This window comes from Chrysemys picta, unplaced genomic scaffold, assembly GCF_011386835.1.
Source record: "Chrysemys picta bellii isolate R12L10 unplaced genomic scaffold, ASM1138683v2 scaf24, whole genome shotgun sequence".
NCBI classification, from domain to species: Eukaryota; Metazoa; Chordata; order Testudines; family Emydidae; genus Chrysemys; species Chrysemys picta.
This window is the reverse complement of record NW_027052731.1, coordinates 307476-369462: the sequence shown is the minus strand read 5'-3', so window position 1 is coordinate 369462 and position 61987 is coordinate 307476. Positions and strand designations below refer to the sequence as shown.

The 61987-nt window shown below is 50.7% G+C and overlaps 1 long non-coding RNA gene across 1 annotated transcript; it reads right to left on the bottom strand.

The window, feature by feature from the left end:
* Nucleotides 1-18635: 18635 nt before the first annotated feature.
* LOC135977752 (uncharacterized) lies at nt 18636-47422 on the bottom strand. Its single transcript, XR_010595199.1, has 4 exons — nt 46583-47422; nt 43910-43930; nt 43491-43523; nt 18636-21903 (listed from the first exon to the last, which is right to left on the bottom strand). It is a non-coding gene; the product is annotated as an uncharacterized LOC135977752 (long non-coding RNA).
* Nucleotides 47423-61987: the final 14565 nt, after the last annotated feature.

Genomic DNA, 61987 nt, shown 5'->3' with positions numbered 1-61987 from the left:
TTCTAGGCGCTCCTGGACCGTGAATGGTCCTTCCCACGATTCTTCCATTTTATGGGCCTGGAGCACCTTTAAGACCATGACTTGGTCTCCTACTTTGAAGGACCGTTCTCTGGAATGTTTATCATACCAGGCCTTTTGCTCTTCCTGAGCATTCTTTAGGTTTTCTTTAGCAAGGGCTAAAGAGTGTCGGAGGGTGCTTTGTAGGTTGCTTACAAAGTCTAGAATGTTAGTTCCTGGAGAAGGCGTAAACCCCTCCCATTGCTGCTTTACCAACTGTAATGGCCCCTTAACCTCGCGGCCATACACAAGTTCAAATGGTGAAAACCCTAAACTGGGATGTGGTACAGCCCTGTAGGCAAAAAGCAACTGCTGCAACACTAGGTCCCAATCATTGGAGTGTTCATTTACGAATTTACGTATCATGGCCCCCAAAGTTCCATTAAACCTCTCCACCAGGCCATTGGTTTCATGGTGGTAAGGGGTGGCAACCAAGTGATTCACCCCATGAGCTTCCCACAGGTTTTCCATGGTCCCTGCCAGGAAATTAGTTCCCGAATCTGTAAGGATGTCGGAGGGCCAACCTACCCTGGCAAAAATGTCTGTTAATGCCTGGCACACACTTTTAGCCCTGGTGTTGCTTAAGGGTACTGCTTCCGGCCATCGGGTAGCAAAATCCATGAAAGTCAGTACGTACTGCTTTCCTCTGGGTGTCTTCTTTGGGAAAGGACCCAGAATATCCACAGCTACGTGCTGAAATGGGACCTCAATTATGCGTAGTGGCTGGAGAGGGGCTTTAACCTGGTCTTGGGGCTTTCCCACTCGTTGGCACACCTCACAAGACCGGACATATTTAGCAACGTCCTTGCCCATTCCCTCCCAGTGGAAGGACTTCCCCAACCGGTCTTTGGTTCTGTTCACCCCAGAATGACCACTGGGATGATCATGGGCTAAGCTCAAGAGCTTTACCCGATACTTAGTGGGAACTACCAACTGTCTTTGAGGATGCCAATCTTCCTGGTGCCCACCAGAAAGAGTCTCCTTGTATAAAAGTCCTTGTTCTACAACAAACCGGGATTGGTTCGAAGAGCTGAGAGGCGTTGGGGTGCTCCGTGCCGCCACCCAAGCTTTCTGAAGGCTGTCATCTGCTTCCTGCTCGGCCTGGAACTGTTCCCTTGATGCTGGAGACATCAGTTCCTCCTTGGACTGTGGACTGGGGCTTGGTCCCTCTGGAAGTGATGCAGGTGCTGGGGCTGTTTCCATTGACTGTGGTCCGCTGGTGCACTATGTGGTATCTCAGGCTCTGGCTGAGCCTCTTGGGTAGGGTTATCTGCTGCTTCCGCCAGGTCAGGCTCGCTGGTGCCCTCTGGCGTTGGAGTTGTAGACGGGTTTGCAAGCGCTGGACTCAGTGCTGGCAATGGTCCTGGTGCTGGTTGCGTTGCCAGTTCTGGTTCTGGGACTGGCTTTGGCTGGGTCTCTGGGATTGGATCCACTACGGCTGTTGCAGTCGTTGGCAGGGGATCCTGTTCCACCACCTTTGTCTGGGTCTCTGGTAACCCAGACGGGGCCCTGGTGGACGGCTTAGGAACAGGGATGGGGGTGAAAGCTTGCTTAGCCTTGGCTAGGTTCCAGTTCATGTTTCCTTTCTTTTTCTCTCTCCTCCATCTCTTTTTCTTTCATCTCCATCTCTCTCTTGTGGGCCCCCTCTTTGGCTTTCTCTTCTCTGTCTCTCAGCTCTATCTCTTTTTCTTTCAGCTCCATAGCTCTCTTGTGGGCCTCCTCTTTGGCTTTTTCTTCTTTTGTAGTCATTTTCCTGTTTTTTTGTGCTGGGTCACCCCCTCTGCAGTTGACTGAAACTGGGAAGCTCTCAGCTCTGGCTGCTGCTGAGTTAACAGAGACTTTCTAACTAGCTACTCCCGAGGATGTAAAAAGAAAAAAAAAACAATTCAGCTTCTAAATTCCCTTTCCCTTTGTTTGCCCATTTGAACACTTCTCTTAACAAAGGACCTGTTAAAAAAACTTAACACCTCTGCCTTCAGGCAAGGAGAGATAAGATATGCATCTATCTACCTCCAGCTCGGCTTTCCAAGCAGCTAGAAGGAAAAAAAAATCTCACTGGCTTTTGGGTTTAAAATGATCCCACCACTCTACCACCATGTCAAGGCTGGATCCCCACTTTGAACTTTAGGGTACAAATGTAGGGGCCTGCATGAAAACTTCTAAGCTTAACTACCAGCTTAGCTCTAGTTCCGCTGCCACCATTTCAATTTTTCCCTTTCTGAGAAGCCTTGAAAAACCTTCACCAATTCCCTGGTGAATACAGATCCAAACCCCTTGGATTTTAAAACAAGGAGAAATTAACCATCCCCCCTCCTTCCTCCCACCAACTCCTGGTGAACACAGATCCAATCCCCTTGGATCTAAAACAAGGAGAAATTAACCATTCCCCTCCTTCCTCCCACCAACTCCTGGTGAATCAAGATCCAAACCCCTTGGATCTTAAAACAAGGAAAAATCAATCAGGTTCTTAAAAAGAAGGTTTTTAATTAAAGAAAAAGGTAAAAATTATCTCTGTAAAATCAGTATGGAAATTAACCTTACAGGGTAATCAAACTTAAAGAGCTCAGAGGACTCCCCTCTAGTCTTAGGTTCAAAGTACAGCAAACAAAGATAAACACTCTAGTAAAAGGTACATTTACAAGTTGAGAAAACAAAGGAAAACTAACACGCCTTGCCTGGCTATTTACTTACAAGTTTGAAATAGGAGAGACTTGTTTAGAAAGATGTGGAGAACCTGGATTGATGTCTGGTCCCTCTCAGTCCCGAGAACGAACACACTCCCAAACAAAGAACACAAACAACAACCTTCCCCCCCCCCAAGATTTGAAAGTATCTTGTCCCCTTATTGGTCCTTTAGGTCAGATGCCAGCCAGGTTACCTGAGCTTCTTAACCCTTTACAGGGAAAAGGATTTTGGAGTCTCTGGCCAGGAGGGATTTTATAGTACTGTACACAGGACAGCTGTTACCCTTCCCTTTATAGTTATGACAGGGGTATTGGTTTTCATAACCATTCATCCCCATAACGAGTGGCACTGGTAGTGATACTGGGAAACTGGAGTGTCTAAGGGAATTGCTGGTGTGACTTGTGGTTAGCCAGTGGAGAAAAACCAAAGTCCTCTCTGTCTGGCTGGTTTGGTTTGCCTTAGAGGTGGGAAGACCCCAGCCCTGGGCTGTAAGTGCCCTGCTTGAAGCGATTTGTCCTGAACTGGCACTCTCCGTTGGGTCCCGCCAGAATCGCCTCGTCACAGCCTGGCTGAGAATTCCCAGCAGCAACAACTGAAGGGCAACACAGTCAGACTCCCCAATAGGCAGCGTTGGTTCTAGGAGCCCTGGCCAGGGTGTTCTCCTGGGTTCGATGGTAACCCTGCCCCACCGTGCAGGCTGGGGCAAGTCACGGAGCTCTCTGGGCTTCAGTTTCCCCAGGTGTCCAATGGGTAGAATTCCTACCTCCCAGGAGGGCGGTGGAGCTTCATTAATCAGGGGGAGTAAATGATGCCAAGAGCCTCCTACCCAGGGGACGTAGAAATGAATTCTGCCAGAGATCTCCCTAGGCCAATCTAATTCACGGGGGAGGCACTCAGGTCTGTGGGGATGGGCAACAGGATCAGAGCTTGGGAGAGACAGAGAGAAAAGTGCAAAGCCAAATTCCCAGTTTGACTTTTTCTGTACTCTCCTGCAGCTTCACCTCCTCTGACTCCACCTGGGTCTCAGCTGCTTTCTTCTTCAGGGACAAGTGCGTCCACCTTCTTGGTGAGGAAACTGTTCTCTCCTCATCGCTATCTGCCATCCAGGTGTCAGATTGGCTACAGACACAGAGTCTTTTCATGCCTGATAGGATGGTCCATGAGAATTTGCTTCTCTGGGGCTTCTCTGGCAAGGCCTGTTCTTGCTGGCTGAGGACAGAGCATGCCTCAATTGCTGCAGGTTGGACGAACACTTTGTGCACGTAGATCTCTCTCTGCAACCTAGAGGCGAGTCTTTGGAAAAAGGAACGAAGCCTGGAGTAGAAAGAAGGAGGAAATGGGTTTTTCTGTCATTCTCTAAAGGAAGGGAATTAGTTTGCCCAGGATTCACAGATCCAAGAGACTGGTCTTTTGAATCCATCTGCGCCTCTAATAGCCAGCACTGGTTCATACAACCAAGAACATAAGCAACACAAGACCGCCCAGACTGGGTCAAACCAAAGGTCCATCTAGTCCAGTATCCTGTCTTCCGACAGTAGCCAGTGCCCCAGAGGGAATGAATGATTTAGTTGGGAATTGGTCCTGCTTTGAGCAGGGGGTTGGACTAGATGACCTCCTGAGGTCCCTTCCAACCCTGATATTCTATGATTCTATGAATGAACAGGGAATCGTCAAGTGATCCATTCCTGTTGCTCATTTCCGGCTCCTCGCAAACAGAGGTTAGGGACACCATCCCTATCCATCCAGGCTAATAGCCATTAATAGACCTCTCCTGCATAAATTTATCGAGGTCATTTTTGAAAGCTGTTATAGTCTTGGCCTTCACAACGTCCTCCAGCAAAGAGTTCCACTGGTTAACTGTGCGTCGTTTGAAAAAATACTTCCTTTTGTTTGTGTGAAACCTGCTGCTTATTAACAAAGACTTCAAAGGGGGCACTAGGATGTGAACCAAGGACCACTCGATCTGCAGTCAAACACTCTACCCCTGAACTCTACCCCAGCTGAAGGTGAAGACACATGGGACCATGGTGAAACAGGAATTCTTCTGGGGACGTTCTAGGGCCTGAGTTATGCAGGGGGTCAGACTAGATGATCAGGGCTGGCCTTAGAGCCGTTGAAACTATGAATTTATGAAGCTAAAGTTGGCTGTAACTGCTAGTGTGAAGGTTGCTGCTCCTCTCCAAGAGGAGATGCTTTGTCTGAGGTTTCCTTGGGGAGAGGCACCAGGATCCCTGTTCCCTCTTTCTCATAACCTTCCTTGGACAGAGCACATCACAGGTTCTCCCCTTTTGTTCTCTAACAGGAAACCTCCATCCACCAGATCTGTAATTCCTCCCATCCTAGCACAGTCGCTGGCTACATTTCCTAGCCTGACTCTCACCCCATGGATCTCACACCTCCTCTGCCATTGGGCAGACATTGAAACAACAAAGGTCAGTTTCTATTTTCTTTGGTCATTGCCTGAGTCTAGTTGCAAAACTGCTTCATTATTAACCCCACTCCTTTGTGCACAGAATGTTGGGACTCTGGGAACAGATAGGGCCAAGCTGAAAACCAATAAACCTCTGTTCCCAGAGAACCCAGGAAAAGGAACAAAAGATTGTCATCCAGAAGGTTTGAGGGTCTGGAAGGATGGATTAGCAGCTGCAAATATGTTGACTGATTTTAGTAGCGTGGGGAAAATAACCAGTAAACTTTAAATGTAGAACTTCCCATACTATTTATAACATCCAGTCAGAAGTTGGGCCACCAACACAATAACAAAGAAATCACACTGAGACCCATGACAAATGTAGGCTACAGTTTATTTAAACCCCGTTCCTGGAAAGGAATTGCAGGGGGGAATTTACACATCTATTGTATATAGCCCAATGGGGGCATAGTAGAATTTGTAGAGAGTTTTGAAGTCTATTTCCATGAGATTATTTCTGAGAGAACTGCCAAGATGACAGCCAGGGGATGGGAGTGGAGCCGTATCACTTTCAATAGCTTAAGATTTCTTTCTTCTGCATTATTTGATCTCATTTATGTGTGTTTCAGTCATGTAAATTCTGAGATAGATATTGTCTCAATACACATACATTAGCCAATCATTACATGAGACAAAAGGTTTAGATTCACAACTTGAAGGCAAGGAGTGTATTGAGGCAACTCCAAGGAAAATACTATTTATGGAGATATCAATCTAAATTCTACACGAGTTTTGTTATCTTCCCTTTAGGTTCTATCCATGGAAATTCACCCATACTCGTCTGCTGAAAGATCAAATAATGGAAATCTGCCTCCAGAGAACGTGGAAGGCTAATGCAGAAGGGGAACTGAAAGATGCCCACATTCAAATCAAAACGGGATGTTGAGAACTGACTGTTGCAACGCTGGCCCCCACCAGTCCCTAGGACAGGGGTGGCCAACCTGAGCCTGAGAAGGAGCCAGAATTTACCAATGAACATTGCCAAAGAGCCACAGGAATATGTCAGCAGCCCCCCATCCACTAACCCCCTCCAGCCCCCAGCACCTTCCGCCCACCGCCAGCCCCGCCAATCACCCGCCACAATCAGCTGTTTTGCAGTGCACAGGAGGCTCTGGTGAGGAGGGGGGAGGAGCGAGGGCATGGCAGGCTCGGGGGAAGGGGCTGGGGCCTTGGGGGAAGGGGTGGGGTGGTGGCAGGACCTGGGGCAGAGCAGGGGGTTGAGCAGTGAGCACCCCGCAGCATATTGGAAAGTTAGCAGTTGTAGCTCCAGCCTCGGAGTCAGCGCCTATGCACGGAGCCACAAAGTAACCTCTGAAGAACCGCATGTGGCTCCGGAGGCACAGGTTGGTCACCCCTGCCCTAGGAAAAGGAGACACCAACCTGTCATGTGCGATCTAATGAGCAGGAAAAGAATCTGGGAGCCTAGAGCACCCAGAAGGAAAAATTAGTGGGTGTTTAGCACCCACTGGCAGCGAAGCTCTGCCCTGCCCGCAGTGCATCTCGCCCGCCAGCGGCCCCACTGAGCAAGTCCTCCCGCTCCCTCCCAGCACTTCCTGCCCACTGCAAAACAGCTCTTTCATGGAATTCAGGATGCTCCGGGAGGGTAGGGGAGGAGCGGGGACATGGCATACTTGGGGGAGGAGATGGGGAAGAGGCGGGGTGGGGGTTGGGGAAAGGGGTGGGATAGAAGCGGGACGGGGGTGGAGCAGGGGCAAGAAGAGAGGGGGCCGGGGGTTAGAGGAAGAGGTTGATTTGGGGGTGCGGCCGGGGCAGAGCAGGGGCGGGAAAAGGTGGGGCGGAGCTTTGGGGAAGGGGTGGAGTGGGGGCAGGGCCTGGGGCAGAGCGGGAGTTGAGCACCCACTGGCCAGAGGGGAAGTCGGTGCCTACTGAGGGGATGGACAAAGGACTGATAGAATCATAGAATATCCGGGTTGGAAGGGACCTCAGGAGGTATCTAGTCTAACCCCCTGCTCATGGCAGGACCAATCCCCAACTAAATCATCCCAGCCAGGGCTTTGTGAAGCCTGACCTTAAAAATCTCTAAGCATGGAGATTCCACCACCTCCCTAGAGAACCCAGTCCAGTGCTTCACCACCCTCCTATTAGGAAATTGTGTTTCCTAATATCCAACCTAGACCTCCCCCACTGCAACTTGAGACCATTGCTCCTTGTTCTGTCATCTGCCACCACTGAGAACAGCCGAGCTCCATCCTCTTTGGAACCCCCCTTTCAGGTAGTTGAAAGCAGCTATCAAATCCCCCCTCACTCTTCTCTTCTGTAGACTAAATAAGCCCAGTTCCCTCAGCCAATCCTCATATGTCATATGCCCCAGCCCCCTAATCATTTTCCTTCCCCTCCGCTGGACTCTCTCCAATTTGTCCACATCCTTTCTGTAGTGAGGGGCCCCAAACTGGACACAATACTCCAGGCGTGGCCTCACCAGTGCCGAATAGAGGGGAATGATCACCTCCCTCGATCTGCTGGCAATGCTCCTACTAATGCAGCCCAATATGCCGTTAGCCTTCTTGGCAACAAGGGCACACTGCTGACTCAAATCCAGCTGCTTGTGCATTGTAATCCTCAGGTCCCTTTCTGCAGAGCTGCTGCTTAGCCAGTCAGTCCCCAGCCTGTAGCGGGGCATGGGATTCTTCCGTCCAAAATGCAGGACTCTGCACAACCTCATCAGATTTTTTTTGGCCCAATCCAGTTTGTGTAGGTCACTCTGGACCCTATCCCTACCCTCCAGGGTATCTACCTCTCCCCCAAGCTTAGTGTCATCTGCGAACTTGCTGAGGGTGCAATCCATGCCATCATCCAGATCATTAATGAAGATGTTGACTAAAACCAGCCCCAGGACTGACCCATGGGAAAGCAGGGGAGGGAGTGGAGGAGAGGAGGCACAGGGTGAGCGGAAGGGACTCCACAGAGCGGCAGTGTAGTGCAGGAGAGGGGGAACTCAGCCTAGCAGCGATGGGGGCTGGGAGAAGGGGCTAAGCAGATACAGGAAGAGATGGAGCACAGGAGCTGCCCCCCCCCAGCCCTGTGCTCCTCGCCGCACCCCCGTGCCGCCCCAGCCCTGGGCTCTCCCCCCCCACACACCCTGCCACCCCAGCTCTGGGCTCCCCCCTACCCCTCCACCATTGCCCCCCCCACACCTCCTGCCGCCCCAGCCCTGGGCTCTCCCCCCGCACCTGCATCTTCCTTCCGCCACAGCCCTGGGTCATTGGTAACTCGCTCCCAGGGCAGGTCATTCAGCAGGAATTTTGGATGTGCACAGAACACAGACAGGATTGGTTCCCATATGGTTACAGAACTGCAGTAAAGTGGAACAATTTTCAGCTTGTGTGATTGGAGGATATCTGGATGCATATTATAAGACTGTCCTACATAAATGAGGAAAAGTTGAGGTGCCTTTATTATTCTTTTGTTCCACTCTTTGATTCTATGGGGAATTTGCCAATGCAATATCACTGTCTTCCTTTTAAACAAACAAACAAACAAACAAAAGGCAATGGCTGTTGAAAATAGCAATTCCAGTCCTAATAACCACTGGGAAGCATTTCTTGCTCAATTTTATCCTACTTTCTCTACAGCAAGTTACAGTGGATCAGTATATTTGATTTGGGAGAAATGAAGTAACAGCTGCCCAAACTGAGCTTGAGCACGCCTGAATTTTGAGGTATTCAAATCTGGAAGGCAGGTGCTGGGGACAGGAGGGCTGTAGCTCCACAGGGGAGCACGGCAGCATGTATGCAGCAGCGTGTCTGGCGCTGCGCTAAGCCAGACATACTGGTCTGAGTGGCACGGTAAGGGGGCTGGGGGGTTGGAGAAGGGGTAGGGGGCTCTGGGGGGGGCAGTCAAGGGACAGGGAGCGGGGGGGTTGGATGGGTTGGAGGTTTGGGGGGGCAGTCAGGGGCAGGGAGAAGGGGGGGTTAGATGGGTCAGGGGTTTGGAGGGGCAGTCAGGGGGACAGGCAGCAGTTGGATAGGCATGGGAGTCCCAGGGGTTTGTCAGGGGACAGGTAGGGGGTGGGGTCCTAGAGGGGAAGTTGGGGGGGTCTCAGGAGGGGGCAGTTGGGGACAAGGAGAAGGGAGGCTTAGATAGGGGGTAGGGTCCCGGGAGGGGGCAATCAGGGGACAAGGACCAGTGGGGTTTAGATAGGGGGTGAGGTCCTGGGGGGCAGTTGGGGCAAGGGTCGGATGGGTTGGGGTTTCTGGGGGGGCAGTTGGAGGGAGTGGATGGTGGCAGGGTGGGGCTACCTTCCCTCCCCGTGGAGTGTCCTATTTTTTGAATGTTAAAATATGGTATCCCTACTCCCAGTGCAGCTCTCCATTCATAGCAGGCTGCAGTATGAGGTCTCAGCTTCCTCACTCCCTCCCCCTCTTTCCTGTTGGTAGTGGCCAAGGGAATGCTGGGAAATGTAGTTCTTTCCCTGCTCCTGGGCTGGCTCTATAGGCAGGGAGCTAACCAAGGAACTACAGCTCCCAGGGCCCCCTGCTGGTTCTCAGCTCCCAGGCTGGCTCCCTGCCGCCCCTGCAAATGGGCTGCCCCAAGCACCTGCTTGCTTTGCTGGTGCCTAGAGCCGCCCCGGCCCGGGAGCATGTAACAATGAGTAGATTTGTTTATGATTGGCATAGTCAGGAGGATTGAATTCCCCCTGTGATCCCTGAGGGCTGATGGAAGTCTTGGTTGTTGAAGGAAGGGTCTGTCCACCGAAGTGGGTGTATCGAAGGACCAAGCTGGTCACTGGATTTCCCACTTCAGTTCCAGGGACTGGTTAAGCAGCCAAAGCAGTTCTAGGGGGTTCTCCAGCAGCTCCTAGAAAAAGCAGAAGGAAGTGCATGCACAGCAGCAGCAATACCTGTGAGAGATCCTGCAAAGGGAAATCAACCCAGGGTCTGCTATGCCAATGGACAAAAAGAGCAGAGAAGGAGAGCGCGCCTGGGCTGTGCCGAGAAGGTTAGCCCAGGGAGAAGGGCATGAGAAAGGGCCCGCTTAGGAAATTGCTGAGTGGCAAAATGAGGGGCCAAAGCCCCAAGAAGGTAGAAAGAAAGGAGGTGTCCTCTGACACAAACCCACATGCGGCAGGCAAGGTGGAGGTGGCAGGGATGGCCGTGAACCTTGCAGACCCTCCACCAACACACCCTGTCGAGTGCTGCAAGGGGTGAAGGACGAAATGGTTGGCCCAGAGATGAAGCAGACTGAAGTAGGGACAAACACAAGGATGGAGCAGTCCATGGTGGGTTTTCAGACCCTGTGACAGGGTCTGCTTACCCCGCACTAGCCCAGACAGGGTTAAGCCCCTATTATTGACAGCGGAAGTCCCGCCTCCCCGGCGAGACTGGGTGTGCTCCAAGTGCTCTAGCAGTAGAAAGGGAGGAAGCCCAGCTTATTCTGGGCTGGAGGCTGCAGGGGAATGACCTGTCTGGGAAGCTCCTGCGAAGGGCCAGCCACAGCCCCTGACTGCGCCAGGATTCAGAGCCTCCCTGGGCCCACCTGCACCCCGGCGACTGGAGGAGCCACCGGAGGTGACCAGACCCACTGACCACAGAGAACCCAGCATCTCATGGGAGATCCCAATACAGACTCTGGTAGGAAGTGACTCAGGGAGGGTGACGGAGTGGTACCTCCCACCCAGGAAACCTCAGCATGTTTCGGTAGGCTGAGTCAGTGGCAAGTCGCTATGCTACTGTTAGGGCCCTGGGTTGGTGTCTGGTGGAGTTGGGGGCCCAGGCCCCGCTTCCGGGGCCACCACAACCCTTGGTGGGTGCCCCACCATTATAGACTCTGGCCGTTAGGCCCCACTGCCCCGCACCGAAGGGCGGCTTTATAGACTCTGGCCACTAGGCCCCGCTGCCCTGCACCGAAGGGTTTCTTTATAATCTCTGTGTGGGAGATTATGTTGCCCCTCTGTGGGGAATCCCTTCCTTGCAGATGGTGTGCTTTGGTTCCTGGACTCTGCCAGGAAGCCCAGCTCCCATCCCTAGCAGCTTGGCTGTTCCCTATCATGCTGTGCACCAGGCCCTCTGCAGAGAGCTGCTCTGGGCAAGGACTGCAGAGCCAGCTATCATCCTGGCCGGTGTAGCTCCAGGTTCCATAACCCTGACCCATGGTCTCCCTCCGCTGACAGGCTCTGAAGAAGGCCTGCCCAGAGACATGGATGACATGCTGAAGAGCTTGCTGACAGCAACCCCCAGCACAGACAAACTCCAGCACATCTTGGAGATGAGCAGAATGGGCAGGGGCAGCAGGACTTTTACCTTAGCCATGGGGAGGCCCGGAAATGAGCGACTGGATGATCCATGTTTCTATTGTGTCCTGCTGCCTGAGAGCCATTGGGCCACCGTGGTCAGGGCAGTCAGTGCAGAGCAGTGTTGGGGCCCTTCCTCCTTCAGGGACAGAGGGAAGGCGCTGGTGCTTGACAACAGGTCTCTGCCTGGTTCTGTTGAGCACTAACTCCAAGGCTCCAGGCAGGCTTGCAGAGTGAGAGCATCAGACCCCTGTGAGGTCCAGGAGAAGGTCCTCAGAGAAGAGCACTGGCTCCTTCCTAGGAAGCTGCTGAGATTCTCAAGGAGGGATTCATCTCTTCTCTCCCATGGACACAGAGGATTGTAAGGAGCAGGGCGTTGTCCTTTGTCCAACAGAGACCTGTCCTCGCTCTAGCCATTGATGGACCTATCCTCTATGAACTTACCTAATTCTTTGTCGAACCCTGTTATAGTCTTGGTCTTCACAACATCCTCTGGCAAGGAGTTCCACAGGTTGACTGTGCGTTGTGTAAACAAACAAATACTTCCTTTTTTTAGTTTTAAACCTGCTGCTTATTAATTTCATTTGGTGACACCCAGTTCTTGAATGATGAGAAGGAGTAAATAACACTTCCTTATTTACTTTCTCCACACCAGTCATCATTTTATAGACCTCTATCATATCCCCCCTTAGTCGTCTCTTTTCTAAGCTGAAAAGTCCCTGTCTTCTTAATCTTTCCTCATTTGGCCGCTGTTCCATACCCCTAATAATTTTTGTTGCCCTTTTCTGAACCCAATTCCATTATATCTTTCAAAGACGGGGAGACCACATCTGCACACAGTGGGAGTACCATGAATTTATAGAGAGGCAATATGATATTTTCTGTCTTATCTATCCCTTTCTTAATGATTCCCAACATTTTGTTCAAATTTGTTGACTGCCACTGCACACTGAGTGGATGTTTTCAGAGAACTATCCACAATGACTCCAAGATCTCTTTCTTGAGTGATAACAGCTCACAGGAGCAGCCACACTCCAGCACTCCACCTGGCAGCCTGCTGAAAATTGCTTAGCGAGGACCCATGAAGTTCAGCCCCAGTTTAAGGCTCCACTCCTGAGGTCCTATTGGAGGAGTCCCAGAGAAGCTAATTGGCCCCTGGCCCTGCTTAAGGCAGCAGCAGGAACAGGAAGCTGACTGAACACCAGGACTGCTCCCTGTTCTGGACCGTGCGCTGCCCCTTTCTGCTGCCGCTCCCCTGGCTTGATTTCCTGGCATCTGATTTGTGGTTGTGTGTATTATCCACCAGGCAAAGTATTAACAACTTCAACAGAACTTTATTTACAGTGCAAGTCTCTTCTCCAAGCTGTAGCTGCACACTCTGTAACTCTCCCAGCCTCCTCAACTCCTCCCCCCTCCTTCCTGATTCCTGTCCTTTCAGACTCCCAACAGCCAGTGCTCCCAGTTCTAATAATTACAAGCAGCATCTAAACACCACATTCCCTCCTCTCTTAAGAAACTTTCCAAATTAAAATAAACATTGTTGTTCTAACCAGAGGAACAAATATGAAACAAGACACTATACTGTTGGCAGGAATATTACACTGAAAACACTGTAGATACTACATAACATAGTCTTTAGTCCAGGCAGGTGGTCGTCTGGGTCTGACAGGCCGTCTCTCAAGCCCCGGTTCCAGTGCAATGTCTTGTTGTGTTGGTTCTACAGTGAAGTCATCCAATGCAGACTGGGTATTGGCATAATCTCCTCTTGGTGCATGGGCAGGTGCAAGATAAGAAGCATTCCATACCTGCCCATCAGAAAGTCGATAGGTGTAAGGTCCCTTCTTCTTTATGATTTTAAGAGGAGCTGTGAATTTATGGTTCCCTTTGCGTAAGATTCCAGGTTTTCGTATTCTAACGAAGGAACCACACTCAAACTTTGGTTCCTTAGCACCCCGCCGTTTGTCTGTGAAAGCCTTAGACTTTGCTTGGTTTTGTTCAATTGTCTTTCTCACATCACCCCTGTTTGGGGCATCAGGTCCAGCCTGTGAAATTGTATGCCCCAGAAAGGAGAGTTCAGTTTGTCTAAATTTGCATTTGGACCTATTGAGCTTGAGGCCTGCTTTGCTGATGCAGTTTAGTACAGACTGCAGTTTATTGTCATGCTCCTCAGTAGTATTTCCAAACACAATAATATCATCCAAATAGCACTGAACTCCATGTTGATTCTTCAGAATCAATGACATCATTTTTTGAAAGGCACTTGGGGCTCATGCGAGACCGTATGGAACACGTTTAAAACGAAATAGTCCCTCATGTGTAATAATTGCTGTGAGGTCTCTGCTACCTTCATACAACATAACCTGGTGGTATGTTCTACTCTGCAAATCAAGAGTAGAAAACATCTTTGCTCCGCGGAGTTCTGCAAATACTTCCTCTATGTGAGGAAGAGGATGACTGTCAATCACAATAGCTTTATTTGGCTCCCTTAAGTCCACACAAAGGCGAATGTCTCCACCCTTCTTCTGCATCATTACTATAGGTGAAACCCATTCCGAGGAGTTAATCTCTTCAATAATGTCCTTTTGAACAAGTTTTCTACGTTCCTCTGAAACAGCTTCCCTGACTGAAAATGGTAAGCGCCGTAATTTCTGTCGTACAGGCAACACATTATTCCGCATTTTAACTTTATGCAGAAACCCATAAGCACAGCTGAGTTTCTCCTCAACCTGGAGTTGGGTCCCAGCTGAAACTGGTGTGTGTACCGCAAGAGTGCTTTGCTGAGGAAGATCAATTCGTCCATTAACTACCCTGAGATTTAAAGCAGCTAATAAATCTCTGCCAAGGATAGCAGTGCCTTTGTGGACAATGTAGAACTCTGCAGTTACACTGCAATCACCAAAAGTAACTATTGCTGGCAGGCAGCCATGTACTGGAATATGGTTTTTCAAATAGCATACCAAGTGAAGTTTGGGTTCAGTAAGAGGCACATCTTTAAAGTAATGCAAATAGATGGAATCAGGTAGTATAGATACTGCTGAGCCAGTGTCCAACATTAGCTGAATAGAGTGTGATTTGCCTGAAGGTATGGCAGAAACATTTACAGTGCACTTGATCTGTTCTGGAATATGTGCAGTAGTGATTTTGTCTACACTCAGCACAGTAACATCTGGCATTGTAACTGCATGCACCTGTTGATTGAACTGGCTACTGCAACATACTTTAGCAAAATGCCCAATCTTTTTGCAATGATTGCACCGAGCTACTTTTGCTGGACATCCTGTGTAGCTTGCAAGATGTTATGGGGATCCACAGCGAAAGCATGCTTTTACTGTATTTTGCATTCGCTGATTCAGTGGCTTTTCATTAGTTTTCCTTTTGCAATTGTTTGTCTGCAGTGATAGTGAACTTTTCTGCAAAGGAGTCACAGCCTGGACTGGGCCTCTTGTACCCTGACTCATTATTTTGGCTTCAGCTGTAGCTGACTCAATCTGAGTAGCAATGGTTATTGCTTTTTCTAGTGTAAGTTGTGGTTCTAGAAGTAAGCGTTCTCTTACATGAAGCACTGTTGTTTTCTCAATGAGCTGGTCTCTAATCATCTCATCTGCCATATTCCCAAAGTCACAAGTTACAATCAGACTCCTCAGGGAAGCCATATACTGCATTATAGTCTCCCCTGGTTTCTGCTCACGCTGGCGAAATCTATAGCGATTAGCTACTACATTCACTTTTGGCACAAAAAAGTTCTTTAATGCAGTGAGTGCAGTCTCATATTTATCATCTGCAAGGGGAAAAGTGTAAAATATACACTGCCCTTCTGCTCCAAGGCAGTGGATTAGCAGAGCACGCTTTCTTACTTCAGAAATCTCTGTAGCACTGATTGTAAGCAGATAAGTCTCAAACATACGGATCCAGGCAGTAAAAGCAATTGGAGGCTCACCTGGGCTTTGCAGAAAGGGTGCAGGTGGGTTCAGAGGCAGAAGATCCATCCTCATCGCCAAAATGTTGTATCCACCAGGCAAAGTATTAACAACTTCAACAGAACTTTATTTACAGTGCAAGTCTCTTCTCCAAGCTGAAGCTGCACCCTCTGTAACTCTCCCAGCCTCCTCAACTCCGCCCCCTCCTTCCTGTTTCCTGTCCTTTCAGACCCCCCAACAGCCAGTGCTCCCAGTTCTAATAATTACAAGCAGCATCTAAACACCACATTGTGATCACAAGTTTCTTTTGCTTCTGATCTTCCAGTATCCTGACCGAGCTGACTCTCGACTCCTGTCATGTGAGTGTGGACTCTGGCTCTGACCAGTAGGTCTGGCTGCCCTTGACCCAGCTGTGACATTGACTTTTGTACAATTTCTCCAATGCCCTTTTCTGCTCTCCAGCAAGATACACCAGTACCTTGCCTCCCAAAGTCCTAGTTGCCGGCTATTCAAGGGTGAGAGGGGTAGTGCTTGTATTTCCCCCACCCCCAGCCCAGCGGCTTTTCCTATGGGAATCTCCCTAGGGCAGAGGAGAAATGTGCTCTTCTCTTAGGATCAGTCCCAGCAGTAATTCCACCCACCCTGGCCTCAGCTCAGCTACTGTGTTTACCTGGGATCAGGGACCAATTTTGAAGCCCTTACTGTTAGAGGTGGGAGCAGAGCCTGAAGCTCCAGCAGTTTTCACCAAAGCACACCATCCAGTCTTTCTGTGGTCTGACTAGGGCTCCCCATCCATCTTGGAGCTGAACACCAGATGGGAGCTGATCAGGGCCAGCTCCAGGCACCAGCCGAGCAAGCTCGTGCTTGGGGCAGCAGATTCTAAGGGGCGGCATTCCGTCCGCCTTTTTTTTTTTTTTTTTCGTTTTGGTTTGCCGCTCCAGCCGCCCTGTAGGGGGCGGCGGCGTGGAGGAGGGGAGTGCCCTGCAGCAAACTCGGCAGGGCAGCCCGCGTCCTTCCCTCCCAGCCGACTGGAGTGGCGCAGAGCCCTCCCGGCAGGTGGCGCGGCAGGAAGGGCCGCGTGGTGAGTGCCCCGCTGAAGCCCTGGCCGCCCCACTTCTGTCTCTCCCCCCCACTCCCTCTCCTTCCCCTCCCCGCTAGACCAAGCGTGCACTCTGCTGCACGTCTGCAGCACAGGGAATCCTCCTGCACCCTGGCTCCGGCTGCCCTGCCGTTTTGGGGGGGGGGGGGTTCTGCTTTGCTGCTCCGGCCACCCCACAGGTGGTTTTTGTGTGTGTGTGTGTGCTTTGCCGCTCTGGCCACCCTGCAGGGGTGTGTGTGGGGGCGTGCGCGCTTGGCCGGTCCGCAGGTGTGGTTTTTTTTTTTTTTTTTGCTTCGCTACTCCGCCCACACACCCCCGCAGGTTTTTTTGTTTTTTGCTTGGGGTTGCAAAAAAGCCAGAGCCGGCCCTGGAGCTGATAGATTGTCCTTGGTGGGCCATGTTCTTGTGTGTGATGGTGCTGTGTGCCAGAGAGGGCCAGGAGCAGATGCACCACGCATGGCCAGGACCGGGCTAAACAGCCTGTAATGCTAGGTGAGTCAACCATGGCCACATATAGACACCTTGGGCATCCATGGGGACTGAATCTGGGTGCTTCACTGCTAAGAGCACAACTCACCCCAGTTTGAGTCATTACGGTAGTGACCCCTGCCAGCCCCTCTGAGGGGGGTCCGTATTGTCTCTCTAAGCTGGCGCACTGGGATGGAAAGCAATTGGCTGCAAGGTCACACACAAGGTCATGCCAGAGGCAGGAACGAAGCATGGTACTGATACCAGTCCAGCTCCAACCACTAGATACCACCCACTTCCAAAGCCAGAGAACCCAGGAGCCCTGACTCGGACAGCTAGGCCTTAAATGACAAGACCAACCCCCCTCCCACTCAGGAAGCCATAGAAGGGACCATCTGCTGAGCTCCCCTTTGCAATGCTGCTGTCAGAGACCATTGCTAGTGGATGCCAAGTGACTGAGCAGGGAACTCCTTGAGAGACTCCTAGAGACTTGCAGGTGTTTCACTGTGACCCTCTGGGAGCCATGGAAAGAGCGCTGCATTGAAGAGACTCTCCTGCTCTAACAAAGGGTTTCTGTTCTCCTAACTAGTCAGCCAGTGAGGCCAGTTTGCAGAATGTGGAAGAGCTGTTTGGCGATGGGTTGAAGGATTCACTGTGTAGATGGCAGCAGCTGCAGTGCCTGGGGTGTCCATGGGCCAAGCCTCCACTCCTGACACTCCAAGCTAATTTCCCACTGCTCTCAGTGGGGCTTTGGCTTTAGCTGCTGGGCCTGCGTGCCTAGACAGAAGACTCAGGTATTTCCACAGGTTGCTCAATGGCAAATGCAGCCACCCAAAGAAGTGAAGAAGAATGGAAATGAAAGAGCGAAGCTGGACCATCCGCTGAGCTGCTGCAATCAAGTGAGCAGAGCCGGGGAGAGAAGAGGGAGAACTCGAAGGTAGCTGGCAGCAGTAGGGAGGAAAAGCCAGGAGAGTAGAAATAAAGAGTTAATGATGCGGGCTTTGTCTTGTGTGGTGAAGGGTTGAAAACGGGTCTCTACTATCACACTAAACTTTGAAATAGCCGTGTGTGATGAAAGGGCAGGACTATAAAGGGAAGAGGTAACTCTAGGGGCTTGAATTCCCAGATCCTGTCGCTATTGCGTGCTTCTACCAGCCGATCTCAACCCAACAAATCCCTGAGGTGGTAGCAGTAGTGAGCTCTTGTCCTCTTTTTCTGGACTAGCCACCAGAAAAAGAACACGATACATGTGGCCAAGGAAATAGAGAGGCATGGGGGTCACTTGCAGTGTTGCCTGTTAACATGGCTCTTGTGGGGGAGCACCGCAGGTTATATTAGACTAGGTAGGAGCCACATGTCTCCAAACCTGCACATCCCGAGACTCCAGAGACCTCTCTCCAGATCCCAGAGTTTCCTCAGAGTCCTAAGGAGCCAGATGGAATCTGGCCTCTCCCCTCTCCCCCCCGCCCCCCAGCTCAGCAGTCCAGAAAAAGCTATTTGTAGACATGTTGTGTGTCCTCTGCCACACTCACCTGTTGCTGACTAATGCAGTCACAGAGTCCAGGCTCAGTGTCATGCATTCCTCTGGGCTGTGACAAGCAGGAGGACGTGAGCTGCAATGGATCCCCCTGTGCATTGGCTGAGTGGGTAACCTCTCTACTGCCATATCTGGTTTCCAGCCCACACGCACTAAGGAGGAGGGTGAGGGACTTACCCCAAAAGTGGGTGTGGGAAGAAGCAGAGTGAAGAGGTGATCAGAGAACCATCCCATAGCATTCCTCCTAGAGTCACTCCAACAACCCCCTGGCTCCTTCCTGCCGTAGGCCACAGCCCCTAGGTTCCATAGGGAATTTCTGAATTAACCCTCTAGAAAGCTGCCTCTGGCTCTACAAGCTCTCACACAGCCCTGTCACCAGAGGTAAGGAATAAGGTCCTGCCCCCCGCAACTGCTTGGGGGAATCCGCTCAGAGAAATCAGTGCAGGGCTTTATGCATCTCTACAAACAGATCACTTTGTGTGGTGTTGTCAAGAAGCTGCACACTCCTTGGCAGCTCTTTTTAGAGCAACATTAACTCCCCCAGGGATTTCTGCTCTAAATGCTCTGGGCCTGAGGGAAAGATTCTGTGGAAAACAGGCCTTTCCCTTGCTCCAATCCAGGCTCTGCTGTTCTGATGCTGCAGAGCCGATAGGGAAGGTGTGAGGGTTCCTGGGCAGCATGGTTCTCTTTCTTTCCCGGTACTTTCCAATGGAGGGAAGAAAGGGAGACATGAGATGGAGTCTCTCCCTGGCTTACAGATAACCCATTCTGCAGTAACACAAGTGTGGACTCAGGGGAATGCTGTGCTGCGGAGCATGTGCCCTGCAAGATATCACTCATGAAGGGAAGCAACACTGCTCTTGGCACTGGAATCTGGGCAATAAGGAAGAGAAGTTGGAAATTCTCCCTGGGGAGGGGAAATGGGGAAACCCAGTGGGATGATGTGTATGACTGGAATGTTCGTGTCGCTGTGACGTTCCCTTCCGGTGTTATCTGGACCAGTGATATACTAGGCCACTCCAATCCTTGACTCTGGGAGCCAGCCTTACCCTGCTCTGCTGTGAAAACCCCACTCCTGGGCTTTTCACCCACAGCCTCTCGCATGTAAGCTGCTCCCAGCTACTCGCAAGCGAATGACACCAGCCAATATCTCCGGTCCCAGATGCAACCCTAGAAACCTCCATCTTGCAGTGTCCAGTTATGCCCACTGGATGCTGCAAGGTTATATAAGTTCATCAATTTAACAAAGAAATTGATATGCACCAGGCTTGTTATCTCAAGGGGAGCCTCCGACACACTTCAAACCAAACACACTGCTTCACGTAGAATAAACAAACAGATTTATTAACTATAAGTGATTATAAGTCAAAGCATAACAAGTCAGATTTGGTCAAATGAAATAAAAGCAAAACGCTGATCTTAACACTTTCAATGTCCTTAAAAATGCTTCTCACCACAGGCTGGCTGATTACTTTTCAGTCAGGCTCTCCCCTTTGATCAACATTTCAGTTGCTTGATGGTAGTGGTGTCTGTAGATGTAGGTGGAAGAGAGAGAGCATGGCCTTTCTTTCCTTCTGACTTTGCTCCCCGTCCCCTTCAGAGTCAGGTGAGCATTACCTCATCGCAGTCCCAACCTGCCTAAAGGAACAGGGTGACTCCCTTGAGGGTCTAATAACAGATTATTTTGTTGCTGCCTGCCTAAGCCAGTTTCCATTGTTCCTGTGAGGCTGGGCTGGAGCTATCTCTAGACCAGATCCTGCATTCCTTGGGCACTCTAATTCCCTTTGGCTTTGGGAGGTGCACAAGGAAAGTAGGTGCAGGTCTGAAAAGCAAATTCATATTCCCCCAGCAACACCAAAACCACAGCAGTACTCAGAAATTCGAAAGCCACTAACAGTGGGGAAACCTCGGGAAAAGTTCCCCAAAGCCCTAGCTACAAAATAAAATATTGATCATTATTAATGCAGTTTGTTAAAGAACAAAGGCCCAGTGAGGAATCAACTGCAGGAGACATAAGCCATTCAAAACTACATAAAGTACAGTGAATATGATCCAGGCGTAAATCAACATCTCTTCATTTCCATGGCATTAGCATGATTTACACCCGCTGAGAATCTGGCCCATTATGTGTTTGCACATGTTTGATGGGAGGTTGGATTGGTAAACAAAAGCACAATGTTGTCAAGGGGGTAATAATTACTAGGAAATTACTAGTTCTAAAATACATGGCTGGCAATGTGCTCCCTTGCCTCTCTTAACAGCTGTATGGAACTAACAAATCTTAAAAAAAGGCAACATATCAGTGAAATCAGTCGGGGGGAGGGTCAAAAGTTATCCAAAAAAACTGTTTTTTGATGGAAACAGGTTTTCAACTAATAAACATTTTTCACAAAAAGGATCTGCTTTCTGTGGAAAAACTCAAATACTGCAAACTCAAAAGATTTTGGCCCAAAAACAGATGATTTTGGGCGTGGATCAAATTTTGGGAGGGGTTTCAGCTGAAAATTATCAGGTTTTGAATTTTTGCAGGAAAAAATATCAAAATTTTCTGCAAGAAGAAAACCAGCCCATTTTTCTTTCAGACAGGGCTGGCTCTGCCCAAGTGCTGGCAAAGTCCACAGTTCCCACTGACTTCAATACGACAGTGGGCACTCAACTCTGGAAAAATCAAGCCCTTAGAGCTGCTCCTAGAGCGGGGAACTGTATCTAAACCCGCTACGGTTTTCTAGCCATGTATTTTTTTAATGAGAAAATAAAAAACATTTGCAAGGAAGGGAGCTTGCAGGGACCGCCCCACGAGCCCTGAGCTCAGCGTTACGCGGGGGCTCGCTGTCTGCCAGGGAACTGAGTCTTTGAGTTCACTTGGCTGCTGCCAGGGGGACGGGACAGCTCCTCTGCACTGGGCATCTCTGGAGCTGCAGGCGCCTGGCGTGGCCTTGGGGCTCTGGCTGCCCCTGGCTCCCGGCTCTGCCTGGCCCTGGGGCTCTGGCTGCCCCTGTGTTCTCCACACGTTGGGTGGCCCCCGCTCACCTTGAAGCCTGGCGGCTCCCGCAGGTCCCACCGGCAGGCACAGCAGCAGGATGCCCATGATGCCAGTCACCTTCCTGGCCATGGTGTTCAGTCCCCGCAGGACTGGAACCTGCCGGGCTGGGGCTGGGGCTGGGCCTGGGGCTGCTGCATTAGCAGGCGGGGCTTCCTCCTCCTTCCTGGTGCGCTGCCCGGGGCCTGAGATGGGCCAGGAGCCCGGATGCTGCGGCAGGGGGCACAGGTGATCGGCCCATGGCTCCTCCTCCCGGGACTGCTGCAGCGTCGGTGTTTGACACAGGCCATTGGAAATTGGAAAGGTGCAGGAAAGAGCCACAAATACGATCCAAGGGGCTGGAGAAAATGTCTGATGGGGAGAGATTTACAGAGCTGAATCTATTGAATATCACAAAAAGAAGATCAGAAGTGACTTGATTACAGAGCATAAATACCATCCCAGGGAGAGACTCCCGGGTACTAAAAGGCTCTTTAGCCCAGCAGAGACCACCAGAACAAAAACCAATGGCTGGAAGTTAGAGCCAGACTAATTCAAATGAGAAATAAGCATATACGCTGACTTTTATTTTTCCTGGTGGGTGCTCCATCCTCACTGCACCCCAAGGCCCCCCCACTCCACCTCCTCCCTCGAGGCCCCGCCCTCACTCTGCCTCTTCCTGCCTCTGCTCTGCCCTCTCCTCCGAGGCCCCATGCCAGCTGCCAAACAGCTGAATGGCAGCCCAGCTGTGACTGGTGGGTGTTGACCACCCCTGCTATTTTTTTCCATGGGTGCTTGAGCCCTGGAGCACCAATGGAGTCAGTGCCTATGCCTGATTCTCTTCTCACTTGTAGCCGTGTAAATCAGGAGCAACCCTAAGGAAATCAGTTAATGAACCCCAGCGGTTCACCAGCCTGGGAAGAGCCTAATGAGTGGCTGTGGTTCAATAACAGATATAAACCCAATCTGACAAGCCAGAGAAGGCACGTCAGACTGGCAGTGCCAGCAGGAATCTGAAACACACTTCTTGAGTTGAAGAGGGTACTCAGCAGGGGTAAGGCTGACTGGCATAGCTATACTGGCAAAGACGCTATAGTGTAAACAAGACCTGCATTAACCACGTTTTCAGGCAGTTAATTTCCCTTGTTTCCTGAGGAAGTGGTGTTAGTGAGGGGGCATGATTGGAGGGCACCTGTGGGAGGGGAATGATCTGCCACTTTAGCTACCAGCTCTGAGCAGAGCAGCTTGGCATGCACAGAATTGGGGAAAGGCAGTGGCAGTGAGTCTGCATGCCCCCCACCCCCAAACTGCACCCATGGTGGAACTCCCCATCCCCCCCCAACACTGCAGCATCACCACCCCCGCCAGGCTCCCTCTGCCTGAAACAGGACTCACCTAGTGGTGCCTGCAGTTGGCACTGGCTGGGAGCTGGAGCTTGCCCAGGAGATCTAGGTAGCAGGCGGGGCGACCCAGGGGAGCAGGGTCTCACCACTGCTGATCAGACTGGGTTTTTGCAGAGCAGAGGGAGCCTGGTGCTCCCCCCTTACCCACCTCTAACCCTAGCTGGAGCAGTGGAGCAGCTCCCTGAGGCTGCTGGAGGAGGAGCCCCACCCTCCACCGAAGTCTGACTCAGGCCTGGGTCAGCCTTTGCTGCAGCAAGCCCAGGGGGGCTACAAAAGTTGAACAGCTAATAGGTGATTAATGCAGCCATCTACCAGCTGATCGGTGGGGGTGGGGCTACTTATCCCTGGCTGGGGCTGCAGCTCTATTGCTGGTGGGTGTTAAGCACCCGCTAATTTTTTTCACTGAGTTCTCCAGCTCTGGAGCACCCATGCAGTTGGCACCTATGGAAATAAGGCCCAACATTATGACAGTGGGGGGTGATTAACCACTAGAACAACCGGCCAATGGAAGCATTTGATTACCCAGATTCTGATTCCTCCAGATCCAACCTGGAAGCCCTGCTGGAAGGTCCTTTCGCCAAACATAAGTCATTGGGTCAATATAGGGGTAACTGGGAGAAATTCTCTGACCTGTGCTATACAGGGGGTCAAAGTCAATGTTCTAATGTTCCCCTCTGGCCTTCAAATCTCTGGACCTATGAAGCTGCTGCCAGGCAGCACTAGGTATGACGGCTTGAGTGTGTGCCAGGCGCTGGGAACAGGCCTGCTCAGTGCATGGCACAGGCCCACATTGCAGAGACTGGGGTGTGGAGCTGAGAACAGAGAGAACTGTCATTGTAGGCTGTGTTCAGGATGGGATTGGAAGGGACAACAGGTGTCTGGAGTTGCCCGTGTCTGGGGTCTTGGACAGACAGCAGAGGGGAAGCTGTGTGTGGTGTACATTGCCCTGGTACAGTTTCCAGTAGCAGGGAAGGGAGAGAGATGAGGAGCCAGAGAGGGTTTCTGGAGGCAGGTTGGGTGGGGACTGTGAACCTGGGACAACAGGGGGTGTTTTCATCAGAAGGATGTGAGTTGTGTCAGGTCCTTCCAGAAAGATCCAGACTGCTGACCCCAGCTTTGTGACCTGGGATCTTTCTGTGTGGGACACAATTCCTCATTTCTCAGTCTAGTCATCTAGACATCTGAATTCCCATCACAATTAAAAACAGACTGTGTCTCCTGTTCATAGAATCATAGAAGATTGGGGTTGGAAGAGACCTCAGTAGGTCATCTAGTCCAACCCCCTGCTCAAAGCAGGACCAACACCAACTAAATCATCGGAGCCAGGGCTTTGTCAAGCCGGGCCTTAAAAACTTCTAAGGATGGAGATTCCACCACGTCCCTAGGTAACCCATTCCAGTGCTTCACCAACTTCCTAGTGAAATAGTGTTTCCTAATATCCAACCTAGACAGGCAGGAGTATAAAAAATATTGCTCGAGCATGCAGGGATGTAATCAGAAAGGCCAAAACACAACTGGAGTTGCAGCTATCATGAGATGTGAAGGGTAACAAGAAGGATTTCTACAGGTATATTAGCAACATGAAAAAGGTCAGGGAAAGTGTGGGACCCTTAATGAATGGTGGAGGCAACCTAGTGACAGATGATGTGGAAAAAGCTGAAGAACTCAATGTTTTTTTTGACTTGGTCTTAGCAGACAAGGTCAGCTCCCAGACAGCTATCCTGGGCAAAACAGTATGAGGAGGAGGTGAGCAGCCCTCAGTGGTGAAAGAACAGGTTAAGGACTATTTAGTCGATTTAGTTGGTGTTGGTCCTGCTTTGAGCAGGGGGTTGGACTAGATGACCTCCTGAGGTCTCTTCTAACCCTAATCGTCTCTGATTCTATGATTGTTTTTCTATTTTTTCCAGTCATCCTCCACCCCTTTCTAGTCAATGTCATTTTACTGGTGCCAGGGGCAGTGTCTTCATGTGACCAGACCAGGCTCCACACTGAGATTTCTGGGATTACACTCGGCTGTTTGCAGACTATGAATAGTGTCATGATACAAATCACTCACCTATATTACCATCATAACTGGAACTGGTATCACAGATCCTAGTGAGTGCTCCTTCCTGGCTACCCGCTAAGGCTGCTGTCAGGGCTGGCTCCAGGTTTTTTGCTGCCCCAAGCAAAAAAAAAAACAAAACAACCGGAGAGCCACCGCCGAAGCAACAAAAAAAAAAAAAAAAAAATCTACACAAAAACCCCCGGAATGCCGCCCCTTGAAAAGTGCCGCCCCAAGCACATGCTTGGAATGCTGGTGCCTAGAGCCGGCCCTGGCTCTGTATTCCCAGGGATGTTTCAAGCTCATGGAGCATGAGCAGAGTCCAATCACACCCCCAGTTTTGGGGTCCTTGGCGCAGTCTCTTGCCACTTAGGACTTGGTCAGATAAAAGAAAGACTTTGAAGCTTCTCCATTCTGATTCTCCTTCCATATGTTTGTGTCCTTCCAGCATCCAGCGAGTCTCCTTTTGAGCCTCCAAGGAGAGGCATGTGTGTAGTAAAGGTTGGCTTTTCAGCCTGGATTATCACACACACATCGCCAGAGGAGCAGAGGGGAGTGAAAAAGTCAACAGACAGATTGGAAACATTGTTTGTTGATGTTTTTTAACTCTCATGGTTTGTGGGGCCAATCTGATGGTTTTTTAGGATCTGACTCATGATTTTTGATCTCTGAGGCTGACAGTCCTGCCCCAGTGTGTCAGAAGTGAGTGAAATCTGCTCTCCAAAGCAGGAGTAAAGGAAGAAAATGGCCAGAGTGGTGAGTGAGTGGGGACAGTGGCGACTCAGGGTGGAGAGCTGTGGGAGCTGCAGCAGGAGGAGGCAGAGTCGTGTCTCAGCGCAGCACTGCAGTCCCTAGTGCAAACGGCTCTGCGACAGAAATGTGATTGTGGCAAATCAGGCAGCTGGTCTTGCTGGAAGCAGAGATTTGAGCAATTCCAGACGACTGCTGGTTTAATAGAGGAAGCCCAAGAATACCAGGTAAATGCCTGGCCATTTGCCATGGGTGATGCTGCTGATGACATCCTGTGTGCCAGACTCCTCACTCTGAGGAGAGGAAAGACTACGCCAAAGGGAAAGAGGTGTTTAAGGCCCATTTCCTGGGCACATAGAATGTTATCTAGGAAAAGGCCAGTTTGAATAGCAGGTGCCAGGAACCAGAGGAAACAGCTGAGATTTTCATTACTGCAGTTCATAGTCTGGCTGAACGTTGGAAATATGGAACATTTAAAGATGAACTAATAGGAGATGGGCTAGTTATAGGGTGACCAGACGTCCCGATTTTATCGGGACCGTCCCGATATTTCCTTGTTTGTCCCGCGTCCCGACCGACATGCGGTCGGGACAACCGGACAAACAAGGAAATGCCCCGGAGCCTGGAGCCCGGAAGTGCTCGCACCCCCCCCGCCCCGACTCCGCCCCCTCCTCCCCCGATTGGCTCCCTCCCCGAATCCCCGCCTCTTCCCCGGGCTCACCATTCCTCCCCCCTACGCAAGCGCTGGAGGGAGGCCCGGGAGACGCAGGGGAAGCGCGGGACCAGGGTGAGTAAGAGTCCGGCCTGGCCCCGAGCAGGCAGGACTCAGTCGGGTGGTAGGGAGAGGAGGGGGGCGGCCCGCGGGGCCAAGCGGCGGCTGTTGTTCTCCCCCCCCGGGCAGCGGGACTTGGGAGCAGCCGCTGCTGCAGCTCCCACTGCCGCGGGGGAGGAAGCGGCCATGGCGCTCGGCGGCTGCGGCGCCCCCGAACCCCCCGAGCCGGGGCCTGCTGCGGGGACCCAGCAGCGCGCACGCTGGGCCCAGCCCCTGGCCAGTCGCGTCTGGGCTGCTGCCCAGCTGGTGCTATCCCGCGGAGGCATCGGCAGCCCAGCCCCGTTTGTTCCCCTGCGGAACCCGGGCGGGACGGGGGGGCTGGGGCCTGCTGCCCCCACTCCGGGGCCGCCGCGCGATAGCACCAGCTGGGCAGCAGCCCAGACGCGACTGGCCAGGGGCTGGGCCCAGCGTGCGCGCTGCTGGGTTCCCGCAGGAGGCCCGGGCTCGGGGGCTTCGGAGGCGCCAGAGCCGCGGAGCGCCATGGCTGCTTCCTCCCCCGCGGCAGTGGGAGCTGCAGCAGCGGCTGCTCCCGAGTCCCGCTGGCCGGGGGTGAGAACAGCCACCGCCTGGCCCCGCGGGCCGCCCCCCTCCTCGCCCTACCACCCAACTGAGTCCTGCCTGCTCGGGGCCAGGCCGGACTCTCACTACCCCGGCCCCGCGCTTCCCCTGAGTCTCCCGGGCCTCCCTCCAGCGCTTGCGGAGGAAGGGTTTTTTTTTTTTTGGCCCCGCCCCCCCCACGCCCCCCCCACGTCACACCCCCCCCCCCGCGTCCCGATATTTGTCTTTGGTGATCTGGTCACCCTAGCTAGTTATAAGAGACACTGACTGATCAACACAGCTTCAGTTAGACCCAGACTGCACACCAGCAAGTGTGATAGCAAAAGTGAGAATGGTGATGTAAGCAGAGTCTGAATGAATGAGCTCTTCTCTGATTTCTAGTGATGAGCTGGAACAGGAGTAGTCAATTATTTTTTGTCAAGGGCCAAATTTCTTGGTCAAGGTATAGTCAAGGTCCAGACTCCGGAGAAAATAATAAAGACATTATAACAACAATGATAATTATAAGATTTTGGGTCTGTTCAAAAACATCTGGTGGTCCGGATTTGGCCCGCCATCATCTGCCCATTGACTGCTCCTGGGGGGAAAAGACTTCAGGAGCAGATTGTATTTGCACAGACACACCTACACTGCCTAGGCATGCAGCAGAGGGAGCTGCTCTGCCAAAATGATCAGTTTTGGCTGGTTTTGGGTTACAAATCACTCTAGTATTTGAGTGGAAGGGCAATGAAATGTTGTTATCCTGAGTGTGTGAGCAAAGGGCATCAGAACTGTGATTTGCAGGCCCCTGACTGAGTGGGTCACGCAGGGATTCTCACTTGCTAAGCAGGGGGTAGAGTTGCCAAATCCCAGTGAAAGAGAGACAAGGGTGGAGGCGGGAATTCTTTTCTGGTGGTGTGGGCTCTGGCTAAGAGTGGTCTCTCCCTTGTTTAAAGACAGAGCTGGTTAGTCTCAGTGGTGAGCCCTTGTTTTGTTCCGTGGTCACTACCCCTGCAATCACTGCTAACCAGCTGTAGGTGCTGAGCCTTAGACCTGGTGTGGGGCCATGTTACAGTGAAAGGGACTGTCCAGCCTGCACCAGCAGGGAGGTTCCCCACTACTGGCTGAAATCCCTGAGAGCTGGGTAAGTGACAGAACCTCTGAATGTGGCAGCGGAGAAAGTGGTGGCAGCAGCGGGCCATGACAAAAATGGGTGGAGCAGCAGAGTGAACAACAGCAGTGGTGGGTGACAGCAGCGAGTGAATGCTAGCAACTGTGAGCCAATTGCAGAGGCAGCAGCTGAAGCATTGCTCAATGCCTCCCCCCACACCCATGGTGGGAGGTTGTAACGGGGTCCCTGAGGTGTAACGTGGACTGTGGGACTGCTGAGCCCTCCAACCCCACCTGCCTGGGCCGTCCCTCACACTGCGGTGCTAATGTCAAGCTACAAGCCTCGGACAGGCCCTGCACTCACACAGCCATCCACAGGCAGGGACACACCTGTTACCCGAAATTGGGTCAGCTAGTGAGCTTAGGGAGGACTAATGACCCACCAGAGTTTGGCAGAAAGCAGTACGTTTATTATATTGATAGCTAAGCTCAAAATAGAGGGTGGTGTCACATTCACACTTGCATACTCATGCTCCCAGGACAGACATGGCACTGGAGATGTCAGGATCCTTCAACGTAAGTGTCCCACAGCATAGCGATGGATTGTGCGATGAAGTTAAGTCTTCCCGAGGCATGATGGAATGCAATGCGGTGAACCACTGGCCAGGCAGTCCGGGCGAAGGGCCTTCACGGGAGGTACAAGCTTGTGAGTGCACTGCTGAGCACATGGCCCCTTCCCCTTTTAAGGACCTGCTCCTCATGGCCTGTGACTAGAGATGACTTGGCTGCATCTGGTTGGTCACACTCCACCTCAGCCAGTGTCCATGCAGTGTCCATGCATTGGGTGTGTGAACGCTGCCTAATTAGAGTCCCAGACACCTTGTGGAGCTTGGGGGCGGAGGCTCGACTGATTAGGGGGCCTATAAAAGCGGCCGCCCAGCCAGGCAGTGGCACAGCTGTGAGCAGCGGCACAGGAGGCTGCTAACAGGGGAGTTTGAGTGGGAGTCTCATTGGAGGAGAAGGTATCTGTACTTGTGTCTGTCTTTGTAGTGCTTGTGTGTGTAGAGGCCTGTAGGGGCACTGTGCTGGGAGGGCAGCCGAGCCCTGAGTAGGGGGCGGAGCTTGGCTGATTAGGGGGCCTATAAAAGCAGCCGCCCAGCCAGGCAGTGGCACAGGAGGCAGTGAACAGGGCTGCTAACTGGGGAGTTTGAGTGGGAGTTTGCAGGGGGAGGTGGAAGGGGAGGCAGGAGGGCGCGGTGTCCCGTGTGCTCTATTTCCCCAGGTGCACTGGGCAGAGACTACAGCGGCCATGAGCCAAGCAGCAGGGGACACAATGCAGATGATTGCATGTGGAAGCTGCGGTATGTACATGGTACTAGAAGGGGGAAGCCTAAACAGAGGTATGTCTGTATGAAGTGCCGTCTAATAGAGCTGCTGGAAGAAAAGATCCGAGGGTTGGAGATGCAGGTAGATACCCGGGTAGAGTTTAGAAGGGGGTTCGAGCAGCTGATGGAGGAAAGGCAAGGAGGGGCTGAAGGGGAATGCTCAGGGGTTCAGGTGGAAGCAGGGGCTAAGGTCTGTGAGGGGGGAATATCTGAGGGAGAACAAGGGCAGTGGAAGCATGTGACCATGAGAAGCAGGCCAAGGAAAAGGAGGGCTAGTGAAGGGGAAATAGAACTCAGGAACAGGTTTGGGTGTTTGGATAGCGAGGAGGGGGGGCAGCAGGTGGTAACTGAAGGTGGGAGGGTGAGGAAGAAGAGAAGAGCAGCTAGCCCAATAGAGAGAGGGGAGGAGTTGATGGAGACAGCACCAAATCTGGGCCCCGGGAGGATACAGGATGGCACAAGGGGGAGTATAAAGGAAAATAGGAACGGACACGGGTTACGACTAGAGGGAACAGAGGATAGATTAGTAGATCGCACTGTCGCCAGGCAAAGGCAGGTTTACGTGATTGGGGACTCCTTACTGAGGAGGTTAGAAAGGCCTGTGACCAGGGCGGACCCAGAGAACAGAAGGGTGTGCTGTCTACCGGGTGCTAAGATACGGGATGTGGACCTGCGGTTGAAAAGGATCCTAAAAGGAGCAGGTAAGAACCCCTTGATAATCCTTCACGTAGGAACAAATGACACAGCTAGGTTCTCGTTAGAGAGAATCAAGGGAGATTATGCCAGACTGGGGAAGACGCTCAAGGAAATCGAGGCTCAGATCATCTTCAGTGGGATTCTGCCTGTTCCTAGAGAAGGGCAGCAAAGGGCTGACAGGATTGTGAGGATAAATAGCTGGCTAAGGGAGTAGTGCTATAAGGAGGGCTTTGGGATGTATGGTCACTGGGAGGCTTTCGGGGACAGACAACTGTTCTCACGGGATGGACTTCACCTGAGTAGGGAAGGAAATAGACTTCTGGGAGGGACGCTGGCTCATCTCATCAAAAGAGCTTTAAACTAGGAATCTGGGGGAGACGGTTGGGAGATGTCCAGTTAATCTCCACGCCAGATTCCAACATTGAAAAGGAGGGTGATGAGATAAGAACAGATATGTCCAAACCCTTCCCCCCGGCTATAAGAAGGAGAGGGGGGATGAACAGCAAGGGGTCCGTACCAAATTGCATAACTGATGGGAGACAGGCTAAACGGCATACATTAAGATGTTTATACACCAATGTGAGAAGCCTAGGTAACAAAATGGAGGAATTGGAGCTCCTGGTCCGAGAAATGAAACCGGATATCGTAGGAATAACCGAAACCTGGTGGAACAGTAGTCATGACTGGAGTACAGATATGGAAGGGTATGTGCTGTTTAGGAACGATAGGAACAAAGGTAAAGGTGTGGGGGGGTAGCATTGTATGAGGTAAACTGTAAAGAAATAATAACTGATGGAATGGATAAGACGGAGTCTGTCTGGGCAATACTCACACTGGGTAAAAGAACTACTAGAGCCTCCCCGGGATAGTGCTTGGGGTGTGCTATAGACCGCCGGGACTACCCTGGATATGGACAGAGAACTATTTAATGTTTTTAGGGAAGTAAATACTAATAGGAACTGTGTAATCATGGGAGACTTTAACTTCCCGGATATAGATTGGGGGACAAATGCTAGCAACAATAATAGGGCTCAGATGTTGCTAGACGTGCTAGCTGATGAATTCCTTCATCAAGTAGTAGCTGAACCGACGAGGGGGGAGGCCATTTTAGATTTGGTTTTGGTGAGTAGTGAGGACCTCGTTGAGGAAATGGTTGTAGGGGACAACCTTGGCTTGAGTGATCATGAGCTAATTCGATTTAAACTAAATGGAAAGATTAACAGAATTATATCAGAGACTAGGGTTTACAATTTCAAAAAGGCTAATTTTAATAAATTAAGGGGACTGGTAAGGGAAGTGGATTGGGCTAACATATTTATGGATCTAAAGGCGGATGGCGCCTGGGATTATTTTAAGTTGAAGTTGCAGGAGCTGTCGGAGGCCTGTATCCCGAGAAAGGGAAAACGGTTAGTAGGAAAGAGATTTAGACCAAACTCGGGGGTGGTACCGTTGGACTGGAGAATAGCTAATGTGGTTCCTATTTTCAAGAAAGGGAAAAAAAGTGACCTGGGTAACTACAGGCCTGTTAGTTTAACATCTGTAGTATGTAAGGTCCTGGAAAAAATTTTGAAGGAGAAAGTAGTTAAGGACCTTGAGGTCAATGGCAATTGCGACAAATTACAACATGGTTTTACGAAAGGCAGATCGTGCCAAACCAGCCTGATCTCCTTCTTTGAGAAAGTAACAGACTTTTTAGATAAGGAAAATGCAGTGGACCTAATATACCTCGATTTCAGTAAAGCGTTTGATACGGTACCGCACGAGGAATTATTGGTTAAATTGGAAAAGATGGAGATCAATATGAAAATCCAGAGGTGGATAAGGAACTGGTTAAAGGGGAGACTGCAGTGGGTCATACTGAAAGGTGAACTGTCAGGTTGGAGGGAGGTCACCAGTGGAGTTCCTCAAGGTTCGGTTTTGGGTCCCATTTTATTTAATCTATTTATTACTGACCTCGGAACCAAATGTAGGAGTGGGCTGATAAAGTTTGCGGATGACACAAAGTTGGGAGGTATTGCCAATTCGGAGAAGGATTGGGATATTCTGCAGGGAGACTTGGATGACCTTGTAAATTGGAGTAATAGAAATAGGATGAAATTTAATAGTGAAAAGTGTAAGGTGATGCATTTAGGGATGACTAACAAGAATTTTAGTTATAAGCTGGGGACGCATCGGTTGGAAGTAACGGAGGAGGAGAAAGACCTCGGAGTCCTGGTTGACCGCAGGATGACTATGAGTCGGCAATGTGACGTGGCCGTGAAAAAAGCTAATGCAGTCTTGAGATGCATTAGGCGAGGTATATCTGGTAGGGATAAGGAGGTGCTGCTTCCGTTATACAAGGCACTGGTGAGACCTCATTTGGAGTACTGTGTGCAAGTTCTTGTCTCCCATGTTTAAAAGGGAACTCAAACTGGAATGGGTACAGAGAAGGGCCACTAGGATGATCAGAGGAATGGAAACCTGTCGTATGAAAGGAGACTCGAGGAGCTCGGTTTGTTTACCCTAACCAAAAGAAGGCTGAGGGGGGATATGATTGCTCTCTTTAAATATATCACAGGGATAAATTCCAGGGAGGGAGAGGAATTATTTCAGCTCAGTACTAATGTGGACACGAGAAGGAATGGATATAAACTGGTGGTGGGGAAGTTTAGGCTTGAAATTAGACAAAGGTTTCTAACCATCAGAGGGGTGAAATTTTGGAACAGCCTTCCGAGGGAAACAGTGGGGGAGAAAGACCTCTTTGGCTTTAAGATTAAGCTTGATAAGTTTATGGAGGGGATGGTTTGATGGGATAACATGATTTTAGTCAATTAATCAACAGCGTGCCATCACTGGTAAATAGTATCAATGGTCAATGAGGGTCTGGCTAGAGAATCTTGCCTGCATGCTTGGGGTTCTACTGATTGCCATATTTGGGGTCGGGAAGGAATTTTCCTCCAGGGTAGATTGGCAGAGGCCCTGGAGGTTTTTCGCCTTCCTCCGCAGCATGGGGCGGGGGTCGCTAGCTGGAGGATTCTCTGCGACTTGAAGTCCTTAAATCACAGGATTCGGGGACTTCAACAGCTGAGTCAAGGGAAAGGGGGTGGGTCAGCTTTTGTGGCCTGCATCATGCGGGAGGTCAGACTAGATGATCATACTGGTCCCTTCTGACCTTAAAGTCTATGAGTCTACCTGGGAGCTCTCCTGATCTTCCAGCTGTTCAACCAATCCATTCATCCCACAAGCATTCCAGGAGGGAGGGGTGGGGGAAAGTGTAACAGACCTTTTGAGCATACAGGTTATACATAGCATACAGATCACTGCTGCTCCTACAACAACACCCAACTGCATTACATGAATACTCTCCCAGCCACTCATGAGCCATAGTAGGGAGGCTCCAGTCAATTCCCCCCAGCTCCCCAGCCTTGCACCCCAGGATTGTACCATTGTGCACTTGTCAGCAGCCTAGCCAGTGTAAGCTCATTACCTAGTTCACCACACCCTCAGTGTGGAATGGACACACATCAGCCTTTGTAGTCTGAGCTGCAATTCCCCAAGCACTTCAAACAAAACACACTGTTTGAGGTAACATATCAAACAGGTTTATTAACTACAGAACAGTTGATTTAAGTGATTATAAGTAGCAGATGCAGAGGTCTTAATTCTAACTTAAAGAGGCTAAGCAAGATTTGAATCAAGCAGTGTCTCACCCTAAGAGCTGGTACAAGCAGCTTCCAGTTCTCCAATACACAGACTGAACCCCTTTCCAGCTTGGGACCAAACTCCCTCCTTCAAAGTCTTCGGCTACACTACGGACCTTACAGCGGCACAGCTGTACCGCTACAGATGTGCCGCTGTAAGGTCTCCCATGTAGCCACGCTTTGCTGATAGGAGAGAGTTCTCCTGCTGGCATGATTAAACCACCCCCAATGAGCGGCGTTAGCTATTTCTGCAGGAGAGCCTCTACTGCCAACATAGCGCTGTCCATATCAGCACTTCTGTCTGTGACAGTTGTCTGTCAGGGCTTTCTTTTTTCGCACCCCTGACCGACAGAAATTTTACCAACAGAAGTGGTGTTGACAAAGCCTTTGTCTTTCAGACAATCTTCCAGGTGTTGAGCTGAGTGGGGAGAGAGGCCAAGTAATGATGTCACTCTTCCTCTTTTATACTTTTTTCCGGCTGCTCGAAAGATTCTTGCTGTGACGTGGGTTAGCGTATCCCCATGGCATACGTGCCTTCTCCGAAAAGTCTCTGGGATAGTGGATTGAGTGTTGATGAGCCCTTAACTCCTGTCTGGCCACTGATGGCTGCTCCTTTGTCCCTACTGAAAGGCTGGCTTTGGGCATCTCCCAACCCCATGACATATTTCAGTAACACAAAAGGCAATACCTCATAACTTCACACACAATGATAGCAGAGACAATCCAACAGGATATTACGGTTCAACAGATCATAAAGTAATCGTTCTAGATTACTACATTTTTAATTGACTGAAACAAAGACATTATTTTAAATTAATCAGTCACAGAGGTTTAGTATGTTCATAACAATGTTCATTGCTTTTAGAAAAAGGGAACACTAATTTATTTTGTGTTATCTCCATAACCAGACATGTTTATGAAATTTCACCAACTTTATGTTTCCAAAGATTTTAGGCATAACAAAGGATTTTAAATCTTACTAAGGTACTGATTGTGCTGGAGGGTTCTCTTAAAACTAGTTCATCAAATAGTTCAGAGGTAAAGAAAGGGAAACTTGTTTGTCCAGCTATCTGGAAGGAAAGCGTTGTCCCTTTAAGGGCTAGCCTCTCTTCAACAGGGGGGTGAAGGGAGAAAGGGATGGACAGAAAGGACAGGGAGACTTTGGAAGCAAGTTTTTTGTACTATAGTAACTAAAATTAAAATATGTATTTTAGATAAGAGTGGTCTTTTGAAGGATTTATTTTAAAAACTATATGTCTGAAGAGCCAAGCATGTGAGGCTAAAGGTGAATACTCAGATCGTGGATCTAAAACTGTATGCAAGGATTTTTTAGAGATGTGATTTCATAATCTTCAGCAATCTTCTAATGAAATAGTTTAAAATTTGCTTTAAAAATAAGGTCCCGTAGACTAACATATTCTGAGTAAATATTACAGTAATGCACAACTGTTTTTGTCAGTAAATTCAGAAACTGAGACCTGGTCCACACTAACCCCCCCACTTCGGACTAAGGTACGCTAATAACGTAGCTGAATTCGAAGTACCTTAGTCCGAACTTACCGCGGGTCCAGACGCGGCAGGCAGGCTCCCCTGTCGATGCCACGTACTCCTCTCGCCGAGCTGGAGTACCGGCGTCGACGGCAAGCACTTCCGGGATCGATCCCAGAAGATCGATCGCTTACATCCGGACCAGGAAGTAAGTATAGACGTACCCTGACAGCATATACCTAGGGGTTGGCAAATGCCTGTTAAATGGCTTCATTACCACTCGAATGGCTCTTTAACAGTTTCAATGTTGTGCTAATAGGATTGGCAGGCTGGAGGCTTTTTCACTTTTAAGTTACTAGCTCCCTTCCGGAGTAAGAGCCACCAGGCTGCAGCAGCCAGCTGTGGGAGCCTGCAGGAAGGGTCAGAACAGGGATAGGAAGGTGGGGGGTGGACACTAAGACCCAGGAGGTGCCCCGAATTTTCCGGTGCCCTACACAGCTGTGTATGCTGAGTATGCCTAAGGACAGCCCTGGGTGAATGTCACCCCCGTCCCTCCATCTCAGGGACACCGTCTGAGCTGGGAGTTCATCTGAAAGAAAGGACGGATTCTCTCCCCAGCGAAGGAGGCCTCAGTGAAAGTGAAGATCGGGGCCTCATTATCAGCACTGAAAAATGCCACCTGCCCCTGTTCATAGTCCAGACAGACCCGAACCTGCCGGTGCCAGCTGCTCTGGGGCAGGGTGCTCTGAGGGGCAGGTTGAACCTTAGACACCCATCCCCACCAATTCATGGCTCAGATCCCCTCCTCAGGGGAAATGCCGATCCAGCCTTTCCTCCACACAGACAACCTGGCCACCCCGATGGCCCAGAATTCCTCATCCCCCACCTCCACCTCCCAGTACCAACTCCCCGTGGTGAACCCTGGAGAGCCCAGCACACAGTGCCAACGATCAAATCGCTCAGGATTGTTGGGCAGGTCCTGCCGTGTGTCTCCCCATCTCCCACCCCGCCGATCCTCAGACAGGATGAGTTCAGGATGAGCGGTGTCTGGATCCAGAGTCACATGCACTGTGGGGAATTCAAGGGAATGGGTTAAAAAACCTCGGGACAGGAAGGGGGACAGCAGCTGAAGGGGGGGGTAGGGAGTGGGGGGAAGGGGAAGGACTGCAGTAGAGGACAGTAGGAGCTGAAATAGGGGGCAGAGAATGGGGAGGGGATAGGTAATTTTAAGTTGAAAAGATCGTAAATGTGTTATAAGACTGAAAACTATTATAACTGTACTTGTCATGAACCCCCCTTTCAGTGACAGGTGGGTCCCCCTTGCCGTCCCTTCATTCCCCATATTCGTCTTCTCACCAAGGGGTGAAGGCAGAAACCCCCCCTCCCTTCAACCCCCGTTGTGATAACTGTCCCTACAGGCTGACCCTGACTGTGAGCGCCGCTGGCAGACGTGAGTGAGAGCTCATCAAAAGTCACAGTAACCCATGGTAATAAATGTTGAAAGTAGGGTGACCAGAGAGCAAATGTGAAAAACGGGACCAGGGGTGGGGGGGAATAGGAGCCTATATAAGAAAATGTCCCAAAAATCAGGACTGTCCCTATAAAATCGGGACATCTGGTCACCCTAGTTGAGAGGAAAGGGGTTGAAAGGGGAGTGAAACAGACTGAAATAGCTCAGACAGAGACCTCCTGCTATAACTCAAGGATTGAGTTAAGCTCATGCCTGGTGAACAAGCGACGTGTGGGACTGGTACTAAGGAGACCAAAATTGGTGTGTCAGAAACTGGGTGTAATTGGTGGACAATATAATGAGTGAACAGAGCTATTCCACCTTTCCCTTCCCTGTGGGGTTCTTGAAAGAAAAGCCTGTGGCAGGAGAGTCTGAGACTCACTGCTGATGGGGGGAGGGGTGACTGAATGGAGTGAGCTGCATCATCATGGCTGCCACCCCCACTGTCCCCTGGAACCCCGGGATCCCCCATGACACCGTTGGATCTTTGTCATCCTGAGCCTGAAAGGCACCTGACCAGACCAGGCCAGAATGTGGGACCCAGATGACATCACTACCTCCATTGGGTCTGGCTAAAACCCACCACCACCTGGGATGTGAGACTTTGCCCCTCACTTCCTGTGTCCTCTTCCTCCCTCACGTCTTCTCTTTCCTATAGCCAGGGCTGCCTGGGGGGGCAAGTGGGGCAATTTGCCCCAGGCCCCGCAGGGGCCCCCACGAGAACATCATAGGCTCCCCCCCGCCTCTGCCTTCCCCCATCCCCCAGCGCCACGGCGCGCCGCATCCAGGAGCAGCCCTGGACAGCGCTGCAGCGGCATGGCTCGGGCGGGGCCTGAGCTCCTCCCGCTCAGAGCCGCGAGGTAAGGGGCGGGATTGCGAGTTGCGGCCGAGCGGCGGGAGCTCAGGCCCTGCTGGAGCCACGCCGCTGCAGCACTGTCCAGGGCTGGGCTGTGTTTCTCCAGCAAGGGTCACACTCCACTTCTGAGCATCTCTCATTGCCTAGTTTGTGTGAATCACATTCATAGGCCTCACGTCTCCCCACACATGGTATCAGGGGCCTAGGGGCCTGACTGAGGCTTTGTAGATGCCACGGGGGGGGGAGGGGAGGGGCTAGCTGAAAGTTAGGCATAGTGCCCAAGTTCCTTTGTGGATCTGGGCCTGAGTGCAGAAGGCTCTGGGTGTGTTATATTTCACCCAAACCCACAGGGCTGCACTAATGATAATTCTTTAAACTTATCCCAGACCTTTTTCCCACCATCCTGTTTGTTTCCTACAGCAGTCTGAGGTGCACTCAGAGTTTGCTTCTGAGCTTCAAAGTGAACTTAGTGCCAGAGATAAAAGGAGGATTCAAACTCCTTTGAAATCCCTGGGTATAATAATAAATAATCTCAGAACAACAGTTTCTTCCACCAACAAAGCAGATCTCTGGAAGGGCAATGTCTAGAGAAAGGTTTCTCTCCCTAGCTGATTTAGCCAATATTCTGCAAATCAGTCAGATACACCTCTACCTCGATATAATGCTGTCCTCGGGAGCGAAAAAAATCTTACCGCGTTATAGGTGAAACCGCGTTATATCGAACTTGCTTTGATCTGCCGGAGTGTGCAGCCCCCTTTCCCCCCGGAGCACAAGGGGGAATGATGTTAGCTAAGGTGATGGAAGCACTCTTCCACTGGCCTGAAAGACTTTCATACCCCTGACCAATGTAGCTACACTGATAGAATTTTCATGTGTAGACCAAGCCTTAGCTAGACTCTTATTTTAAGCTCTTAAGTGGTGCTATATATATAGCTATACTTTTTCCAGTTCATTGTAGAAAAAGTGGAACTATGCTTTTCATTCATCTCTTCAATCTCTCACACATTTAAAAAACATAACAATGAATACATTTCAAATATTGCTATATTTGAAAACAAAACAGCTTGTGGAGGTGTCAGCAAGAAGAGGTGTCAGCAAACATTTCTAACAAGACCTTTTAACTTATTTATTTCTAGTTTTTTAATCAGATTCTTAAATGTGTAGAAATAAAATGTTAAGGTTCCACATTAAAAACAATTTTCAAAAGATCATACAACTCCCATCCCTTAGTGGGAGGTGTTTCTCTGTACTCCAGGTAGAAGGAAGAGGGAAAATGGAACTTACCAGATTTAGCAAGAATTTCCTCTAAAAGACAAATAAAGAAAAATAAATAATGTATGAAAATGATGATAGTTGTTAAGATGTTTCATAATAGAGGTATTTTTTCTCCCCTGTCCTTTTTTGTATTTTTGCAAAGTCAAATGGTCAAATATGGATCAGTAATAGAAACCTGTGTTCCCAGGAGCCACATCATATGTCAGGGCAATCCAAGGAACCACGCTGATTTTAGAGCAGTTAGGAAAGACCAGCTTCAAACACAGGCCTGATCTAAACCTTAACTCTGGCAGGGCTGTCACCTTTATATGTTTAATACTTCATATACCTTAGAGAATATTTATGAAAATACTTATGTACCTTAATATTTAATACTCATTGGCCCAGAAAGCAAGTGTAGGCTCTGTAGGGTAGGGATTAGGAGGGTCACTGGGGAGGGGTGAGCTCCTGGGTTTCAGTCTCTGTGCCTAAGACTATTTAATGATTTATACCACCTAGAACAGCTTCGACAGAGAGATTGAGAGAGACCCACTTAGAATAGCCAGCAGCCCTGCAGTTAGGGCACTCGCCTAGGAAAGGGGAGAGCAGGGATTCAAAGCTGGGCCGCCGCAGTTTGTCTGAGTGACTTAATAACTGGGCTATCGGTGATCAGAGGGACATCATCTCTGCAGTGCTGTACATGTAGACAAGCCATGACGCATCATTCGAAAAACTAAGGAGGTGCTCCTTAGTTTTTAGAATGACGCGTCATGGCTTGTCTACATGTACAGCACTGCAGAGATGAAGAAGCTCTCTCGTCAACAAAGCGCTGTCTACACCAGGGTTAGGTCGGTATAATTTTTCACATCCCTGAGTGACGTAGTTATACCGAGATGTTTGTGGTGTAGATCTGGCCTAAGGCACCTTGTGAAACCTAACAACATAGGACTGGAAGGAACCACCTGAATCATTGAGCCAGTCCCCTGCTATCACTGACCACCTCTTTAAATCTAGCCCTTCATTTCCAAACTGACTTAGCTTTTAATTTAAACAATGTTTTCAAAAGCCCCAAATCACAATGAAATAGTTTTGAAGTTTTTATAACTACCAGACAAACAAAAAAATCAATTATTTCAACAGCTCTTTCTCTGACTCTGTCATTCACCAACCAGTCTGCCTGCACAGACCAGGGAGCAGAGGCGTTAAGTTGGAGAGGTTGTAGCTGATAGACTTTTTGACCTTTGTTACATCTGAATACCTCAGCTCTTTGACTAAGCAATGGCACTGTTATAAAATAACTGTGCTCTCTGATGCTCAACCATTGCTATTCTCCTGAATTTCAAAAGGTGTGAAGTAAACTTTCTTGTCTGAAATTACAGCACGTTGCTTTGAATATACAGCAGGGAAACAGATTTCCTCCATTCGATGGAAAATTTTCTCTCTTCCACTGTCTGACTGAAAACGACAACATGTACTCAGTAAATCCATTGTACCCTGCTTTGCTGCTATTTGAAATGACAGCTGTGTCAGAGATGATGGTGCACACCTTGGGCTGGACTGTACACTGCGCTAACACCTCTGAAATCCAGGAAATACAAAGTTAAGTTACATGCCACCTGTTCAAAGCATCCTTAGTTCTGCCCCTTTTAAGCTGTGTCCCACCATGTCCACAACATACCATTCCCATCAGGCAGAGCAGTTTTCAATCAGTTTTAGCTCAGTGAGAAAAGTTATCTTTTAAACTGCGAGTCTCAATCCTAACTACAGCAGAGTTGCTGCTCCATTATCAGACTTCACTGTTAGCTACATCCATGCAGCCTACCTTGATATACACCTGGACCTTTTCCCTAGTGAAGCCTGCACTTACTCCAGTCCCCTGCTCTCACAGACAGCTCCTGTGGCACTTTGTACCTCAAAGCAGCCCCCTGAAATCCCTATATTCACCCCATCATATAATTATGAGATGTTTCCTACAAAGTATCCATTGTAAAGTATCATTTTAAAATTCTTGATCTGTTTAACATTAATATCCTGTTGGATTGTATGTGCTATGATTGTATGTGAAGTTATGAAGTTTTGCTAGGTGTGTGTTACTGAAATATGTTGTGAGGTTGGAAACATCCACAACCAGCCTTTCAGGTGCAACAATGGAGTAGCCAGATGTGCTGATGGGCCATTAAAGGGAATTCACTTTCCCAGCAGCCATCCCAGAAGATTTCTCAGAGAGGTCACGTAGACAATGGAGATTACTTGACCAATGGAGGCAGACCCCCACCTCGCAAGCATAGATCTTTGCAGCAAACTGGAAGAAACTATAAAAGAAGGGATGTGACATCGTGATTGGCTTCACTCCTGCCACAACTCAACACCTGGAAGAAACATCTAGCGGACAAAGACTTTGAACTGTGGAGGGTGGTCCGGTGCTGGAGGAGAGACCCAGCCACTGTATTGAAGATCTGTGACCTGTTTGTACCATCTGTCAGGGTGAGACACTGCTTGATTCAAATCCTGTTTAGTTTATAGAACTCAGATTGCAAATTTACTTTTCTTTCTTAGGTAACCAACTTTGATCTCTATGTCTGCTACTTATAATAACTTAAAATCTATCTTTCTGTAGTTATTAAATCTGTTTTATATTTTACATAAAATAGTTGAAGTGCTTGGAAAATCTCAGCTCAGGATACAAAGGTTAGTGTATGTCCTCTCCACATTGAGGGAGGGGCAGACTGGGTAATGAACTTACATTGCTCAGGCTTCTGACCAGCGCAAGACACTTCAGCTCTGGGGTCCTAGGCTGGGGAGCTGTGAGGATTGGCTGGAGCCTCTCTGCTGACGATTCATGAGTGGCTGGGAGAAGCATTCATGTAACTCAGCTAGGTGTGTCCCTTCCTGTGGATATCCGTGTAAATGCAGAACCTGCCAGAGGTCTGTAGCTTGCCAACAACCACCCAGTGGTGGGACAGAGGGCTCAGCAGTCCCCCAGTCCAGGTGACATCCTGGGATCCCCATCACAGCCCCTTCATAAAATCCTATTAAAAAACTTAGCAAGTTCCATTTTAACATTAGTTCTGTTTCATAGATTCATAGATTCTAGGACTGGAAGGGACCTCGAGAGGTCATCGAGTCCAGTCCCCTGCCCGCATGGCAGGACCAAATACTGTCTAGACCATCCCTGATAGACATTTATCTAACCTACTCTTAAATAGCTCCAGAGATGGAGATTCCACAACCTCCCTCGGCAATTTATTCCAGTGTTTAACCACCCTGACCGTTAGGAACCTTTTCCTCGTGTCCAACCTAGACCTCCCTTGCTGCAGTTTAAACCCATTGCTTCTTGTTCTATCCTTAGAGTCTAAGGTGAACAAGTTTTCTCCCTCCTCCTTATGACACCCTTTTAAATACCTGAAAATACCTTTAAATACCTGTTGTTTTCTCTCACAACACTTCCTGGCAGTCTGCTCCAGAACCTCACTCCTCTGATGGGTAGAAACCTTTAGTTCCCAGCCTGAATTGAATTCAAGGCCAGATAATCCCCATTTCTTCTTGGTCGATTTGATTGTTAGCTTCAACAGTTCATCTCTCTCCATGTTGTTTACTCCCCTGATGCATTCGCAAAGAGCAATCACATCCCCTCTCAGCCTTCCCTTTGCTACCCAAAACAAGCTCAGTTTTTTTAGTCTCCTCTCTTACGGCAGGCCCTCCATGACCCTGATCATCCTGGGAGCCCATCTCTGAACCTGAAATTCATCCACCTCTGGCTGAGGTTGTGGGACACCCCACAGATGCCAGGACAGGAGAGCAGCCCCTCTTACAAAATATCCAGCTCCTGGGTGCTGATCCTTGGCATTGAGGAGAAGCTACAATTTGCTGCAGAAGTAGAAGAGGAGCCAGGGGAGGGATTTGAGTAGGGAGCGGACGACATGGTTGGAGAACAATTGAGGCAGCTGATTTTGCTGGCACAATGTTCGATCAGGCTCTTCATTTCTCTGGTGGGAGAGAAGAGCTTGAGAAGCAACAAAAGCACCTGGTGCCAGGGCTGAGACCCAACCAGAGTCCCCCTGACCACAGGGGAACCAGCCCCATGTAACCTCCTTGCCCAGCCACATGGCGATGGGGGAAATGACAGCAGGAAAACTTAGAGGTGTTCCAAGCCCCTGCAGCCAGGATTCCTCCAGCAGTAGCCGGCAAAGCAGCAATAGCCTGCTGCCCAGACAGCCTCTGGCCTTTTCAGTTTGCTGGTTTCCTCTTTGCTCTGCTCCGCTCCCTGCCTCCCTCTGCCCTCCATGGTCCTAGGCAGGACCTGAATTGCTAATATATTGAACAATCACATTCTAAAAAACAGTGTTTCAGCCCTTCTTCTTTCATCTTAAAGGAAGAGCAGAAGCTGTGTTTATTTCCCCTTTGCTAGTCTTTTGAATACACCCCACTGGTCCCAGAAATTACCTTTGTCTTTCTTCATTTCAGATCGCAAGGTTGCTAGAAGGAGAAAAAGGCAAATTATGAGCTTTCGTTCTGCCATGGTTATGGTGATATTCCAACGGTTGAACACAATGTGTTGTGCTTGTGAAAGAGAGGGACAGATTTACAGTCAGTGGTTTAAAACACACCTGTCTCAAATGCACCGTGGGGTCAAGTGGGGTCAAGTGAAGGCAGGGAGGAGTCGGCTATGTGGGATGAGGATAGAACTTGGGGGCAGAGAGGTGTGATGATCTGGCAGAATTGGGAGGGGAAAGATGAGGAAAGGAAGGAGATGTAGGACTGTTGTTTTTTTGGGGGGATGCACAGGTCAGGAAAGCCTCATCCCTTAGTGGGAGAGGTTTCAGGGGACTCCAGAAACAAGGAATAGGAAAAATTGAACTTACCAAGTTCAGCAAGAATTTCTTCTAAAAGACAAAAAAGAGGAATTAATAATGTGTAATAGCTGTTAAAAATTTTAGTACAGTGGTTCTCTCCCCACCCCTGCTACCTTCATCCATTTTGTTATGTTTTCAAAGTCAAACACAGGCAGTTTTTGTTTTTTTGTTTCCTGTTTTGGGCATGCTCGCTTGTGACATTTTTTATCACTAGAGTTGGGCAACATTTTTCAGCTGAAATCATCATCATCGGCAGTTCCTTGGTTCGTGGATGATCTCTACCACAGATTTACTTATGGGTCCTGAGATATCTCAGGAGTCCAATCCTGGAACCACAGATCTGCCCGCAGTAGGTACAGACATTTCCTAGCGGGTCAGCTCCCCATTGTGAGAAAGTTCTTTTTCCTTCCTTCAGCTTTGAGGGAAAGGCGCTTCTCCTCGAAGCGGGCCACTACCTGATGGAGGCTGACCACTGAGGTCAGTTGGTGGCTTGCTCCTCCCAGCTTGTGATGTCCACATCAGTTTTCTTGAGATACATTTTCAGTGTCTATTTGTAGCGTTTCCTCTGACCACCACGGGATCTCTGACCATGGGTGATCTGAGAGTAGATGGCTTGTTTTGGGAGGCGAGAGTATGGCATCCACACACAATGTTCAGCCCAATGAAGCTGGTTCATGAGAATCATTGCTTAGTGCTGGTGACTTGGCTTCAGTGAGGATGCTGGCGTTAGCGTAGCAATCTTCCCATTTGATGCGAAGGATCTTCCAGAAGCATTGTCGGTGGTACCTCTCCAGACAGTTGGGTTTGCATCCCTAAAGGAGTGTAGGAGTCATATTTGTCTTATGGGTTATGTAAAAGGCCTGAGGCAGACTGATGGAGCACTTTAGTCTTCCGAATATTGAGTCAGAGTCCTAGGCTTCGATGAGCTTGTGCAAAAAAATCCAGTGTGGACTGAAGGTCAGTCTTAGTGTGCACGAGGATGTCATCAGCATCTGGCCCTGCTGCCTTGCTGTTCTTCATTTGCATGATGGATCATGTTACTTCTTCGAGGGCAGGAGGATCAGCAAGAGATTCTCTTTCATGTCACTGAGGTATAGATTCGATGGTGGCATTAGAGACGGTTGACTCACGATTCAGGAGTGACTCAAAATGCTCCTTCCATCTGGCTTTGATGGCTTCATTGTCCTTAAAATATGTCAACCCGTCTTAGGCTCGGAGTGGTGTAGGACCATGGGATCATGGATTGTAGACTTGTTCATTTAAATTGCACAGATTACAGCTAATAGCCTTTTTGACTATTGGTACATCTGAATCAGGGCCGGCTCCAGGCACCAGCTTCTCAAGCAGGTGCTTGGGGCGGCCGTTCCAGACAGGGGCGGCAGTTCCAGGTATTCGGCGGCAATTCGGTGGAGGGTCCGTCACTCCGCCTGGGAGTGAAGGACCTCCCGCCGAATTGCCGCCGCAGATCGCGATTGCGGCTTTTGTTTTTGGTTTTTTTTTTTTTTTGGTACAAAGGCCCATGGTTCAGAAATCCCTTTCCTAGGCCAGTGTTCTCGACTCGGCTGACACATTGTCCCTGAAAGGGTCAGTTGAGAACTCAGCGTGCGCACAGCAAGCTGGAAATCTGCACAGTGTGTGGAGCGTGTGTATGTGACTTGGAGCTTGGCAGGGCAGCAGCACTGGTTCGTGGGGTTAAGGCAGCTGGGCTGTGCAGGAGCACTCCACAAAGCAGGGTGGCAGACATGGGGTCTGCAGCTGGGAGTGTGTCTGAGAGGCCCAGAAGCACATGGGATCCTGGGGTTAGGCCCACCCACAGCAGACTGGCGTCAGTCCAGAGAGGGGGTGACACAGGGCCTTGAAGTGATTTAATTAGCTAGCAAAACACCCCTACCTTGGACCCATGAGCAGCCTTTGCCATGGGAATCACAGCGTGAGAGCGGTGAGTCGGGGATCCTTTGCAATCTTCACAAAGAGCTTTGGCAATCTCCTTACAGAACCATGTGAGCTCCTTGCCATGTTCCCCACAGACATTCCCTTCCCTCCCCCTTTTTCCTGGTTTTAACCCCAGTTGTTTGATGAACTCTGCTATGCTGTCCAGCTGAGTGTTGGAAAGGTCTTTTCCAGAATGTGCATTTGGATGTTTAAAAGCGCGCTGGCGCAGCTTACTGACTCGCTCAGACCTCAGCGAAAAGAATATCCCCATTGTTATTGCTGCTTGCTGTGCACTCCACAATATCTGTGAGAGTAAGGGGGAGACATTTATGTCGGAGTGAGAGATTGAGGCAAATCGCCTGGCTGCTGATTACGTGCAGCCAGACACCAGGATGGTTAGAAGAGCACAGCAGGGCGCGGTGCGCATCAGAGAAGCTTTGAAAATGAGTTTTGTGACTGGCCAGGCTACGGAGTGAAACTTCTGTTTGTTTCTCCTTGATGAACCGTCCGCCCCTACCCCACCCGGTTCACTCTACTTCCCTGTAAACCAACCACCCCACCCTCCCCTCCCACCCTCGAGCAGCACATGCAGAGGCAATAAAGTCATGGTTACTTCACATTCATGCATTCTTTATGAATTCATCACACAACTAGGGGGATAATTGCCAAGGTAGCCCGGGATGGGTGGGGGAGTAGGGAAGGAAAAGGACACACTACAGTTTAAAACTTTAACTCTTATTGAAGGCCAACCTTCTGATGCTCGGGCAATCATCTGGGGTGGAGTGACTGGGTGGCCGGAGGCCCCCCCCCCACCGTGTTCTTGGGCGTCTGGTTGAGGAGGCTATGGAACTTGGGGAGGTGGGCTGTTGGTTACACAGGGGCTGTAGCGGCGGTCTCTGCTCCTGCTGCCTTTCCTGCAGCTCAACCATACGCTGGAGCACATCAGTTTGATGCTCCAGTAGACGGAGCATTGACTCTTGCCTTCTGTCTGCAAGCTGACGCCACCTATCATCTTCAGCCCGCCACTTGCTCTGTTCATCCCGCGATTCAGCCCGCCACCTCTCCTCTCGTTCATATTGTGCTTTTCTGTAGTCTGACATTGACTGCCTCCATGCGTTCTGCTGTGCTCTGTCAGCGTGGGAGGACATCTGGAGCTCCGAGAACATATCATCCCGAGTCTGCCGTTTTCTCCTTCTAATCTTCACTAGCCTCTGTGAAGGAGAAACATTTGCAGCTGGTGGAGGAGAAGGGAGAGGTGGTTAAAAAAGACACATTTTAGAGAACAATGGGTACACTCTTTCACGTTAAATTTTGCTGTTCACATTACACAGCACATGTACTTTCGTTACAAGGTCACATTTTTCCTCTTATATTGAGGGCCTGCCGGTTTGGTGTGAGAGATCACTCACGCAGTGCCAGGCAACAGATTTCGGCTTGCAGGCAGCCATGGTAAGCCACAGTCTTTTGGCTTTTTTAACCTTCTTAACATGTGGGAATGGTTTCAAACAGTAGCACCCTCCTTTCCCATACCAAGCACCCGTTGGGTTGGCCATTTAAAAGGGGCTGCGGTTTCCGGGTTAACATGCAGCACAAACCCAACTAACACCCCCCCCCCCAAATCTCTGGGATGATCACTTCACCCCTCCCCCCCACGGCGTGGCTAACAGTGGGGAACATTTCTGTTCAGCAGAGCAGGAACGGGCACCTCTGAATGTCCCCTTAATAAAATCGCCCCATTTCAACCAGGTGACCGTGAATGATATCACTCTCCTGAGGATAACAAAGAGCGATAAGGAATGGATGTTGTCTGCATGCCAGCAAACACCGAGAACATATGCTGCCATGCTTTGTTATGCAATGATTCCAGACTATGTGCTACTGGCCTGGCGTGGTAAAGTGTCCTACCATGGCGGACGGGATAAGGCAGCCCTCCCCAAAAAACCTTTTGCAAAGGCTTTGGGAGTACATGAAGGAGAGCTTTCTGGAGATGTCCCTGGAGGATTTCCGCTCCATCCTCATACACGTTAACAGACTTTTCCAGTAGCTGTACTGGCCGCGATTGCCAGGGCAAATTAATCATTAAACACGCTTGCTTTTAAACCATGTGTAATATTTACAAAGGTACACTCACCAGAGGTCCCCTGTGTGCCCTCAGGGTCTGGGACCACGCCTTGGGTGAGTTCGGGGGTTACTGGTTCCAGGTCCAGGGTGATAAACATATCCTGGCTGTTGGGGAAACCGGTTTCTCCGCTTCCTTGCTGCTGTGAGCTATCTACATTATCTTCATCCTCATCTTCCTCATAGCCCGAACCTGCTTACCTGTGTGTTTCTCCATTGAAGGAGTCAAAGCACATGGTTGGGGTAGTGGTGGCTGCACCCCCTAGCATGGCATGCAGCTCTGCGTAGAAGCGGCATGTTTGCGGCTCTGCCCCGGACCTTCTGTTTGCCTCTCTGGCTTTGTGGTAGGCTTGTCTTAGCTCCTTAATTTTCACGCGGCACTGCTGTGCATCCCTGTTATGGCCTCTGTCCTTCATGGCCTTGGAGACCTTTTCTAATATTTTGCCATTTCGTTTACTGCTACGGAGTTCAGCTAGCACTGATTCATCTCCCCATATGGCGAGCAGATCCCGTACCTCCCGTTCGGTCCATGATGGAGCTCTTTTGCGATCCTAGGACTCCATCCATGGTTACCTGTGCTGATGAGCTCTGCGTGGTCACCTGTGTTCTCCACACTGGGCAAACAGGAAATGAAATTCAAACATTCGCGGGGCTTTTCCTATCTACCTGGTCAGTGCATCTGAGTTGAGAGTGCTGTCCAGAGCAGTCACAATGAAGCACTGTGGGATAGCTCCTGGAGGCCAATAACGTCGAATTCCGTTCACACTACCCCAATTCCGACCTGCTAAGGCCGATTTTATTGCTAATCCCCTCGTTGGAGGTGGAGTAAAGAAATCGGTTTAAAGGGCCCTTTAAGTCGAAAAAAGGGACTTAGCCGTGTGAACGTGTCCAGGCTTAATTCAATTTAACGCTACTAAATTCGACCTAAACTCGTAGTGTAGACCAGGCCTCACTCCTGTTGTGTCTGTTGTGTAGATTGTGAGCTCTCTGGGCCAGGGAGTCTCTTGTTACACATCTGTGACTGGGGTTCCTAGGCACTAACACACCATCACTGATACTGATAACCATTAACAGCGAACAGGGGAATAAACAAATGTGCTGACTATACTGTGACCTTCATCGCTCCTTCATCACTAACCCACCTCAGAGTAATACAGCACCACCCACCCCTCCTGAACTTCCCAGAGAGGGGCCACCAGTACAGATGTGGACAAGGGAGCGGGGTTGGGCAGAGGGAAGGTATTAGAGGGAATTACTGGAGACAGGCCCATCCAGCTCAGCATATCGGGGGGACCAGTAAAGGGCAGGGAGCCATTAGCTCAGCTGTAAATAGGGCCAGAGATCTCCTGCTGTTACCACTGGGCCTGCTGCCTCTGCCTAATCCTTTCTAGCAAAGTTACACAGACAACACACATGGTGACAGCCCAGCCTGGCACACCCACTCTGGCTGCCACCCCTTCCCCCACACACTGCTCGGCCTCGCTCCTATTGAATGTGGCAGTTGCGTTATAGACACATGTTACAGCTTAGCAATATCGCCTGTGTGCCCAGCACCACGTGTCCCTGCTGGGCTCCCCACTCAGCCCCTCTCCCTTCCCTTCCACTGTTCTCTGCTGCCCTTGGCTTGCCCAGCATCGCCTCGGGTTAGAAGCAAAACGAGGTCTGCATGAAGCATGGTCTGAGTATGCCTCTGCCCCACCCAGAGACCAGGGTGAAGCCCTGCCAGTCAGGTTTACTGGACCCTGCTTTAGCGCAGGGGGCTGGACTTGGTGACTTCTCCAGGGCCTATCCAGCCTGACATTTCTATCCATGAGCTCTGCTCTGTTTGAGATGCTCTGGGACTTGGAGCCTGACCAATTGCAATCAATGGTGAGATTCCCATTGGCTGCTGGGTTTGTCCCTAGGGCACATCTCATCACCCTGTGTATTGCAGTGTGTGTTGTTAGGGTCCTAGAGACCCCTGGGTTATTGTTATGGGGGCCACTGAGCTGAGGTCACAGAGTTCTGTCTCCTCTGTGACATCTCCTCTGGGTTTTGCTATCCTGCCCCTGAAAATGAAATTGTCAGAAAGTAACAACATAGATCAATGTATTTGACAAACGTATTTAGCAACTATTTATGATCAGTTCTTGGGCAGCTGACAAACCAGAATGGAGGTTGAGCTCACTGGACACATCACATGCTGCACATTATTCCCCCAGCTCTGCTTTTCAGCCCTTCTGTCCCTCCCCCACAATCCCCCCTGCCCCCCCCCCACACATACACTCTCTGGGTCTTGGTCTCCTGACTTGTATTTACCCCTTAGCTCTGCCTGAGGAATTACTAGGGTTACTCCCATGTTATTTCTGTAGCCCCCTCAGTGCCCTGGGCATGTTCTATGGTTCCTGCCCTGGGAGCTTCCAGGCTGGGCTGGGTTTAGGGGCTCACTAATGGGTGTAAGCAGGGAGGAGGAGGAGACGTCTGCAGGCCCAGGGCAGTAGGTCAGGGTGGGTGTTCCAGGCATGGAGGAAGATGCAAAGATAGAAGGACATTGGGCAGGGGCAGGCAAGAGGCTGGCATGGACTAACACATAGGGTGAGGGGCAAAAAGCTTCCTGGGTTCTTTCCTCTATCCCCTTCCCCTGGCCCAGCTACCAGATTCCCTTCCCCAGCTCTCCCCATTCCCCATCCCCTTTCTATTGTGCTGGGACCAACTCCCCTCACACGGCTGAGTCTGCAGCACAGAGCAGACCATCTATTCGACACTGGTGACGCCGCACCTGGAGTATTGTGTCCAGTTTTGGTCCCTCCACTACAGAAGAGATGTGGACAAATTGGAGACAGTCCAGCGGAGGGCAATGAAAATGATTAGGGTGCTAGTGCACATGACTTATGAGGAGAGGCTGAGGGAACTGGGCTTGTTTAGTCTGCAGAAGAGAAGAGTGAGGGGGGATTTGATAGCAGCCTTCAACTATCTGAAGGGGGGTTCCATAGAGAATGGAGCTAGGCTGTTCTCAATGGTGGCAGATGACAGAACAAGAAGCAATGGTCTCAAGTTGCAGTGGGGGAGGTCTGGGTTGGATATTAGGAAACACTATTTCACTAGGAGGGTGGTGAAGCACTGGACTGGGTTATCTAGGGAGATGGTGGAATCTCCATCTGTCAGGGTTCCCTCCCCACGCTGAACTCTAGGGGACAGACATGGGGACCCGCATGAAGACCCCCTAAGCTTATTTCTACCAGCTTAGGTTAAAAACTCCCCAAGGCACAAATCCTTCCTTGTACCTTGGATTAGGTAACGCTGCCACCACCAAGTGATTTAAACAAAGATTTAGGGAGGGCCACTTGGAGACCTACCTTCCCCAAATATCTCCCCAAGCCCCTACACCCCTTTTCCTGGGCAGGCTTGAGAATATATCCTCACCAATTGGTACAGGTGAACACAGACCCAAACCCTAGGATCTTAAAACAATGAAAAATCAATCAGGTTCTTAAAAGAAGGATTTTAATTAAAGAAAAGGTAAAAGAATTACCTCTGTAAAATCAGGATGGTAAGTACTTTACAGAATAACAAAAGACTCAAGAACACAGAGGATCTCCCCTCTAAGCAAAACCTTAAAGTTACAAAACCAGGCATAGTATCAGAGGGGTAGCCGTGTTAGTCTGAATCTGTAAAAAGCAACAGAGGGTCCTGTGGCACCTTTGAGACTAACAGAAGTATTGGGAGCATAAGCTTTCGTGGGTAAGAACCTCACTTCTTCAGATGCAAAACCAGGCATAAACCTCCTCTTACACAAAGGAAAACACAAGCCAAAATAAAAGTAAACTAACACATTTCCTTGCTAAATACTTACTAACTCTATAGGAGTTGGATTGCTTGCTTCCTTGATCTGACTCCAGCAAGCACACAGAACAGACAGACAAAGCCTTCCCCCCCACCCAGATTTGAAAGTATCTTGTCCCTTTATTGATCCTTTTGGTCAGGTGCCAGCTTGAGCTTCTTAACCCTTTACAGGTAAGAGGATTTTGTGCCTCTGGCCAGGAGGGACCCCATAGCACTGTATACAGAAAGGTGGTTCCCTTTATATGCATGACACCATCCTTTTAAGGCCCAGCTTGACAAAGCCTTGGCTGGGATGATTTATTTGGTGTTGGTCCTATTTTGAGCAGGGGGTTGGACTAGATGACTTCCTGAGGTCTCTTCCAACCCTGATATTCTATGATTCCATGATGGGTACAGCAACGCTTTGGTGGTCTCAGTCCTGCTCCCTGTGGCTGTTTCACTCCTCCTCATGAGCAAAGAGTCCCTAGGGCAGTAAATGGCAGGACGTTCCCTAACACTCACTGGCCACGTCGCACTCACTGGGCCCCCGGGACTGGCTTCCTTTGGGAGTGGCCCTGAGGGAATCTGGGAATCCCCCTGACTTGGAGCTGATGTCACTGGGATGCTCTTGGAGATTGTGTGGGAGGTGCTAAAATGAGGGGCCCTAGGCCCCAGGACATTCTGAAATCCTGCTGCAATTCTCTGAATTTTATACGATTTAAAAAAATTGAGGACAAAAATTGCAAGTGCCCATGTGGGACTCTGTGAGTGTGTGTGTGGGGGGGCAGCCTGCGTTGAGCTGGCCTAGTCGTTCTTGTTCTGAAAGGGCCTCACCACTGTACCGAGTCCCTTACAATGGACAGTGTCAGTGTTATGGAGGCCCCGAGAGTTTGTGGCTTGGTCTACAGATAAATGTTGTGTTGGCAAAGCTAGCTTGCTTAGGAGTTTGAACCCGCCCTGTGGCCCTTTTGTTGGTACAATTTGTTCCCGTCAGGGAGCTGGTGTCATCTCTCCTGGGGAAAGCATTCTCTGCTACTATCCGCTGCATCTCCACTTGGCAGGAGGGGCTGCTGCTCATCTTGCTGCATAGACGAGGCTGAACCATCTCCTCAGCCCACAGCCTCCCAGCCTACCCATTGCAGCAGCTGCCCCCCACAGGCGCTCCCTTGCATACAGGTACATGGGGCTCCCTGCGCAGCTCCAATCCACAGCCAGGCCGTGTCAGCAACTAGCACACGATGTTCTCACGGTGATGTGATTCTGGACAGTCTGGAACCTGTCCCTTGATAATACAGGAAGCTCCATCCCTCCACCACGCTGCTCTTCCCACATCCTGGGGCTGAACAGTTGATCAGGGCTGCCACAGGAAGAGCTCCCCTTCCCCTCCCCCAGCATCCCGAAGCCGTTCTCACGGGAGGGGAGCTGCCGCCTCTGACATTACAAGAGGGTGACACAAGAGGCGATACAAGAGGCTGCTGATCTGGGCCAGGGTTACTGACCAGTGTGTGCTCTAGGGGGCCCAGAGACATTGGGGTCCCATACAGCCCCGCGGTACCAGTACAACCCTTGCCCTCCTCACATGACATACACACACCACACACACACTGCATTTGGGGCCAGCAAATGAGTGAGGGCCAACACCTGAATGAGAAGCAGGAGGCAGTGGGATTTCGGGGAGGGGAGAGATATAATACCTTTGTGTCACATGTGGATTCTTCAGCCACCCCCTCTCCTGCCTGCAGCCACTGCCCCCTCTCCTCCCCACCCAGAGAAGGGCCGTAGGCCTGGCTGCTTCCCCCCAGCCTGGCTGGCCAAACTCGGCAGTACAGCCAGTGTAGACATGCCCCAGAGCCAGGCAGGCCTGGAGTTATTGCCTGGGCAGATTCCTGGCACATGGCTCTGCTGGCTTCTGCCTTCAGCCACCCCCACGCCCCCACAGATTCCCTGCAGCAGTGGATCCTTCCCAGAGATCTCCTGCTCTAACTACTGGGCCTGCTGCCTCTGCCTAATCCCTTTCTAGCAAGGTCTCACCGAAAATGCACATGGTGACAGCCCAGCCTGGCACACCAACTCTGGCTGCCCCCTCCCCCCCCACCACACACACACATACCCCTCTTCCCCTGTGCTATACTCTGCCTTGCTCCTATTGAATGTGGCAGCTGCATTATAGACAAACACGTTACATCTCAGCAATAGTACCTGTGTGCCCAGCACCCCATGTCCCTGCTGGGCTCCCTGCTGAGTCCCTCTCCCTTCCCTCCTGCTGTTCTCTGCTGCCCTCGGCTTACCCAGCATTGCCTCCTGTGAGCAGCAAAATGAGGTCTCTGCACAAAGCCTTGTCTGAGGATGCCCCTCCCCCACTGCACCCAGAGACAAGGGTGAACCCCTGTCAGTTTATTGGACCTTGCCTCAGTGCAGGGGGCTGGACTTGGCAGGGCCACCCGGGGTGGGGGAGAAGTGGGGCAATTTGCCCCAGGCCCTGCAAGGGCCCCGCGAGCCCTGGCCCGGTGGTGGTCCAGGTCTTTGGTGGCATTTCGGCGGTGGGGGGTCCTTCAGTGCTGCCGAAGACGCGGAGCGACTGAAGGGCCCCCCGCCGCCGAAATGCCACTGAAGACCCGGACCGCCGCCGGGTGAGTACAAGTGCTGCAGCTCCCCCGCTTTGCCCAAGGCTCCCTGAATCCTCTGGGCGGCCCTGGGACTTGTTGACATCTCCAGGGCCCTTCCAATCCCACATTTGGAACTAGTGGTCACCAAATGAAATTAATAGGCAGCAGGTTTAAAACTAATATAAGGAAGTATTTCTTCACACAATGCACAATCAACCTGTGGAACTCCTTGCCAGAGGATATTGTAAAGGCCAAGACTATAACAGGGTTCAGAAAAGAACTAGATAAGTTAATGGAGGATAGATCCATCAATGGCTATTAGCCAGGGTGGGCAGGGATACAAAACCATGCTCTTGAAGTGTCCCTAGCCTCTGTTTGCCAGAGGCTGGGAATGGGCAACAGGGGATGGATCACTTGATGATTACCTGTTCTGTTCATTCGCTCTGGGACACCTGGCATTGGCCACTGTTGGAAGACAGGATACTGGGCTAGATGGACCACCGGTCTGACCCAAAGTGGCCAGTTTTATGTTCTTATGACATTTCTTATCAGTGGGCTCTGACGTATCTGAGACTCTCTGGGCCTTGGAACTGACCCTAGCGCACAGCTCATCACCTGTGTATTGCTATGTGCATTGTTAGGGTCCTAGCAACCCCTGGGCTATTGTTACAGGGGGGCACTGAGCTGAGCTCACAAAGTTCTGTCTCCTCTGTGAAATCTCCTCTGGGTTTCCGCCACCCTGTCCCTGAAAATGAAAATGTCAGAAAGTAACAACAGCCCTTGCGCTGACCCGAGTGATTCTGCAGGGACACAGTGGTCCAGAGTCTGACGTTCACAGCCCAGCCCAATCCAGGCTCAGATAAGACTCAGGTGCAGCTTTCACTTTGAATGTGGCAAACCCCAAGTTCCTGAAGAGGAAGGAGCAAAGAGAAACTAACAATGTGATTTTATCAGCTGTTCTTTTATGTGGCCATATTATTGTTTCCAAGGAAAGAGGTGAGAATGGGAGAGAAAAATCCTATTTAAAAATTAAGGGGAAAAGCTATCAAGACACCCTAGTTACTGTCCAACTGTTCCCGATCATTACTCAGGGCATTCTCCCCTCCCCCATCATTTACAATCCAGCTGAGATGATGACCTTGGGTAACAGCAGCAGAAAGGGGCAAGTGACGAGCATCAGGGACAAAGGGTAACAATAAGCATCAGTTGATTGAGCTGCAGAGGGGAGTGATGTCCAGTGGGAGCCTCTGGGGGTCAGAGTCTCCTTTTTTATTGCACATCATTGAACTCTTATCTGACAGAGAGGCCCTGAGTTGGGGTAATAGCAAGGCTGAGCCCATGTGCTCCAGAAAACACTGATAGGAAATGATAATTAAACACTCCACTGCCTGTGCTGACAGAGCTCAGGGGCTCTGAGATGCTTCAGGTGCAGCTCTGAAAGAAGTTCCAGTGTCAGGCTGCACAATTCCTTGCCCTGCTACAGACGCCCTGGGTGGCCTTAGGCAAGTCACTTGGGCCCAAAGTTTCAAAGGTGTTTTGATGTCTAAAGATGCAGATAGGTATCTAGTGGGATTTTCAAAGGTGTCTGGGCACTGAGCTTCCAATGGGAGTTAGGCACCTTGATGCTGTTGAAAATCCCACTAGACACCCAACTGCATCTTTAGGTGCCCACAGACCTTCCAAACTCTGCCCTTAGTCTCTGTCCCAGGTTTGTAAAGCTATTTAGGCACTTAAAGATTCAGACAGAAGCCGAGTGGTATTTTCAAGAGTGCCTGTGTGAGTGAGGTGCCTGGCTCCCATGAACTCCCTTCAGCTGTGATCCTGCCCCTTCTCTATTCGCCCCAGGTATAATCAGTCGAAGGCGCTTCCTGGTAGGAATGGCCATGCAAACCAGGGATTTCTGCTGAATGTTATAAAATATTCATGGGAAGCAATGTTTGAAAATTAAGGCCCTAATCTAACAAGCATATGCATAACTCTCACAATGCAAGGAAACCCACCAAAGCCTGAATCACAAATATTTGCACCAAAATCCTGTTTATAAGAATTAAATTCATCCATTCAGGACTCAGAAACAATCCCATGTGACCTGTGTGTCCAATCAGAACTAACCCATGCAGATCAATGTATTTGACAAACGTATTTAGCAAATATTTTTGAATAACAAATAAATCTGAAAAAATTGTGGTCAGTTTGTGGGCAGCTGAGAAACTGGAACAGAAGCTGAGCTCACTGGATACAACACATGCAGTACATTATTTCCCCCAGCTCCGCTTTCAGCCCTTCTGTCTCTCCCCCACCCCCACACTCTCTGGGTCTTGGTTTATTTACCCCTTTGCTCTGTCTGAAGAATTACTGGGGTTACTCCCATGTTATTTCTGTAGCCCCCTCAGTGCCCTGGGCATGTCGTATGGTCCCTGTCCTGGGAGCTTCCAGGCTGGGCTGGGTTTAGGGGCTCACTAATGGGTGTAAGCAAGGAGGAGGAGGAGAAGTCTGCAGGCCTGGGGCAGTAGGTCAGGGTGGGCGTTCCAGGCATGGAGGAAGGTGCAAAGATAGAAGGGGTAGGCAAGAGGCTGGGGTGGAGCTAACATGGAGAGGGGCAAAAAGCTGCATGGCTCCTTCCTGTGAGTGGGTTTCCTTCACCCAGCCAGGGCCTATTGCTCACACAGTCCTGGGGCAGGGGTCTCACTCCCCTTCCCCTGGCCCAGCTACCAGATCCCCTTCCCCAGCTCTCCCCATTCCCCCTCCATAGGGTTACCATATTTCAGCAAGCAAAAAAGAGGACGGGAGGAGCCCCGCCCTAGCCCCTCCCACTTCCCACCCCCCCAGAACCCTCAACCCTCCCCCCGTTCCTTGTCCCCTGACTGCCCCCTCCTGGGACCTCTGCCCCTAACTGCACCCCAGGACTCCACCCCCTATCTAAGCCTCCCTGCCTCTTGTCCCCTGACTGCCCCAACCCTTATCCACACCCCCACCCCCAGACAGACCCCTGGGACTCCCACGCCCCATCCAACCACTCCCCACCCCCTGACAGCCCCCCCCAGAACTCCCAACCCATCTAAACCCCTCTGCTCCCTGTCCCCTGACTGCTCCGATCCCTCTCCTCACTCCTGCTCCCTGACAGCTCCCCCCCAGAACTCCCAACCCCCCACCCCTCCCGCTCCTTGTCCCCTGACTGCCCCCTCCTGGGACCCCTGCTCCTAACTGCCCTCCAGAACCCCACCTCCTACCTAAGCCTCCCTGTTCCTTATCCCCTAACTGCTCCTTCCTAAGACCCCCCCCAACTGCCCCCCAGGACCCTACCCCCTACCTGTACCCTGACTGCCCAAAACTTTCTCCACTCCCCCCAAAAAGCCCCCCCCGAACTCCCGACCCCCCCGTTTCTTGACTGCCCCCTCCAGAACCTCCCTGCCCCTTCTCCTGCCCCCTGGCCCCCTTACCCTGCTGCTCAGAACAGGGTGTTGGGCTCTGTGCGAGCCGGACATGTGGCTGCGCTCCCCAGCACAACACACAACACGGTCCCTGGCCCTGCACAGTGCTGCTGGAGCCGGGCGCGGGGCTGCCGGGGAGGAGCTGCCGGCTCAGAATGCAGGGAGGGAGGGAGGAGGAGGAGCTCCTCTACAGCTGCTCCGGAGTCCAGCCCGTGACTTTCCTGCAGCCCTACCAGCCGCTCGCTCTGCTCTGCCGGGGGGGGGGGGGAAATCCCGGACATTTTGAGTGATTTACAAATTCCCCCCGGACGCTATTTTTAGCACAAAAAGGAGGACATGTCCGGGTAAATCCGGATGAATGGTAACCCTAGCCGACCCAGGCTGGAGACGCGCCTCCTCCCCCCACACCCTCCTTACCTGCTTCAGGCTTCCCGTGAATCAAATATTCGTGGGAAGCAGGGGAGGGGGCGGAGTTGGGGCGGGGACTTTGGAGAAGGGGCGGAGTTGGGGCGGGGGGGGGCATGGGCGGGGCCCCGTGGAGTGTCCTCCTTTTGGAGGCTCAAAATATGGTAACCCTAGACCGGGTCGGCCCGCCCAGCACTGCCAGTCCCCAGCCCAGCCCCCGGCCGAGCACCTCCGGCCCGCCCAGCACTGCCGGCCCCCGGGCCCCCGGCCGAGCACCCGCGGCCCAGCCTCGCCGACCGCCGGCCCCCGAGCCCCCGGCCCGGCACCGCCGGCCCCCAAGCCCCCGGCCCGGCCCGGCCGACCTCCGTCCCCCGAGCCCCCGAGCCGCCGGCCCCCGAGTCCCCGGCCCGGCACCGCTGGCTCCCGAGCCCCCGAGCCCCCGGCCCGGCACCGCTGACCGCCGGCCGCCGGCCCGCATGTCCCGATTTTCCCAGACATGTCTGGCTTTTGGGGATTTCCCCCCGGACGGGAATTTGGAGCCCAAAAAGCCGGACGTGTCCGGGAAAATCCGGACGTATGGTAACCCTACCCCTCCATCACACTGAGACCAGCTCCTCTCACAAGGCTGAGTCTGCAGCACAGAGCAGCCCTTGCAGCAGAGCCTGGTGCTCTCACACCTGCCTCCTGTGCCGTTTCACTCCTTGCCATGGGCACAGAGTCCCTAGGACAGTAAATGCCGAGGCGTTGGGACTGGCTTCTTTTGGGCGTCAGATCAGGCAGTTAATGGCCCTGAGGTGACCTGGGAATCTCTTCAAACCTAGCTTACAGCTGACCCTGCTGGGAGGCTGTGGGGGAGACGCTAAAATGAGGGCACCTAGGTCTGCTCCACTAGGACAGTCTGAAATTTTGCTGCCATTTTATACAATTAAAAACAAAGTTGAAGCCATAAATTGTACGTGCCCATGCGGGATGCTGTGTGGGGCAAGCAGCCTGTGGTGAGTTGGTCTAGTCATTCTAGCTATTGTAATGAAACGGCTTCACTGCCATACTGCGCCCCTTGCAATCACTAACAAGACAGACAGGCAGAAATCAGCAATTTCTCAAAAGGACAATTTCCCTCTGCTTTGCACAGTCTCCTCCCCTCCACTCCCCTCCCCTCTGTCCGGCTGACAGCCCCAAATCCTCCTACCACCCTGCCTACCCCCATAGGAAGATACTCAGCAGCATTCTGGTTGTAGAAGAGGGATTTGAAATACCAGTATAGCCAACCACAAGCATAGGAGCACAGAAAATCATGAGCCTGGCCCCCAAAAGATAAAAAATAAATCATGCCTTCTGGTCTGCTTGGGGATTTTTGAACTCCTACTCCTCCACTCCGTCCCCTATCCAGCCCCTGATGTTCCCAGCCACATCCATCCCCTGAGGAGACCCCTTGCATTTGCCCCCTGGCAGGAGAAACCAGGCAAGCCAGCTGGTAAATAGATGATATGGTGGACTGGCTATTTGGACCAGGATCAGTTATGGTTGGCATCATGTTACCAGGATTGCTGACCCCAAATGTTAGAAAGTCATGAACCTGGCCCCCAAAACACCATGAAATTTATTTAAAAAAACCGAAACAAAACACATTTTCTCCCAAGACTTCTGGCCGCACTCACTTTCAAGCTTCTGTCTGCAACCAGGAGGGCTTAAAAACTGACTTTTTTTGTTTAAATAAAAACTGAGTCTCTCACCTAGTCACCTGACTCCAGGAGCTGGGGTTCTCTGTCAAACACCAAGTATCACGAGACTCCCAATAAAATCGCAGGAGCCGGTGACATTGTGTTAGCTCGCTCTGTTGTTCACTTTGTGGCGCAGAGCAGGTCTGTTTGGGCCCCTCCTAGACCTTTCCCCACATCATCGCATGGGGGGAGTGGGCAGGGTTGGCCCTTTGTGAAAAGGCTGCAGGACCTATCCACAAACCAGTGAAAGCCTCAGGCACCTGCACTGATCCTAGCCATCTGAGCAGAGCCCCTGGGCTTGATCACTTGATCATTGCCTATTAGGTTCACTCCCTCTGGGGCACCTGGCATTGGCCACTATCAGCAGGCAGGATGCTGGGCTGGATGGACCCTTGGTCTGACCCAGTATGGCCGTTCTTACGTTCGTATGTTCTACACTGACTCTGCTCCTTGATGCCCATCCTAGCTCCATAGCAGCATCAGTCCATTGGAGCCGTACTGCCAGGGCTCCCCTTGCCCATGGCTGCCCTGGCTCACTTGCTGAGGGGCAGGAGCTGGACTCTGAAGGAAAAATGATGCAGCACAGATTGAAAAATCCCTCCCAGGCTAGGTCTCTTCCTGGGGCCTTCATTCTTCCCCTCCCTTGGCCTGAGCCTGCCAGACAGCAGTGCCCACTCCCCCCCCCCCAGAGGAAGGGAAGGGTGAGAAAAAAGGAACAGAGATCAACTAATTACTGGGGAGAACACAAGAAGGACAGGGCTAAGCCAGAGAGTGCCAGTGGGGTCATCAGGCAGAGAACCATGAATTATGCCTGCTGCTCTGAGGAGATGTCTGGGGAGTGACTGGATGCTGCCTGGGGAGCTCTGCCTGGACTTGTGAGGGAATGAGGAAAAGGAGAGAGCTGCATAGGCTGAGCTGGGCCAATGCCAGGCCAAGCTTATGAAGAGGTCCCTGGGCTTCCTGAGGCTTTGGGCAGGGTGACCATAAATAACCAGGGGAGGGGAGAAGAGAAGCCAGATCTGAAGGGGATGGTCGAGGTGCTGAACCCCAGCTGCAGAAGGGGCAGGGATGTGTGAGAGGCAGGCCACTGCTGTCTGTGAACACCTCAGGGCTCCATGAAGGAGCCTCCAGCTCATGTTGCCAGTGGGCTGTGGAACCCAGGTGCAGTGGGGTCTCTCCCAGGGATTCATTTGTGCCAGGGCTTGCCAGGATTGAGCCCCAGCACCTCTAGGCTGGCCGCATCAGTTATGAAATTAAAAAAATTGCTTGAGCCCAGGCACCTTTTCATTTCAAATGACCAGTCTGCCAACGATTCTTAAACATAAACATCAGCCATAGCACAATGCTCACTGGGTGCACCAAAGTGCAAAGGAGGAACAGAAAATCAGGAATTGATACTGTTTATCCCCAAAAATGGCTTTTTGTATGAAAAAAAGAATATTTGCTTCCCTCTTTAATTTGTGAATGTGGTGAGTCCTCCATCCCATTTATTTAAAATATATAAAATTGTATTTTTATTTACAAATGTTTGCATGAAAGATATAAAACAAAATCTGAATGCCGAACACTGACGTTTTATAGCAAAGATACTATTCATTCACCAGTATAGCTCATGACCCCTATTAATCACTGAAGTATTGGTTATTCAATTATTCAATGATTAATTAGTAAGCCGGAATTGCTGCACATTGATGGTAACATGCTACTTCAGACACTGAATGAACCCAGCAGAAATGGGCTTCATTGCTGTAAACACTATGATAAAAATGTGAGAACTAGTGGCAGTACAATTAGGCAAAGAGTCAGACCTTAGTTATGTAAGTCATAACTTAGTTTCATTTTTATATTCCAATACACTAGTGATTCTCCAGAATCCAAGAATAAAACAGTTGATGACCCAAGCACTTGGGACCAGTAGCTTTAGAGAGAGGCTGGTCCATGAGGGATTCTCTGGTGAAGTGATCCATGGACTGAAAGAAAGGGAGAAACACTGATCTGCAATCATTCAGCGTCAAGGTAATGTATTGAATTCAACTCGAAGGCTGTTGATGTTTACTGACTTTAATATGTTCA